Genomic DNA, 71,930 nt, shown 5'->3' with positions numbered 1-71,930 from the left:
TGACTCCTCTAACGTTTCAAAATATCTACTTCAACTCCCTATGATTTCATGTAAAGGGGAAATTTAATAGAAAATAGCCTATGTAATATCATTAATTAAAATATTAATAGTGCCCTTAAATAAATACTAAATCAATTGACAGCTTAATTATCTTATATAAAAGCATAGAAGATTATTTGGATAAATGCAAACATTATAGGGGGTAAAGTGGGTAATTATACTACTCATAAGGGGGTTACATGGAAACGAAAAGATTATGACACATGTATTTAGAGCACGTTTGGTATACACATTGTAATTGATTGTTCGTTTCATCCATTCTCTACTTTACATAAAATCAAAGGGGATTATGTGACTATTTTGAAACATTAGAGGGATTATCTGACATTATGTAAAATTACATAGGGATTATAAATAATTTACCCTAATATTATATTCACTATAGATGAAATATTTTATTCATTTACATCACTGTTTCCATGAATATAACAGTATAATGTAATAAATATCCAATCGGACATAGCATCGGCCCAATTCCAACTTTTAAGAATGAATGGTTGAATACTTTAAGCATATGTGCATCACATTGCCAATTTGGCATCTACAAGTTTCCTCGATTGAACGCCTTAATCGCACCTTTATCTTACTTAGTAATCTTTCATATCACCATCTTTGTTATTTCATGAGATTATCATTTTCAATTGTTTTGGGGTTTACCTTAGTATAGAAATCTCCATTTTTGTTTTGAATTTACACCAAGCTTCCATTTCTTCAATTGTTGAAAGACAAACTTTTCTTACTCTTGATTTTGTGGTAACATTTATATACATGAAGTATGATTGTGTAATAAACTTAAACAAATTATTTTGAGTTATATGACATCTTAGTGTTTGACTGGAGAGATCGTCTAAATTAAAAAAAAAAAAAAAAGGAATTCTCCTATGTAAGTTAAACCAAAACATGAATCAATTTTTTGAAGTGCGGGGAACAAAGTATTTTGACAATCTAATTTAAAACAAGAGATCTGTAAATCCTTCTTACAGATTAATTTAGTAAAACTTCATTAGTTTTGAACTGGTCATCTAGTTCATAAGTTGTTTAAAGAGCCAAAATGCTGATAAAGAAGACAAATCGCACAATGCTATATGTGCTCAAATTTATCCCAATTCCAGTGAACCATTACCACAAGGTTCACATATGCGTTTATTTCTCATAATCTACTTTTCTGGTAAAGTTGTTGGGCATATAAGCTGTCACAAGAACCTTAAATATCTAGCTTTATTTAAGGGCAGAAGACAACCCTATAATTTGTACCACTTGGGCAAGTAAACAAGCTTGTGGGATCATCTTGAGGATAGCTATAAGCATCAGGGCACCTGCTCTTAAAGAACCTGGAGAAGTCGGTCGGGCGGCAGCTTCCTGGGCCATTGGTGCAACAATACTCATTTGTTTTAAAAACAGTGCACGGATTGTGGCATCCACCTGGAGTTCTTAGCTTAGCTGGGCATTGATCAACAATAGGCGCTGAACATCTGATATTACGGCAACGAGTAACGGAGCTGAACTCCATTGGGATGTTGAATCCATCAACGTTGGAAATGTCGATGTAGTCTAAGTTGTTAGGCTGGTTTAGGGAGAATTCAGCTATCGTATTTGGAGGACTTCCATAGCCTTGGCACTCGAGGCGCCCTTTGCAGTCACCTGTTTGACAGTGGCCTTGGCCTTTGGCATCAAAGTTGCAATTGGTTCGGCCCCAAATGCGAGCGTGGGTGGTGCCAGGAGCCACGTTTAGGGACCATGATTTGCCTCGGTCGAGCCGCCTGCCACCGCCTGGGAAAGCAGCTGCCCAAACTGTGTAGGTACATTGGTTTATAATGTTGAAATTTGCAGCATTGGTGAAGGTTAAGGATAAAGTTAGGCACAAAACCAAAAGGGATAAAGTGTAGGTGAACTTCATGGTGTTTCAAACTTTCTAAGTGAACTGGTAGCTGGTTGTGGTTTCAAGATGCCACAGCTTGGGGGTTTATATTGGTGAATAGGAATGATTCAAAAGATGCGGATATGTCAATAATCCTTCCGCATAATTTCAGCCAGCTGCCATCCTTCGTTGTCATTGGTGGAGTTAGGACCTTTATTCATGAGGTGCAATATTAAGAAAATTTTATATTCCCCTTGAGAAACCATTCCCGTAATTTTTATCTTTTAGTGGTAATTAATAGTGGTTCAAATTTTAAATGATTGAAGTAATACAGTCTAAGGGTCCGAAAAACTTATTTCACCATCTAACCATGAATTTGACTTGAGGATACGATACCAAAAGGAGTTGTATAATCTCCTGTAATAATACTAACATAAATTTACAATGTGTTATAGATTTTTGGGATAACTAAATGTCTTTGATGTACTGCCACTTTATTTAATATTAAAACAATTTAAAAAATTGTCTACAACTTGTTTTCATTTGCAAAAATTATCAGGTCTTCTAATGGGATAAAATTACATAGTAATTACAACTATGCATAAAAATTGTATAAAAGTGCATAATAATTAAATTATGCATTGCGTATTAGATGTATATATTCATACATACAATAGGCGGATAATGTATAGAGAGTCAAATGAATATATATATGTTTGATTTGCTTGTAATTCATATAGTTTAATATATATGATAAGCTTAATGTTGAGTGAATAAGATTTGTTAGAAAGAAAATAAAAATAGCATCGTATAATATATTTTATGTTAATGTTGCATTGTAGAAATGATGGTGGTAACTGCATACAATTTTAAAATTTTTGGGTGGGGGGGGGGGAATTGTAAGGTTAGAGGGAATATTATTAAATTTCAAGGGAGGCAAAAGTTGGGCAACAACAATAAAAGACAAATTTTTATAGGTTATTCTAGAGATTTCAAAAGTTGAGGAGGGTGCAATTGGGCTGGCCTTGACTCCGCCCCTGCTCATTGTTCTTTTTATCTGGTCACGTAAACTTGATTGTTCTTTTAATCGATGCTCCATTTTTTCTCAAGTGTCCAATTCGTGGATTACTTCCACGAAAGACAAAAAGAATCAAAAGACGTGAATTTTCTGTTTGGATGGAGCGTTTTTTTAACCACATTAATTTCAAGAATTACTTTCAATGAAGAAATCAGAATTAAATTACTAACCCTTAATCCCAAGTAAACCTCAAAAACCGGCAACTCTTGAGACCATCCAGGAAACTAATAATCTAACCCTCAACCCCCCTTTGATCGATGTGGGATTAATTTCAGGAATTACTTTCTAACTTCTTTTACTATCACAAAAGCGGCTATTAATAAAATATTATGTTACAATTTTCCTACAAATATCGTTCAAAAGAATTATCTTATCACTTAATTAGTGGAAAGAATTAGCAATATACAGATATTAATTAGCCACATTGAATGACTGACGTGTATGTTCAAAACAAGAAAATGGTGATCATACGTTAAAACATGTTATGACGTAGTGAATGTCAAATTTTCAATATATCGAGAAAGTTTTAGTCTAATAGCTAAAATTGATATGCCTTCTTCCACAGTCGAGAATTTTAACAAGATTCAAGACCCTACTCCTGCCTACATCTGTTTGTCATCCTTCTTTGGTCCGAACCAATTCAAAAGTTAGGCAAATGACTTGAGGAAGCTTAGAAAATTCAATCAGTATATCAAGAGGAATAACACTTCTAACCCTGGATCTATAAAAGTTTCCTGGAGTAAACAAAATAAAACCCATTAGTCCCGTTTGGAGCAGTGTTCAGTTCAAGCAATTTTTTTGAGCATAAACTTCAGTTTTGGCAACTTATCAGGATAGCATTTCAGGTGGCTAAATTGCTAAATTCATGTTCAATCTAAATTTTTTTTTTTTACAGTCGACAATAGTTTACTCTACATATACTCCTACCCCTACTCTAACCTATTTTAAGTGAAGGCCCAACTGAGCCAATGGAAGAGAATCGACGGGAATTGAACCATCATCGAATTAGACGGGTATACAACGGGTATAGTACACACCCGTCTAGATTTTTTAGAGAGCCACATAATATGGCAATTAGGAGATAAGGCTTCCGCTTGGTGGTCACCACTAACCCAAAGGCTGATGGTTTGTTCAATCTAAATTCAGTTACTGTAACTTTTGCCCAGTGTGATTCTCTAGCTTCTTAGTCTCAAGAGTTCCCTTATACAAAAGCAACAACACAAAAGGACAATAAAGGCATGGTATTACTTAATGGTATGGTATGGTATTACCTACCAAGCTAACAGCTTATCTTTTGTAGATAGTTTGGCATACCAGCCAGAGGTTGCTATTACTCAATGGTATGGTATTACCTATCAACCTAGCAGCCTATCCATAAGGGCAGGGACCGTTGCGCTGCCAGGAGGGTTACATCTAGTTGAACAAATTTTAAATCTGTTTGATTAATAATATAAATTTCTTTGAACACAATGTAATTTTAATACACCCTTTTGCGAGATTCACACATGACGCTGAATCATACAATTAGGCCTGTCAATGGTTCGGATTTAGACCCGGACCGGATCCGTGAAATTATTGCGGGTACGGATAGAGATTTAATTCCGTTATCCGGATCCTGATCCGGATCCATTTTGTCAAACAAAAAACGGGTTGAATACGGAATATAGTATTCTGCCACGTATTAGACCCGGATTTGGATATAAATGGATTAATAATTTAAAATATATATATTTATGAATATAATATGATTAGAGTTATGTATTTGAGTAAAGTTAATTTGATAAAATAACGGGCCTGTTTGGAAGTGAGTTTTTAGACCAAATTTTTTACCTACTAGTTTTTTAACAACTTTTGCTACAGGAACCCCAAAAAACTTCCCAAAACTTTTTACCTACACACTTCAAAAATACACAAAAAAAACTTTCCCTTCAAACTTTTTTTCTTTTTCCGCCCCCACCCAACCCACCACATCCTCCGCTGCCGGCCACCACCTCCAGCACCACTTCCGACGCCAGTTACTATTCCGGCGGCCAGTTCCGGCCATACACAAAGTTTTTTTTTCTCTCCCCCCTCCCCTCTTCCCCTCTGCCAGCCCTACCCCCTTCCCCCTCCCCATTTCAGGCAGTTTTTAAATCCTTCATTTTCAAACACAAAAAGTGAACATAGAACCCCAAGAACCGAACAAGCAAAATCATAGCCCAGAAAAAGAAAAAAAGGGGGAAAAAAAAGTCCAGAATGGAGGAATTTGACATCAAATTCAACGTGATGGTTTCCTTATTCAACTGGATGCAGAAGAGGAAATCCTCCGCGACGAAACGTTCCAAGTTCCGTAAATTCCTCGATGCTTTTTGCCGGAAACCGGAGGACTATTTCAGCGCCATCCGGGGGGTGGCGGGAGGAGGGGGTCGTGCTGGGGAAAGGGCAGGGGGTGGCAGGGGAGGGGGTCGCGCAGGGGAGGTAGCAGGAGAAACTGGGGAAAGGGCAGGAGAGGTGGCAGGGGGAGGGGGTCGCGCTGGCAGAGAAAAGGGCAGGGGAGTGGCGGGAGAAGCTGGGGAAAAGGCAGGGGTGGCGGGGGGAGGGGGTCATGCTGGCAGAGGAAAGGGCAGGGGGTGGCAGGGGGAAAGGGCAGGGGGTGGCGGGGGGGAGGGGGTCACGGTCGCAGAGGGGAGGTGGCGAGAGGAGAAGGGGAAAGGGAGGAGAGGGGTGGCGGGCGTAAGTGCTGCTGGGAGGTAACGGGGAGGAAAGAAAGAAAAAAGAAGAAGAAAAAGGAAGAAGAAAAAGAAGAAGAGAGGAAAGAAAAGAAAAAGGAAAGAAAGAAAAGAAAAAGAAAGAGAAAGAGAAAAAAAAAAGAAAAAAAAAGAAAAGGAAAAAAAAAGTTTTTCACTCTACAAAATTTTTCATCTTACAAAAAAAAATTTTCACCTTATAAAAACTTCTACAAAATTTTTTCAAAAACTTCTACAGTGCACTACAGTAAAATTTTAGACAAACTCCTAAAAAACTCAGGTTCTAAATAGGCCCAACTTTTCGGAACAGTTGGTAGCTGTTCTTGGCTATATTTCGTTGAGACACTAGGAGTCTGTTTGAGATTGCGGTATTGCTTGTTCTAAAAAAGTACATTTGGAGAATAAAAGCACTTTTAATGTATTTAATAAGTATCATTTTTTTGAAGTTAGGAGTAAAATTTTTTGCCACGTAGGCATTTTTAATACAAGCTCGAAATTGGCACTTTTAGAGTTATTTCTATATTTTAAAAAATAAAAAATTGATTTTAACCATTTTATCATAAACTTTAACTAAATGAAGAGAGAAATATATTTCAAAAAATTCAGACAAATTTTTATAGGTTATTCCGGAGATTTCAAAAGTTGAGGGGGGTGCAATTGGCCCTCTTTCACTTAGTCGAGAATTTTAACAAGAAGATTTCGGAGCAGTAGAGAGGGCATAAATCAAGACCCTACATCCGTTTGTCATCTTCTCTAGTCCGAACCAAGTCAAAAGCTAGAGCCTATCCTTGAGGGTTGTGGGTAAAGTACCTAGCAATTTATATAAAATACCTATCACGCTAGCTGCCTATCCTTGAGGGTAAAGTATCTATCAATTTATATAAAATACCTATCAAGCTAGCTGCCTATCCTTGAGGGTTGAGGGTAAAGTACCTATCAAGCTAGCAGCCTATCCTCGAGGAGGGTTACATATATTTGAACAAATTGTAATTCTGTTTGTTTAATAATAATATAAATTACTTTGAACACAATTGTAATTTTAATACACCCTTCTGTGAGATTCACACGTAGAGCTTAAATCAATCGAGTAGTTCGAAAGTTCGTTAGAGCTCGACTCATTAAAACTCGAGCTCGACTCGTTAATTTTGGTTAACAAGTCGAGCTCGAGCTCGAAACAGGCTCGTTTAGTTAACAAGCTCGGCTCGTTTGATACTCGAGTAGCTCGTTAGAACTCATTAATGAAGGGCATATTTGTTATTTTAAAAATCAAAATTATAAAAATTAAAAATTATAGATTTTTATTAAAGTTAATTTGCACGAACTCGAGCTCGAGCTCAAGCCACATGTATATTTAACGAGCCGAGTTCGAACACATTTTAAAACTCGTTTTCCTAACGAGCTCGAGTCGAGTTCGGCAGCCAAATACTCGGCTCGATTAACAGCTCTATTCACACGTGATATTGAATCATACAATAACTTTTTGAAACCGTTGGCAGCTATTCTTGCTTCTTTTTTTTTTTTTTTTTTTTTTGAGATACTGGGAGTCTGTTTGATATTACGGTACTGCTTGTATTGAAAAAGTATATTTGGAGAATAAAAGAACTTTTAAGGTATCATTTTTTGAATTTAGGAGTAAAATTTTTTGGCACTCAGGCATTTTTAATACAAGCTCGAAATTGGCACTCTTAGAATTTTTTTCTATATTTTAAAAAAATAAAAATTTGATTTTAACCATTTTATCATAAACTTTAACTAAATGAAGAGAGAAATATGTTTCAAAAAATTTCAGAATTATACATTATTAAGTAGAAAATACTTTAACAAAAAAAAAAAAAGAATATCTACTAGCTAAAAAACCTTTTCCTCCGCAATCCTAAATAGGCACTGGGATACATTTGTTTATCAGCAAGACTTGACTGGGAATTCCCAGCTATTTAGGGTTCAGATTACAGGATATTAATATTACCCTAGCTTTTATTGTAGTAGGCTGCTAGTGACTGTAAGGCAGTTTATACTATACGAGAGGAGGGGAAACTTGAGAGCAGAATTAAGTAACTTATACTGACATGCCTTTTTTTTTTATTGTGAGTAAAAAGGCATGTAACGAAGATGATATTATTATCACCAGCTGATGCCAGAATGTTTGAAAATCCTTAATTAACATTTATTGTCTTTGTGTTATTTTTTCTTCAAGGAAAAAATGTCTATCACAAAAAAAGGGAAAAAAAATAAAAAATTAGAATTGTAGCAAGCATTTCATTCATTTTAATCTTTAATTCTTTCTCCTTATTCCTTATCCTCCAAATTTTTTTTAATTAGAGACAATTATAGTTGATTGGTTTTGTTTCCGCATTTAGTGTGCAAAAAGTACTAAGAAAACACGACATGGTTATACCAATATACACAGACGTGTAAATAGCTAAAAACTAAAAGAAATGGACTATGTATCTTTTGCTTTATTTCTGTCGTATAGTGTCGTGCATAGCATACAGCAATATTTTCCTACCATTTATGATTTGCATTGTGTTGATGCATGTTTATATAATGTTTCAAAACAAACTAAGATTTCTATTTATCTTTTTTTTGGATATTCAACTTATTTACTATTTAAAAGGAAAAGAAACTATTATTTCTTAAGTTAGTCATAATTGGTGTATGATTGACAAAACTTGCAATAAATAGTTTATAATAATTTTCTATATTTGTTTTTGGTTTTATTAACAAAATTTGCAACTTCAATAGTATATGTGGGGTTTTCTCTTTTTTTTTTTCTTTTTTTTTCAAGGAGAGACTTCAAACCTTAAAAAGGAATAAAAGAGAAGCGATTGAGAGTCGACTCATATAGCTTACAATCACATGAGTAATGTTCTTGCCAACCAAATTGAATCTTGGGGCGTATATGTGTAGTATTAAAACTCAAACGGATTTTCATTTTTGTAAATTAAATTCTTTGGGCTGTTGGGAGTACGACCCAAAATTGATAATGGAAATTCGCTAATAGACACCGCTCTACACTCAAAAGCACTAGGAGCCCAATCAGAAACCCCCAAATTTGTTAGCTCAATCCATTTCAGTAGAGTTAATAAAGATAATTAAGCTAGTACCAACTGAATCCAAAAGAATGAATTTGAAAAACACATCACAAACAACTGTCATTAGGATTCCATTTATCATAATCAACAAAATTCCAAAGAAATAACATGAGAAAATTGTTCTTAATTAAAATAGTAGCCTATGATTAAAAAAAAAAACCCATTCTTAATGACAATTGGACGACTAATTTCTAAAACAAAAATGGTAATTAACCACAATAGTGTTTGGAAAATAAGGCACATAATAACTATGAAAATGCATATTTTGTATCAAGGATTAAGCTTCTCTGCAAGTCACAATAAGCTTCGAAAGGCCGTGATTTTTGTTTTGATGCATCTCTTTCTTTGACATGAAATGTAAATATTTTGCTGATTCTTATTTTTTCCAGTATTATTTTGAACTAAGAAATGTTATATATTTTCTTTGTCCTGTAGGAAGGGAAAAAATGGAAGGTAGTTTGGTCAATTTACGCCTCCACAAACAAGCATAACGGATAAGTCATGCCATCTGAAATAGGCGAGGAGGCGTTGCACATTAAATTTAGATTTCAAAAATATTACCATCACAATTGTTAGAGGAACGTGTTTCCTTTACAACGTTAACAAAATCTAATGTAATTTAAGCAGACAAGTTCATAAAAGTACAGCTCATTTTTGCATTCAAAGATAATTTAAATGAAAACTTTGTTGTGGTGGGGAATATATATATATATATCACAACCTCAAGGAAAAGTTAAAACATGGTTTTGGTTGTTAGTTTTTCCAGCCTCAATAATCGCTATGCTTCTATTGAGAAGGCAACAATGGCTATTCTACTCTTTTTGGTTTTACAGCTTTTTATTTCTAATTTATTTTATATATATATATATATATAATCAAGAAATTATACATGATTATATATGTATAGTTTAATTTATTATTTTTTTTGATTTCATGATGTGATCCTTCTATCAATAAGTTAATGGCATTGTAGTGGTAAAGGGTTTTTTTTCCACCCCCCTTCCCCCCAAAGTTCTCATTGGCCCATTATCCCTTCTCCTTCTAAAGCTGTCCAAACAAATGAGGTAGTTTTTTGATACTAATTATGCACAAGAATGGGCATGCATCTTTGATCTTTTTACTATGTCCAAAGAGAGAGAGGCTTACCCTACTAAGAACCATTTTGTACCCATGAAGTTTTCATTTGATACTGTATGATCCTTAAATTCTTTGATGTTAGGAAAAAGATATTTGGGTGGATTAAATAAAGGTGAAGAAACAGTGGTGGAACCACATGTAGCTTGCATTCCCCCCCCCCCCCTCCCCCCACCATTTTCCCCCTTCATTTCACATTTTTAAGGAAATTAGTTTTTAAGTTTAGAAAGTCTAAAAATTTTTAAAGTTGCTCTTATTTTCCCATTTAGAATTTATAAAATTCAATTTTCCATCTATATTGCCTGCCCTAAATAATTAAATATTCATAATTATTACCCTTCCCAAGAACGTTAGACCTATTTAAAGCTAAAAATGAATATTACCCTTCATAAAAATTCTTTCGACGTTTCTAAACTCAAATAGATAGAATGGTTTTCACTTTTGAATTTATGCACAACTTCACTTTGAAAGTATAATTAATTCAGAAAGAAAAAAAGGTATATTTAATATAGGCATTGTTGCACTTAACTATTCTATTACTACATTTCATGTGCTATCTGAGATTGGCCCCCCTTGATGCTAGGATCTTGGCTCTCTAAGAGGAGCATAAGGGGCAAAAGTTTATGCTTAAAAAAAAAGAAAGAAAAGGAATTATAATAAACAATGGTTAAAATTGTCTATATTTGGATATAATCCCTGTCGTTAATTGGCAATGGTAGCTGCTGATCCCCTCTGTTTTCATGTCTATAAAAGTATTAAGTTTCCAGGGTTATATATATATATATATATGGCAGCCAAGTACTTCATTTTACTCATAAAGTCACAATTACATTTTACATGCTTGATTAACAAATGCAATTTAATAGCAAGAAAATTGGAACTGAAGCTTTCAAATTCAATAAGGTACAGCAAGGCAAGGAATGATGGTGCCTTTCTTTTACTTGATGAAAGGTTTACATTGTATACATGGGATCGCTTCCTGAAGGAGAATATTCACCGTTGTTGTAAATAGCATGTAATGTGTACAGATTCAGTGCCTTCTAATTTATATGTACCAATTGATCCATTAAAAAAACTTAATGATGATTTTTCCTTCCCCCCCCCCCCCCCCCCATGTCATGGAAGGTACCAAGGGAAAACCTAGGTAAGAAGTTATACTAGGAGTTTCAATGGATTTGCAGCCAACCTTACAAAGCAAGAGCAGCGAAAGCTAGCTGGTGAGTTCAATTTGGCTAGTTTGCCATACTCTCTATTAACCATTTTTGATAATTCTACCTGAATAGATTCAAATTTCATTAACTGTTATATTTCTATTTTTTTCAGTCAAATGATACAATTTTATAAATATTAACACTTGATATTACAAGAGTTAATTACAAAAAGGGGTAACTACCCCCATATCCTTTCTAGCTAGTTCTGATAACCAAAATAGGAATGCTCCCTCCCATTCAATCATCCTAACTGACTTAACTGCAAATTAAGCCATAGCATGGCTACAACTATTAGCAGTTCTGGGAACAAACAAAAACAAACATCTTTCAAAATTCTTCTTCAAGTCTTCAATGTCTTCCAAGATCGTTTGTACCTTACAATCCTGCACATTGCTTGAGTTGATTAGGCTCACCACAAATTTGCAATCAGATTGGACCTTTATTGTAGTCCACCCTGCAGTTGTGGCCATTTCCAACGCACTCCTTATTGCCAATGCTTCCTCTATTGTTGGTTCTCCTCTCATCCTCGCCATGATGCCTTTGGCTTTCACTATCTCTTCACGCCAATTCCGCGCAATTATCCCCAACCCTGTCCTTACCATCTTAGCTGAGAGAGCCACATCTGTGTTTATCCTTATCACGCCTTCCTTAGGTGGTTCCCATTTCTGGTGTGATTGTCCATTCTCTCCTGCTGCTGTTATATTTCTATTTACTTTTTAGTAATTTATGAAGTTCTAACGAAATATGCAGCCCGTGATGATGTGGTTTCTATATTTCCATGCAAAAGGCTTCAACTTCATACAACATCATCGTGGGACTTTATTGGTTTTCTTCAAAAGTGCCCCTCGAAATCTTGCAGTTGAGAGTGATATAATTATAGGAGTTCTTGATTCTGGAATTTGGCCAGAATAAGAGAGTTTTGACGATCATGGTTTTGGTCCTATTCCAAACAAATGGAAAAGAGCATGTAACGGCGGAGATGATTTCATGTGTAACAAGTAAGTTTTCTTCTTTTTGTTAGTTAATTTACTACGTTTGAGTTTGGACGTATTGAAAGAGGACATTTACGACTATGGTACAAAGATTCGGCCGAGTCGGAGCCATCACCGTCTCGGACCCTCTCGATACGATATCGGAACAATACGATTTTGAGATATTTGACTCGTCGAGATATTACCATGAAAAGTTAAAACGGCCGAATCACACTGAATTACTCCGAATCATCCTGAATCAATTCGAATTTTTATTATTTTTACTAATTTTTTAATTATTTTTGTTTATCATATTTTTTTTTTATAATTTTTAGAATATTAAATAGTTCAAAAATTCTCGTCTTACCGAAACTGCGACCGATATGCTAAGACCGATGTGGAATAGTCCGAGCGGTGACCGCAATTGTGACCGCTCTTTTGAACCATGTTTACGACTGGCAGTCATTGCAACGTATACATGTCTATAGCAAAATCATTGGAGCTCGTTACTATGTATCAGATTCGCCAAGAGATTTAGAAGGTCAGAAGGTCACGGAACGCATATTTCCTCAACAGCTGCAGGAAACAATGTCATGGATGTGAGTTACTGTGGAATTGTAGAAGGTACTGTACGAGGAGAGGCGCCTGCAGCAAGGACTGCTGTATACAAAGCTTATGTTTTTACATATTGAGATGATGCTGATATATTGGCTGGATTCGACGATGCTATAGCTGATGGAGTTGACATTATTACAATTTCAATTGGTTTCAATTATCCAGTTGACTTGATAGATGATTCTATAGCAGTTGGACCTTTCCATGCAGCACAGAAGGGAATACTTGCTGTAAATTCGGCAGGAAATAATGGCCTTGTACTAGGACAGATTACGAGTACACAGCACCATGGTTGTTTACCATCGAAAGAGGGGCAGCAACTATTCCTGACAGTTCACGGCCAAGATTTGGTCACAAAAAATTGTACAGTTCAAATCTTATTTTATACCTCGTTTTTAACAATATGTGTAGAATTCACAAAATTTTATTCTAGAATTACACGTTGTTGAAAGTAAGTTACATCATGTGCAAACAAAATTACGCCATCTTGTGCAAAATGCACACATAACCTTCAGGAACGGTTGCTGGTCCGTTCACCATCGCAGCAACTACTACAAATCGCAAGATCATCAGTGAAGTTGTCCTCGGTAATGGAGTAAAATTAGCAGTATGTATTGAACTTCTTCCCTTACCATGGCTAATTCCTTCGATTATTGCTCAAAAAAATAAAAAATCGGACACTTGCGGTTCTGACAGGGGTTCTGTATATATCTATGGGTGCCGGGCTGTGTCAGCCCAGCACCTGACACCAAAAAAAAATTTTTTTTTTATGAAAGACACACAGCCCGACACCTGACAAAGTCTGCAAAAGCTGGCTGCTGGGCACTCTCTGCTCGGTAGCCAGTCAAATTGTAAAAAAAAAAAATTCGAAGGGCTTCAATGCAATTCAGACAAAGTAGCTCACCTGACAAAGATTGCAAAAACTGGCTGCCGGGCACTCTCTACCCGGCAGCCAGTCAAATTGTTAAAAAAAAATTTCGGCATCGGTTAAATGCAATTCAGACAAAGTAGCTCCCGTGAATTTTTTACACTTTTTTGCTTCAGATTTGCCCCTTTTGGCAGGCTTGTGGACAAAACAAAAATTGTCTGGCAGCTCCCGTGAATCAAAAAAGCTGAACCAAAAGAAAAATTTACGTACGATTGGACAAAAGAACTATGCTCCATTAGACTTTAGCAGGTCGTGAAACAATAATTGTGTGCTACCGGTAGTATAAAATTTTTTTTTTTTAAAGAAACTTTGTAATCTAGCCGTCCAAACGGACGGCTAGATTTTACCTTATGCTCTATATAAGCACTGAGGAACTTCCTCATCGTCCGCACCTCTCACTTTCTCCCATACGGAATTTACATTTCTCACTTTTCTCTCAGCCCTCAGTCGGAGTTTACATTTCTCAGTGTCTCACACTTTCACACGAGCACCTCACTTTACATTTTGCAGAGTTGGGCGTATTACTATCTTGTGGCCCTAATCGATATTTCGAAGAGTTGGGCAAAGAACTGTCCTGTGGTCCAAATCGTGAGTGTTTGTTGGCTTAGTCCTCCTTATTTATCAAATGATTATTACTTTGTTTGGCAGTAGAATTGGCTTGTGGTCCTGTTGGTGTTTCTAATAATTACCTTATTCTTATGCAGAATTGGCATCAGACGCTTGGTGCCGTGTTTTTGTTAATCGCCGTGCTGATTAATTGCGGTACTTCTGTTAAGGTCGCCGGGCTCATTACTCACGGTGCTCCCGAGGCAATCGATTTTTTTGATTCAAAAGAGGTTAGTGATTTGTATTATATAAAAGTTGCTATAATTTGTCATTTTATGTTAGTGAATTGTTGATAAATATTTTATGTTATTGTTATAATTTGTTATTAATTAAATATTTAATTTATTGTTGAAGCAATTGTAAACAGCTAATGTAGTTTACGTATGTTTGTTAATATTAGTTAGTGAAGCACGGTACACGCTTAGTTGAATTAGTTTAGTGATTGAATTAGTTTAAGTAGATTAATTAGTTGTTTAAATTTGTTTAATAAATGTATTTAAAGTGATTGATTAAATGAATGTAAATCTATAATAAATGCAGTACATAAAATTGATGTCATTAGCATAGCTTAATATCGAAATTAGTATTATTGGTTCAATGCAATTCACTTTATTATGCAAGTTAGTTGATAATTAGTCCACGGTATTTAGTATATGATTAGTTTAATTAGTTTTGTGATTTAATTAGATTAATTAGTTGCTTTTTAATTAGTTGAATGAATTAAATTTAATAGGTTCGATTAGATGAATTTAGATGTATTTGTCGAGTCATGTATTGAGTTTTGATTATGATAGCTATTTAGTGGGGATAATTTAAGTATTTGAAATAATTGCTACATTTAATACATTAAATGCATAAACATAATGTAATTAGGTTAGCTTTATTTCAAAATTAGGGGTATTAGTTTAATGCAATTCACTTTGTTGTGCAAGTTAGTTGATAATTAGCTTGTGCTATTTAGTATCTGATTAGATTAAGTAGTTTTGTGGTTTAATTAGTTAAATTAGGACCTCTCACTCTTTTGTAATTAATTAATTTTAAGAGGTCGATTAAATGAACTTAGATTTATTTGTCGAGGCATGTATTGAGTTTTGATTATGATAGCTATTTAGTGGGGATAATTCAAGTATTTGGAAAAACTGCTACATTTAATACATTAAATGCATAAACATAATGTAATTAGCATAAAATCATTTTAAAATAGGGTTTTTAATATTAGTAAGATATTTGATTAGAATTTCATATTTAATTGACCCAATATGAAATGTAGGTGCATGATAGACTTAGCATAAGGTAAAATTTTTATAACTAAATGTAGTAATTAAGGTGGTTAATTAGGTTTACTTTGTTATTTATTAAATGATATGTTTATTTGTTATAAATGGTTGAATTATTTAATTAGAATGCATTTTTTGTTGTTATTTGTTATATTATTGGTTATTATTTGTTACAATTATGGACTCATAATTATTTATTTATTTGTTATAAATTATACATATTTGATTCGATCAATTAATTGATTATTCAAATAAGCTTATCAATGCGATTTTACAATGTTATCAACACTCGTCCGTAATAGGTATAACATGTCAAGTGATAATTGCCTGGTGATACAATTATATTGGGGAGGAAAAATTATATACAAAAAGGGGTCAATTTCATATGATCCTCCTATACCGAAAAATGCGTTGTTCTTGACAGAGGTGGTGGGTTATGATGAATTGGTAGACAGAATATACACTAGTATGGGTTTAGATCGGAACAGCTATAAGATTAGTTTGATATATCGGAGTTGTCTCCAAAATAGCAAGTTTGGTGCAATGCCTTTGGTAAATGACAATGGAGTTGCTGGTCTGTACTACTTACAATCTGGTAGTAGACTTGCAACCGAAATATATGTGGAAGTCGAGAAGCTATTGGGTTTAGAAAAACATGGTGCCGATGGTTTACAAATTATAAGTGGTAATCTTGAGCGAGGCGGTAGCAGTTCCGAACATATATCTTTATTCCAGCCAGTCGGCCATTTTGAGAGTCAAATGACCCAACTAGCTGGAGCAGATGTCGAACAAAGGCATAGAGGGCGAAGAAGGGGTACTGGTCGGCAGACGAATAATGATCCTCCATGTACAGGTGCTCGACCGATAATTCACACCTCAACCATTCATTCTCGAGGTGCGGATATTGAATCGGCACCAATGTTTGATGTACAGCCATCTACTGACGATCAGTTTGTAGATGTTGACATGGACTCCGAACCGGAGCCCAATCTTAGTGGTTCCGATGATGAGAACCACGAACATGGTACTGACAGGCAAGCAGGGCATCTAGAGGGCGCATCTATGGCCCATGATGACATGGATCATGGTGCCCCCTGGATAAATAGTGAGGGTCCACAACTGCGTTATGAAGCTGGTGTTGACGCTGCATTGAATTTTGACCCCCTTGATGCTGGGCGAGCGGAGAAGCTAAGAATGTGGAACGAACACACCAGAGATTTAGAATTGAGCCATCTTTTTTAATCAAAGGAGCATGTCCAACGAGCTGTGAAGTTGTGGTCCATCAAGGAGAACAGGGAGTTCAGAGTTCGTGAGAGCACGCCAACGACTTGGTATGTTCGTTGTCGGGCTCGTAACTCCGTCCCCCCTTGTAATTGGCAGCTTCGTGCAACCTTACGGAGCTCGCACAACATGTGGATGATTGTCACACTTGCTGACGCACATACTTGCGTCCGTGTTTGCTATAGTAACGATCACCGTGGATTGAGTAGTGACATAATTGCCGAGCACATTATTCCCCATATTATGAATAGTTCGGTGTACAAAATCAAGGAAATTCAGGCATCGGTGAAACAAGAGTTTCATTGTGATGTGTCATATAAGAAGGCTTGGTACGCTAGACGCCGTGCCATTGATATATTATATGGGGACTGGCCGACATCCATATCACAACTGCCGACATATATTGAGGAGTTACAACGGTCGAATCCAGGGACGGTAGTTGTGTGGGATCATCATCCATTAAGTACCCCCTCTGCAATAATTTTTGATTATATATTTTGGGCATTTGCTCCAGCCATCCAAGCTTTCCGCTATCTAAACCGGTGATATGCGTGGATGGTACCTTTTTAAAAGGGCCTTATCGGGGAAAACTTCTTGTCGCCATAGGGTTTGATGCTGAAAATTCAATGTTTCCCTTGGCATATGCCCTAGTTGATGAGGAGAATAATCGGAGTTGGTCTTGGTTCATGAGACTGTTACACATTCACGTGTGTGGTGATGTGCAAAATATATGCATTATTTCTGATCGTCACCACGGCATTATAAACGCAATGCGTACACTTGAAGAGTGGCAGGAGCCATTAAGGGTGCACCGATTCTGTTTGATTCATATTCGGAGCAATTTCACACAAAAATTCAAGAATGAGAGGTAAATTATCTCCGAACCCTTAAATGTTTTTTCACCGCACCCTAACATATTAAACATATATTAAACTTATTTTGACGATATTTTATGCTGTCTGGTAGACTTAAAAGCCTGATATACGCTGCTGGTGTGGCAAATCAGCCGCGCAAGTATGAGGACATCATGAATTTGATTTACTCCTTGAATACGGAGGCGTACACATGGCTAACGGGTGGATCAGTTCGACCCGAGCAATGGGCTCTGTGCAAAGATGGGGGATATCGTTGGGGGCACATATCCACAAATATGGCTGAATGTTTCAATAATTTATTGAGAGACGCTCGGTTGCTTCCAATTACTGCATGTATACGGTTCACATTCAACCAAACAGTTGACCTGTTTGTCAAAAATCACAAGGTGGCATGGAATCTAGTATACGCGCTCCCAAAAAAATGTTGGAAGCAATATGTAAAAAATGAAAAAAAAGGGAGGGCACATGCAGTTCAAGTGTTCGATCACCAGAGAGGCATTTACTGTATCACAACTGCTTATCGACAAAGCCGACAAGGAGGTAATGCCCAGACTGTCGACATTGGAAGTCACACATGTACATGTGGAAAATGGAGAGAACTATGCTTCCCATATTCACATGCTATGGCAGCGTGTTATAGGTGTGGTATTAGTCCAATGACGTTTGTCGCTCATGAACATACGTTTCCCGCTTATCAGGCTACATTCAGTGGTTCTTTTCAGCCGCTACGGGATCCAAAATATTGGACCTTGGCGAAATTAAAGCTGAATGTCAATGGAGATCGGTTGAAACAAAAGATGTCCGGACCATTGAGAACTGCTAGGATCAGAAATCAGATGGATAGAAGATGTCCTGATGCACCACGTCGATGCAGTAACTGCTTACAGTCGGGTCACACTGCCCCTAATTGTCCATATACTGGTTATTTTCATAAATAACTTGAGCTGTCTCAGTTCCGGTAGAGGGTTGTACTAATAAGTAACTGGTATTTGATATTTGATAGTATTAAATGCATAAACTTTTGATGTATTTGATAGTATTAAATGCATAAACTTTTGATGTATTCCTATCCAACCTCGCGTGCGACGTGTCCCTACACAAGGTGGACCATCATCTAGTAGAAGTCGACGCCATAGGCATGGATTGCAGGACGAAGTCATTGAGGAGACGGGCATTCAAATGACCGAGGGGGGCACTCAATCGCATTACAACCCGACTAGTAATCAATTCACCAGATTTGTGCCTTTGCCGATGCCAGACATCCACGATGTGTCACCTGGACAGAATATATCGGCCTTTACCCCTCAGGTGACATCGTTCCCGCACTCACAGCATATTGCTCTAGAGGCCACGCCTTTGCCACAGTTTCCACCTTTTGGTGTATATTCCAGGCCCTCTCCATATTTGTCTGTATTTGGGGGACATTTTCCATCCTCGTCAAACGAGCCTCCATTTGGATACGTTGCCACTGCAGCGGCCTCATCTTTTACTGCTAAGCTACATCCAATATTCAATTTTCTGAACGAAACGGGTGGTGTCCCTTCCATTTCAAACCTTCCCGATTATTACAGTATTGGACAGACTATGACCGTACCTGCGTCGATCCAGCCGATATCTACTACTACATACGGTCAGACGGGGGATTTTGTCACGTATCGTTCTCAACACGATGGTGATAGCAGTACGACAGTTGAGTCGGATGAGGAGGATGACGTAGGACCCTATGCTCATCGTGATCGTTGCAGACGAAAGCCTAAAAGATTTTGTTGTCCGTCTACAACACCAGGTGATAAAGGCAAGGGCAAAAGGCGTACCAACCGTTGATATGATCATTTCAATTGCATGTTTTACAATTTCAAATATTTGAATATGAGGATTTAGCGTTAATTTAATCTTTTATTATTATAATGCTTATCGCTATTTTTAAATTCACGATTGTACAATGTCATGTTATGCATTTTTTCTTCTTATGTTGATTTTTTATTGCATAATCTCAAATAATTATAAAATCTTTATTTCAAGTGAAACTTAATAGACAACTACTTGAAATGCCCAAAAAAATAACTGCTTACATATTATTCAATCGACTTAACGCTATATAGTTACTTATATTATAATAGAATATTTAATTAACTATTTAAATTTACCAAATATAAGTATTGAACATTAGATAATGAATAAATTTTTAAGAGGACTTTTATTGTAATTTTCAAATATATACTATTTTTCATATATACATAATCAGCTTTTTTCCATTGCCCAATATACTTCTCTGTGCGTCTCCACATTTGCATTGCTCCTGCTTATTGTGCGCAGAAAAGTGAACTTTCCACCATACAAATGTAACCTATGTTTAATTCTTCTCTCCGCTTTAATTCCGTGGATGTTTTTAGGGTTTTTGGGTTTAGGTTTTAGAAATGCATTCTTCTTTAGGGTTTAGGGTTTAGGGTTCCTTCTTTAAGGTTACATTATTTTGTACTTCTACGCTGTGTATAGTCTAGGGTTTAGGGTTCAGGTTTAGGGTTTAGGGTTCAGGGTTTAGAGTTTACGGTTTAGGGTTTAGGCTTTTAGGGTTTAGGGTTTAGGGTTTTAGGGTTTAGGTTTCAGAAATGCATTCTTCTTTAGGGTTTGGGGTTTGGGGTTTAGGTTTCAAAAAATATTTATTTGTTAAAATTTATCATTTGTTTGTCATTTGTTTTATCATTTAATTTGTTTTAACAAATGATGAAACGTGCATCATATATAAAAGAAAATTTAGTGAAATAGAAAATTTTAGTTTGCGTATATAGTAACTTTAGTTGTAAATAGTATTAGGTATTATAATCGGTTATAATCAGGTATTATGATTAAAATAACAAATAAAGGTGATTACCAATATAAAGAACTCACATTAATTTTTAAAAAACTTCTTGCCATTTCTTCTTGTCTTTCTTGCATATTAAATCAAATATTTGAATCATACAATTTGTTCATCTTACATTTATTTTTTCATCTTACATTTATCTTTATCTTACAGTGATTTTTTTATTGCATAATTTGAAATAATTATAAAATCTTTATTTCAATTAAAACTTAATAGACAACTACTTCAAATGCCAAAAAAAATAACTGCTTACATATTATTCAATCGACTTAACGATATATAGTTACTTATAATATAATAGAATATTTAATTAATTATTTTAATTTACCAAATATAAGTGTTGAACATTAAATAATGAATAAATTTTTAAACATCCTTTTATTATAATTTTAATATACATAATATTTTTCATCCATGCATAATTTGATTTTTTGAGTGTCCAATATACTTCTTTATGCATCTCCACATCTGTTTTGCTTCTGCTTATTGTGCGCAGGAAAGTGAACTTTCCACCATAAAAATGTATCCAATGTTTAATTTTTACCTCCACTTTAATTCCGTGGATTGAAGAATATTGTCAGAAATGCATTCTTCTGCCGCATTTTTTTTTTAAAACAAGCCGGCAGCCAGCTTTTCACACAGGTAGAAGCCAAACGCATGGCTAATCTAACCACTTCTTCTTCATAAAGCGCTATAGCTTTGAAGGTCGTTTCATAGCTTGCCAAATGTCCTAGTGCTCTAACAGCTACCCTTTGCTCTAACCTGGGTCATCTTTCCTCTAACAAGCTCCAATAATGGTGGTATAATTAAAGCTCCAACAGCTTTGACAGCATACTCGACATTGTTTATCGTGTAGGAACCAATAATATGGCTCATCTACTCGGCATTCATCTTATAAACAGTATGTGGCCGAATTTTTTTTTTTTTTAACAATTTGACTGGCTGTCGGGCACAGCTTTTGCAGTCTTTGTCAGGTGAGCTACTTTGTCTGAATTGCATTGAAGCCCTTCGAATTTTTTTTTTTTACAATTTGACTGGCTACCGGGCAAAGAGTGCCCGGCAGCCAACTTTTCAGACTTTGTCAGGTGCCGGGCTGACACAGCCCGGCACCCATGTGTTTTTTATAAAAAAAAAAAAATTTTGGTGTCAGGTGCCGGGCTGTGTCAGCCCGGCACCCATATATTTATACCGGACTCCTGTCAGAACCGCAAGTGTCCCATTTTTTATTTTTTGAGCAATAATCGAAGGAATTAGCCCCTTACCATGCATAACTTGGTTTTATCTATGTGTCGATATGATGATAATTTTGTTCTAACATTTTAGTGAAGCAGGGAAATGCAGTTAATACATTCAGCTCGAATGGGACAAAATTTCCACCGGTATATGGAAAGACTGCTTCAATGATATTTTCCGCACTATTTTAGTCATTGGAATCCCCAGTCCCCGCCACCTTTCCCTGATTCACTACTCCAAACAGCCGCCATTACTTTCCCCTAGTTTTTACAATCCATCAACTTAACGAAATAATGGGGCGCATGTATTTGTTAGAAACAACAGGAGAGATGGGTAAGGTCTATCTTACAAGACGAAAATCCTATTTTTTTTAAAAAATATTATTAAACTGTAGTAGGGCAAATACACGCATGACACGTGTCAGCTCGGCAGGCCGCACGCTTCAGGTCGGCGATATAGGCCTTGTGTGTTGCTCGCTGCAGACCGGCATAAGCGGGCCAGCTCGGCCGTAACAGCCGCCTCTCCCTATAGTGGGTCTCGTGGGCCGCCGCCTCTGAACTATTAGGGGCCGTCATGCCAAACCCTAATAAGACTTCGAACCCTAAGGGACTTTGACTCCAATAAGGAAACTACTACCCGGTCAAGCCTATAAATATAGCACTAAAGGACTACACAAGGTACGTGAAAAACAGCACTCGTGCTCATTACTCTGCTCAGAAAACTTTACTAATTTAATCATCGGAGTTATCCCGGGGACTTTAGTCCCGCTGTTCCACTTCCTTCGCAGGGTTCATAGCTCATTCATCAGACATCGTTCCCAACTATCCCCGATCAGCTCTGCTCGGACCAGATTTTTGGCAGTCGCATCAATTGGCGCCGTCTGTGGGAACACGTATTTCTTCTTTGCGAATCATGCCAAGGACTAGGTCTCAAAGAAACGTTGATGGATCTAAGGGGAACGGGGGAAGCAGTCCTCAAAACCCCACGCGGGGTCCGACTTCGGGAGACGAAGGCGCAGGGCTTTCCCGGATCCCTCCTGAGCAATTGGTTCAGGCGGTGGCAGGGAACCTGCCGACTTTCGAAGCAATCGTGAATTACCTTAAGGGGCAGGCAGGAGGTCATCCTGGCCAGGGGCCAAAGAATCCAGGTGAAGGGCTGTCCGAATCAAGGACTGGGAGCCCTAATCCCCAGCTCAAGCGAGTGCGCCGGGAGCTCACGCCGGTTGATGTTGTAGAACCGTCTCACAAGCACTCCAGAACCGAGCATCCGGAGCTCTTCCGGAAGTATTCTAAGGAGGAACTCTCACCACGGAAGGAACAGCTCCAGGTGCAGGACGAGCTGGACCTGCTTTTAGATCCAGAGGCGGATAGGTATATCGCCTCCCCTTTCGTCCCTGACATCGAGAACTACCCGCTGCCTGCGAAGTTCAAAATACCAAGTATGAAGTCTTACGATGCGACCACGGATCCGGAGGATCACTTGTTTGCCTTCATGACCCAAATGCACCTGCAAACTGCTGCGGATGCGGTCAGGTGCAAGACCTTTCCAATGTTTTTGGAGGGTAAGGCGCGTCAATGGTTCCAGGGACTTCCTCCCAGGTCCATCCGGTCCTTTGCCCAGCTCGCGCGGCTGTTCGCGGCCCAGTTCGTTTCATCACGAGCCTTCTCCAAGAGCACGGCACATCTGATGACTATCCAGCAAAGGCCTGAGGAGTCCTTGCGCGAATACATGGTGCGCTTCAATAACGAGTCCCTTCAGGTTCGAGATCGTGATGACAAGGTGGTCATGGCTGCCTTCATTAATGGGCTGCGGAAGCAGAAGCTCTACACCGAGCTCGTGGAGAGACCTCCGAAGTCCGTTCGAAAAATGCTAGACCGAGCTCATGAGAAGGCCAATGCGGAGGAGGCCAATCGCCTTAAGAGTTCACAAGAAAGATTAAGGGATGACAAGCGCATGAGGGCGTTCATGTCTAATTGTCATCTGTTTAAAAATTACATATCAGGTCTTGGGTTTTGTGGTTTCTGTCTATGTTTACCTCAATTATCTAGCTGTTCATTGCTTCAAGATTGGATTTTTGGTATGTAAAAGTACTGGTTTTTTCGTTTGTTTTTTCTGGGCTTATCGAGTTTTAGTTAGTATGTTAAATTTTTGATGAATTTATGCCTAGTTCTTAGATAATTTGGTGAACAGATTAGAAAATTTTGGGATTTTTATGGTTTGGTGTGTAAGTGAAGCTGTTTGGTGCTGATTCTGTATTTCGTTTTGTAGATTTTAGTTTAGTTTTGGGTTTAGTGCTAATTTTTTGGTTTTGCATTTTTAAGAAAAAGTTTTGCAGCTGATTATGGAAGTTTGAGTCTTGTTCTTGCTGGTTTTGATTGTTAAATTTTTGAATTTTGAGGTTTGGCGGACTTACTAGTGCAGGAAACATGGTAGCAGTTGTGTTATTGGAAATTAACATGGCCAGTTGTACGTGTGAAAAAATGTATAATCACATAGATATGTGCACAATGTATTTGTGGAAATTTGTTTTCTGCTTAATGTTTGGCAGGATATTTGTTTTTAAGAATGTCATTTTTCATTTTCTGCATTATGTTAGGCAAGGTATTTTTTTCCAAGGATGTTGTTTTGTGCATTATGTTCGGCAAGGAATTTGTTTTCCAAGAAGCATGTGTTTTCGCCTCTGTATCAAGTAAAACAGATAATGTGGTTGGATCATGGAAATCTTGTTCATTTATGTGTATGGAACCTTTCTTTTAGCACAGTTGAAGATGTGTTTATACGTAAATGACAGTTCTAAGGTGATTAAAAATTCTTGATTTTTGCAGCAGCACTGGGATGCAAGCCATTTATGTAGCTTATTGGCTTCTCTTCTTGCTTGAGAATAGTCTTGATTTGAGAAAGATGATATTGATTCCTTGATGAAGCTGATATTAATGTGCTTAGCTGGAGTTTTACGGGCCAAAATTTAATTGTTGAGTTCTCAACTTATTTTTTTCATTCCTCAAAATCAGTGTTTTCTCCTCAGACAATTTGGTTTGGGTACTCGATTCTTTTCTGAAAACATTCTTGGGGTGCTAATTATGGTATGCCCCTCTGTAATTCCTCTGCTTTCTTTGCTGGATAAAACCACACAGCTTTTGTTTCTCAACAGCGTGTATTGCTATTGATATATCATTGTATGTAGTTACCCTTGCCGAGCCTGTGAGGGAACTGATTAAAATGTTCCTAATTCTTGGTAGTGCATTTAAGATGTGTATCTGCTGTAAATATGGAGATAACATGAGTAGGCTTCCGGTGGGTGTTTAACGAGTATCTTGTAGCCCATAAATTGCCCTACATACATGAAAGCTCCAGTAGATTGTTTTAAGGAGTAAAAAATGATGCTCCTTTTGAGGCCTGGCCTCCTCAAAATTGTGGTTTTCGTTTTCCTTATAATGATGAATATTGAGATCGCCGTGCTGTCTATCTAATCGCCACCTGCCACTCTGTATGCACTTGATTTCGTTACGACTTGGTGGTGAACAGCTGTGATCTCACTTTTTTACTTTTGCATCCAAGGATAGTTTGCAAAGGACTCTGCATGCATTTGAATTATTTTCTATTTTAAAATGGGGCAGTTGCATGGAACTTCTGCACCATTGGTTGAATATATAATGATATGTGATGTTTATTTTTTTCCGGTCGAAATGTTAAACCAACTTAATGCCCTAGTTTTTAGGTTGTAATGGACTTAGCAACCATTTTGTTAATTGCATAATCATGTAATACTCAATACTCAATCGTCACCCTTGTTTGTTAGGTCCATATTCTTACTTGTTCCATTGGGCTATTTTTGCTCTAGCTGATTTTTCCAATCTGTTCTTAATTTTCTATTGTATACTGGAGACACTCTCTTTGGGGTAGGGAACATATTCAATATACCAGGGACCAGCTGCTGCAGTTGGGAGAAGTATTCTTACCACATTGTTCCTTTGTTTTATTCTCAGTAATAAATATTCGGTTGGAGTTTGAAATATTTCAAAGTGTTGACAATGGCGAAATAGGTTTTACATTAAATACATCTTGTGTATTTAAGATGAGTATTGATCATTTGTCCCAGTATCAATCTTGATACTTGTGAAAATTGTATGATACAACTCAGTCACTTTCAGGTGAAGTGGTATACAATTTATGTCGTCTGTTGTACACTTGAATAGGATTGGATTTTTTATTTTAGCTAGATTAGATAGTAACTATTCTGTTCATGGTAGGAAGAAGCATAGTTCAGAAATTTGTTCTTTTATTTATCTGGCAGATTATCTACCAGACTAGCATATCTGTTGTTTACTTGATTGTGATTCACGGTTAAGAATCAAGACTCTTTTCTTTTGCTATTGAACTTCTTCATGTGGACTGTCTCGGACTGTGAAAATGTGTGTAGTTAGCCACCAGAAAAGGATGATTTTTGAAACTTCTGTTAAAGCTTTGAATGTATCTGATTGGGCTGTTTATCTTGGGGGTGGTCAGCATTGCAGAAAACATTCTGAAAGTCAAAAGAGAAGTTGCAGCTGAATTTTTTGGTGAAGATCCAAGCTGGAGTCACGTGGGAATCCTCTTGTCCTGTTATTGCCCTGGTTCTTTTTATAAACTCTTGTAGCTGTATTTTTGTTAGAAGTTCTTGTCATCTCTTAAGCTATCTCTCTTTGGAGCAGAAAGCATTAACAGAAGCCAACGATGCAAAAGTTGAAGATAATACATTGTTTAAAGATGGTCAAGATGAAGAGGCATTGTCTAAGTATGATATTGCTTTACCAGCTGTGTCCAGTATATCCAAATCTGTTGAATTACGGTCAGTATGCCATACAAATCATGCTGCATGTTAAATAAACTGGTAAGCTTTCATCTTGCTGAGTTGATACATGGCAAAATTGTACTTTTTGCATGTATTTCTTGAAAAGTTGCTCTTTAACTTTCTCTATATCTATGAGTTGGAATGCAGTTTTGAATGTTGTAATTGATTAGTATGGGTTGATCTTGGGTATCATTTGGCTGAGTAGTAAAACATAAAGATTGTGTTATAAAAAACTCTCTCTGCGAGAGCATTTGATGGAACTTGAGGCAAATTCTAAAAATAATATTGTAATAAAACATGTACATAGTTCATGTCTGAAACAAAGACTTTTTTTTTTTTTTTTGTTAAAGAGACAAGTGGATATTATTGCAACTGCATTGTTGTGAAAATTGTGAATGTTTAATTTAGTCTTTTTACATGATTATAGGTTTCCTTGAAGTTTCTTGACTGGTGACATTGTTATCTAGATATGGTCACATGAAGGCTGAATTTGAGTTATTATAAAGAAGATATATTGGCTCTGATAGTGATAAACGGCTAATACTCATTTTGTCTACACCTCTTCTTGCCAGATCTAAATAGACCTCGCTTTTATTATTGTTCCAATTACATTGGACAGCTGATAGATTTGAATCTTGACGAGTAGGAAAGTTGGCCATGGCAACGTGCTATGCCTTAATCTGTATGTAATCTCCTTAATGTGTCAATGGTGAACATGGAAGAAAGTCTGTTAGCTATGTCCAAATAAGGTTCCTCGAAGATCTGTTTTCATCAATCTGAGCTGTATCCCTTTCAATTTGATTTGAACTATCAAATTTGGATATCAATTCTCTTCAGCTCATAGGGGCAGACAAGATGTGCTTATCCTTAATCTTTGGAGAAGCGAAGGTACTTATCTTAGTATTTAGAATTTTTCCTAAAACTATAATTTGTTGTCCATTAACAAGATGTACTTATCCTTTATCTTTGGAGAAGAGAAGGTACTTATCTTAGTATTTAGAATTTTTCCTAAAGCTATAATTTGTTGTCCATTAAAGTATTCTTTTCCCATTCTTTTCCCTGTGTTGGAGAGGACCCATACACTTAGCCTCCTCACTAAGCATCTTGGTGGTGGTTGCCGTTACAGCAGCCTCCATTATCTGTTGCTAATACCTGTTGGCTGATTGGCAAATAACTCCTAATGTGATATCATTATTTATATGCATTGTTATACATATGTCATGCATTGGTAAGTTTTTGACTGGATTTTGATGAAGTTCTTTTTGGTGGTTTGTTTTACAGAAAAAAAATATGATGATGGTATTAAAGAATGCACAAAAGCATTGGAGCTAAACCTTAACTACATAAGTGTTTTGCTAAGAAGAGCAGAGGTGTATGAAAAGTTGTAACAATTTGAAGAGACTATAGCAGGTATGTCGGTGTAAGAATTTGAATATTTTACTGTCATTGAGCAGCTGCTGGCAACTTCTAGCACAAACTTGTGCTTATAAGAAGACTAATCTATGATTTGTGGTGGCTTTATTATATGTGTAATGGCTGCAATCTTGCTTGTTCTCTCTCTCTCTCTCTCTCTCTCTCTCTCTGTCTCTCTCTCTTTCTCACACACACAAAAGCACACACACACGCAAAGCCAATGGCATTCATTAATCTTCTCATATAGTCCATATGGCTTTTCACAATTTATTGTTTCCTATGCTGGTGTTCATTACAATATGCAGATATGACAAAGGTTTTGGAAGTTGACCCATCATATGATCAAGCTAGAAGACAGATTGTTCGCTTGAAGCCATTAGCAGATGAAAAACGTCAAAAGATGAAGGAAGAAATGATTGTTGACCATTGGTGGTATGAACTTCTTTGGGTAGTTGCTGTTAAATGATTCTTTTTTGCTCTTCACGTGTAAATATAGGAATGCTTCATTTTTGCAAAAGAAAATGTGTTCTAGGGGAGAAGAGTGGAGGAGGAGGAGAGGATCTGGAATTTTTGCAAAAGTAAAAGGAGCTAGTGTGAGCTGAGGTGGCTAGTGCATTCGGAAGATTCTGGAGGAAGGGGAAGGTTAATGTGAGCAGATAAAGCTTTGCTTCAGGTGCTGCTAAAGAATAGATGCTTGTGGAAGTGGACAAACGATTACTGAGATTAGCACAAGGATGGTTTAAGGGAAATGTAAGCACTTCCATATATGTGAACTAGAGTGAAGGTATTTCTTATGGTATGTGTTACTGTGCTTGTGCAATTGAGCGTGCTTTTGTCTGCTTTTCCTTCATAACATTTAGTGCCTGAACAAATTGCATTTAGTTAAGCTGAGGTAGTTCAAGAATGAACTACATTTGTTTCTGTCATCATATCCTGTGATGCGTGTTGAAGTGATGGACTCATTTTGTAGTGAAGTATTTGCAAATTATTAATAGCCTGGCAGTGCTTGAAGTTGTAGAGGGCGAATTTGTTCAAGCTGTTCATGGTTTATCTTTGCTGCATTTGGAGATCATGATTAAATGAGAATAGATTCTTGTACTTTCCTGAACCCAAGGTGTAGATTTTGGAAACCATACTATGCTGATAGAACAACTCCAATCCTTTTGTTTATGTTTTTATTGAACTTCTGATCTTGGTTTGTCTGCATATTTTCAACACGCCTTGTGCAGTTGAGTCACTTTTTCTGAGTTCATTGGCAGCCAACATTATTGTTTGTGACTTTATTCTTACATTCTATGGGTTATATCTGCTTCTCCTATTCCTTTTTCCCTATTTGGCACCTCAAGCAAGGAGAGTTCATTTTGTTGAACCCTGGACAATTGCAGCAAAATCTGCTTAACTTTGTCTGCTTTACTTGGATACGGTTGATGGTGAAAGTATTTTAGGGTATCAATTATTTCCAGTTTATATGTGTGTTCAATTGCATATGATGATATCTCTCACGAAGTTGAATTGTTTACCTTTTGATCAGGTAAGCTGAGGGAAATTGGAAATTGCAATTCTGGTCAATTTGGAATGAGCGCTGACAATTTCAAAGCTGTGAAAGATCCAAACACTGGTTCATATTCTATTCCATTTCAGTGCTAATATCTTTTACAAACTTCACATATATTCTTTAGTTTCTGGAGCTATGGATCAAATGGACTGAAATCTTAAAGAGGATGAAGCACGTTTCCTCACAGTGTTGATCTCAGTCGTATGATTATGTTTTTACATATAACTTGAGAAAAAGAAATTGATGTGGTTTTTTGCCATAATATGTTATAAACAGACTTAAAGTTTCACTTTACTGGAAGTTTCTTATAGTTGCTTTAGTACTTTCCATTTCTTCGTGGTGTTGTCCATGGTTTTGATACTGTTTTGGAGGGCATCTGAAGGTGCAGCATAATTTATGCTATCAACGTCTTTGTCATGATCTGTTCGGAGAGTAGCATAGAAATGTAGAACCTTGCACGCAAACAGGGAGAGAGTCCACCTCCTCTTCCCACCCATCCCAAAAAAGGGTAAATTCTGACTAGATATCATATCATAGCCACACTAAAAGTGTGTAAGCTCGGATGAACACTGAAATGGTCTGGTTACTCCGTAATTTTCATGAACTCTGGGGGTGTTTGTTGGTTGCATGATTTTTGGGCGGCTTGGGGATATGTGGGCGCAGACAGCCTCATTGAATCGGGTGCACACTCCTTCCTTTGCCTTCTCTCTCTCTTCCTTGCTCTTAATTTCAATCCTTGCTCTCTTCTAATTACCACTTTCTTTCCTGCTCTTCTAATTACCGGACCAATTTCTCCCCTTCGCTTGCTTACACCTTGCAGCACAACTCAGGAATCAAGGTAAATCTCTCTCTTCTCCTAGTCACCATCCCTCCTTCCTCCTTCCTCCAGACTCCAGCCCACCACCCTTGCCGCCCCTTGCTATGTTTGTTACCAGCTTTTGTTTCGTGAGATTCGGTTGGACTTGGTTTTTGGAGCTTAATCCCCTCTCATTCCTCTTCCTCTTCTTTGCTTACATAAAATTCTCTCTCTCTCTCTCTACTACAATGAAATCGTTTATGCTTTTTTTTCTTGTGGATTTTATTTCAGTAGGTTTCCATAAATCAATTTGTACTTTTTTCTTTTTTGCCAACAGTTAATTCTTGAAAAATTGAAACTTGCGGAAGAAAGGCAAATGGAAGGAAGGGACTCACTTTGGTATCTCTGAACAGGTTTATATCAATCACTTTGCCTTACAATTGTCCAAGGTTAAAGGAATTTAGTTTCTTATATTGCAGTTACGAGTACAATGATATATGATGACGTAGTTATATATGGGGCTGTTGATAAAACCATAAAAGTGGGTAAGGCAAACTGCAGTTTAAGCCAAACAATTTAACTGCTTTCAAACATTGTACTCGCCTCAATTAATATACTTGATGAGTAGCTTCAAATTTTTTTTTTTTGGGGTCAAACGGCTCTAAGTTGCTTCATTTGTATATTGTATAGGTATTGTATAAAGCTTCAGTGGCTGCTTTGCTTTATTAGGGTCTAAAGTTGAAGTGGATGTTGCATCATGAGTTTAATGGTCCAATTAAATTTCTTAATTTAAGATTAAATCGTTGCTGGATGTTTATATCTTCTACACCCAAAGGCTGCAAATATTTAGTTTTCAAAATTTTCAAACATATACTCTGATGTACTATAAAATTTACGATTGTTAGTACCTGATCATTGTTGATGTATGTGAAGAATATTTTCTTGAAGTTTGAGCATAAAAGTTAATCTTGATTTCTTGGGCTTTTGGTCAATAGAGATTGCACTGACGTGGGCTTGAGTTAAATAGGCATCGATTTCTTTCCTCCACCTGTATCCCACATGCAATTATAAACATCACTTTGAAGGTCTATTTTCGGTTTTCTACTTATGTTCCAGAATTCTGTCCTCTCATTCGCAGCTCTTCTTCTTTCTTTGACTTACCCTTCTTCTCGCCTGCTCTCATATACTTAAAACTCACAGTTCTTTTTTGGTCTTTCAAGTACAAACCAGGCACTTTGCTTCTTAATTCTTTTCATGGACAGATGATTTTCTCATAATTTATTTACATCCCAAGTTAAGTGGTTATTTATTGCAGTGAATTGCCTTTTGTGACAATATTTTTTGGATTCAATCCTTTAATAAATCAGGTGGTTGACTACAAGGTCTCTTTCTGCATGATTAAAATACATACAAATACCAATAAACTCTTGACAATGGAAAGACGTAACTGACGAGAGGTACTGAGGGAGAGGTTGGAAAGAGGAAGCTCTATTGAATATTCCACCCAATTTGTAGATTGTAAGTGCCATGTGGCAGCCCCAGGCTCGAGTTGATTATGTTGGTGTCACTGAACCTCCATGGCCTTCCTCCTTGTGAAGCTAATGCTATTGAATCTTCTCTCTTTTGGTTTTGGTCATTGATTTCAATTTGAACTGTGTTTTTTAGGTAATGTTTTGGTATTTATGCTTTATTTTGTTCAAAATGGAAACTTTGAAATGATCTTTGCTACAACCTAAAATATTTTGGGGTCGGGATTATCCAGGAATTTAACCCTTTTCATATGAGTTCAATTTGAGGGAATTTAACTATACATTCCATGCTTATTGTTCAACCTGCTTTGATGTATACTTCATTTATAATATGGGAGAGCTGCATTACCCAGCTATTCCACTTTGGATTGGGCAAGGATGAATGGACAGTTGATAAAAGCCATTTCTCCACGAGTTATGGAAACATATTGATATGCAGCATTACGGTATCTAGGTACTCCTAAGAACGCTTTTCATGTCCCATATGCAGTTTTGTGCTCTTGATCTCATTTTATTATGGCCCAACCTGCAATTCTATTTTGTTTTAAAATTGAGTCAACATAGTCCAGTTATAGTGTAAATGAGAGCCATTTTGGGGCTGTTTTATTACCATTTCAATGAGATAGTGGAGTTAGTCTTGAGTTGGTAGGAGCTATTGGATATCCTTGCCTTTCAATGTTGGACATTGATTTTGTTTGTTAAGTCCGTTAAAACTTAAAACAGAGCATCAAGCTCTCCTGCTTATAGCAATTCCTTACTTATTTTAGTGCCTCTGTTTTCCATCTTCTACAGCCTTCTATCTTGTTTCTTTGAGGAGACTACCGATGTATTTCTTTCCAAGAAAACATGCAACTCTAAACTCTCTTTCCTGCAGCAAAAGAAAAAGACAACTTAGATATCTAGAGAAAAGATTATTATTGGGAATTGAGAAGTTTACCACCCTCTGCTGCAATCTCCTCTCTGAGATATCGGTGAATATCTACATTCCTCTCTCATCCCTCTTGAATATGCTGGAATATAGCAAACCATTTAGGTTTTTGATCTATTTCAGTCATTGTATTTTCTCTATGTATTCAGTAGCTTCAGTTACTCAGTTAAATCGGCTTTTGGTAATATTCATTTGATTGTGTATTAGGTCCAGTAAAGAATGCTATTGGTGTAAGGATGATTAAATCGAAATCTTTGTGTCGCTTTCATGTTCTTAGTATCATTAGTAATAATTTTTTGTCCTAATAGACTTTACGAATCCTGTTTTTCTCACTCGATTCAGCCATTAATGTCCTTTTGCACTAATTTTGATATTTTAGCTTGAGGTAATTTTGTGCATCGCCTTCCTGTTCATTTTAACTTGATTTTGCTTAGTCCTTTAATGAGATAAATATTTCTAGCAACACTGGAGTTAGTCAAGCACGCAAGAAGTTTATGTGAAAAGTAAACTATTGCAACATCTCATTTATTGTTACTTCCTTTTCTTGGATATATTATTTCATGTTACTCTATTGGTTTACTGATTTGAACTTGATATTTAGTTGTAAATCATTTATAGTCTTTCCTTGTGAATCCGCTTTTACTTGATTTCATTTACTAGGAACATTAACTTTGCAAGTATGCAGGATTCATAAGAAGAATTTAGCGTCAATTAGGATTATACTCTGGACTTACTCTTAAGGCTTTTCCGTGTTCTCTGAGTTAGTTTAGAACTTTATTTAGTTTCTAAGGCATGTAATTTTACTTCTATAGAGTAACTTGACATTTGTATTTGTTTTAATGCCACGGATACGTGGGAATATCTTAAGTGGTTTTTGGTGTTTCTGATTTCTTATGTTACTGGCCTGCAACAGTTTGAACTTTTTTTTTTGTTTAAATAAATATTAAATTGCTTATCTTAGTTCTTTGATGTATAGACGAAATTTTAACATTGGATGAGTTTGTGCAAATACTTCTTCATTGAAGCATTGGCTTTTGTTGAGGTTGTTTAAAAAACAAGGCTATCGCACTACCCAAATCTGTCCAATTGGAAGCTCGAATCGGTCAAGTTCTTGGCAGGAAGTAAATTCCCGTTAACTTCACTAAAGTGTATCTCTAGAATTAACTTCAATGTAACAACAGTTAAGGTTTGCTTATGATATTTTGTGCAGCTATGTACATCGTGATTTCGTATTACTAAGTTTGCTTTCCTTTATACTATTTGTTTATCGCAATGAATTTTCCTGCATGCTTGTTGATTAAAATTCTCTGTTTCTGGTAAACAAATGAACCTCCACATGCTTTTCTTGTCCAAATTGAGTACATGATACTAATATTCTGTAATTTACCTTGGCTCCCTTCTGTTTAAGTAGCTGTAATCCATGATGTCATAGCTAATGTGTTGTCCTTTCAATGCTTCCTCCAGCCTAAAACGTTAAGACCTCATGAACACGTGTATAGTTGTCTTCAAAATTGGACAATATATTGGCCATCAGGTCTGGATGGCATTGTACTTAGAATAACATATGACGATGTTATTTGAAGCTTTTGAACTTCCTTTAGTAGTGCTGGGATACCTGTAAAACTCATATCAGGCTGTTTTCAGTTATCTAATCTTGTTAAGGCTATCATATTGTCTAGAAGATTGAGATTTCCATCCAAATGTTAGGATGATTTTGGAAGCACACGTGATGTTGGAGGTTATATCAAAAAGCTACAAATTTTTGTTAGGATGATTTTCATGATTACATGACCATATAAATGTATTTTCACAAAAATTGATTCCGTCCCTACCCTTGACTTGATCTTTAATTCGTGAAACAGAGTTAAGGCTTCTGGGATCCCTTCTGATGAGAAAGTGAAGTTTGCATATGCAATCAACATAAGAAAGCTAGTCAAGCCACCACTACCAGCAGGATACTGGGGAATTCTGACCAAGGCTGAAGACCATGTCGATCAACCGATATATAAAACAGCAGAATTGATCAACAAGAGCAAATAAATGTATCTGATGAATATGTTCGATCATTTATCGATTTTCAGGAGCTAAATTATCATGAAGGGACCACAGTAGGAGCAAAGGTGAGTGGAATTACTGATTGGAGACACTTAGGCCATTCCACAGTGGACTTTGGTTGGGGAGGTCCTGTTACAGTTTTTCCTCTGTCAAGAAACCTACTTGGAAGCGTTGAGCCCCGTTTCTTTTTGCCCTATTCTTCAGCAAATGAAGGGGAAAAGGATGGTTGTAAACTTTCTGTGTGTTTGCAAGAACATGCTGTTTCAGGTTTCAAAGAAGACATGAATAAGTTGAAGAATTTAGAGCCTAGATTCCTTTGAATGAAGGGTTTCTTGTTATCTTTGTCTATGTTCCCGTCAAATTGAAGAGGTTTCAACTTGGTGAAATTGGCAAACCTTATAAGGGTCTTTGGACAAATGACCTTTTGCCTCAACATTTTCATTTGGTCCCGCAAATAAATGGGGAGTTGAAGGCGAACAATTTTTAGTGTATGTCTAGTTATAAAATCAAAGTCAACAGGCTAAATACTCTCTCTGCAATTAGACATTAGATCAACATAATGCAAATTTTACAAGTAAAAGCTACTCGCATGTATGGCTACGGGACTGAAATCCTGATATCATACCAATTAAGAAACGTGTTGATGACACATGATTTGGGTCAGTAAAGTATTGAGAGAAGCAATCAAACAATCAGAAAGACAGTCAGAATTGCAAGTTCAAGTTCCCAATAGGCAAAAGCCACAGAAATTAGTAATCAGATTCCAAGAATCATAAAACCCCCAAAACTCAGCAGCCAAATTAATTCATTAGCATCAATCAAATCAAATGTAACCCTAATCAGGTAAGAACAAACTAAAACAAAAGCAACCCACAAAAATTCATTCAAATCCAACTTCAAGAATCTACACCAGTAACTCTAGACAATTTTTCAAAGGAAAAGGGAGGGAAAAAAACTAATAAGAGACTATCATACCTCTGGAAATACTTAAGGAGTCTTCACCCTTGTTGGAGATGCTGTTGCAGGAACGGGGATGAGATGTCGCTGGATTGGTTTGCCGAAGAAGGGATTGGTTTGCCTATGAGATGTCGCTGGAGATCGTCTTTTATCGCTGCCGCAGAAGGGATCGTCTTTTATCGATGGTTTTCCGTTGAAGGCTGTGAAAGAAGTCTGATTTTACTAAAGGAATCGGTGTAACTTATTTTTCATCAGAAATCATTTTCCCAAATTAAATTGCGTCCAAACAGTGGAATGTTTGGAAAAAATGTTTTCCGTCCAATTAAACGGACCTTACTCCTGTATATTCGAGCCGGAATTGATTAAAAGCTATTATCACTTTACTTTACCGTACCATTAAATCAATTTAACGAGTTAAAGACCTTTAATCATGTATATTTTCCCGCAACTGGAGCTAGGATTGATTAAAGGTTATTATCATTTTATTTCTCTTTAATGTTTGGTACCACTATCAATTTCTCTCTTAACATTATTATCTTTTAGTCGTTTTACTCCAAAATTAACGATCAAACTTAACGAAATTTGTTAATTGAAGTGAAAGACATATTTAGCTCTTAAAATTACTATCTCTTTACTCTCATAAACTATAGCCTCGTTATCTCTTTACTCTCATAAACTATCTCTTTACTCTCATAAACTATCTCTTTAAAAGATCGATGCATTCTAACTTCCTTTCGGATGCATTTGTTAGATGCAGAAGATTTGGATCGAACATCTGATCGAGTGTTGGACACAAAGAATTCATATTAGGCGTCCGATAGTTCCAACGACTAGTTTATCAACAACTAATTTTTTGATTGTTGGAAAGGCTTTTAGGGCAAAATTTCACCACCTACAAATACCCTCAAATATGAGAAGAAGAGGGAATTTTGCCTACACAAAATACAAGTTTTCAAGTGTGATATTTATATAGAAATATACTTTGATTATTGTATAGGTATGGAAAAATTTGAGTTTATAAGTTTTTTCAAAGAGGAGAAGTAAAACCCTTATGAAGGTGACCCTCACTTATAAAGTAGTTCTCAATTAATTGGATGAACTTTCAATTTGTAGTTAGTTGGTGGTTAGTTATGAGAGTTGTAAAACTCTTTGGATTAACTAATGATTTTTAGGGTAATGGAATGAGCTTTCACTTGTACAAGTTGGTTATTGTCATCATTAACTGAAGAAACTACTTAGCTAATTCAACTTCAAGTTTAAAAGAAGTTTTGGAGTTTGATTGCTTTGCAATCCTTTTACTTTATTGCTCTCTTTTGTTATTTGTTTGTGTGGTTTAATTTGCTTATATCTCTTGTTATTATGTGTGCTTGAGTGCTTATTTACTTAAGTTATTTTTGTTGAATAATTGAGTAAAAATTTGGCCTTTACTTGCTTTAATGTTTTCAACCTAATTCACCCCCCTTAGATTGCTTTGGACCTAATATAAGCTATTCAGAATTACCAAATTTGGTTTTCATACAAACTTTTACAAGAATTCTATTGGCCAAATATGTTCATCGTCATTTTTATGATTAACTAGCCACATATTTATAATGAAGATATAAATTCTTGTTCTAAAATTTTATAAATCAACAAAAAGGAAAAAAAAACGAAGAAGATCCTAGGTGGGAGGACTAATTAACCTTCTAGTTCCTAAAAGTCAAAATTTTGATAGCAATAGAAGTTTTAGATTGGAAAAGTGTGATGAATGTTAAAGTATTAGCTCAATGTAGTCTTAGTGTTAGTTCAAAATTTAACCTCTAACATGATACATAAGGTTTAGGGTCTTGTCCTTTGTTGGCATTTTAGACAGTAATTCTAAATAACTAGGTTCACTACATTGTATTTTAGAATTGAGTATTAAAATGCCAATAAAACATAGAACTGTAATTCCAAGAAACTATCTACCTTTCTTTGTAGTTCCTTTGATCCATATCAAGTGAAAGCTTGGTGATTAATTAGATAGTTCAACAGAGCTTTTTCAGTCTCATTCTGCAATAAATGATTCAAAATTGCTCTCATGACTTTATTTGTTAGTTATGTGAGAAGTAACTTATGAAGAGATATTCTTTGTGTATGGCTATGTATGAATGTAAGTTGTTCAAGAATCTTGTCTATCCTCCTCAATTTGGGGTTGATCCAATTGTTAGAGATGCAAGGGAATAAATGTCTAGTTAGAGGGGAATATTTATACCTCTATGCGCTACTGAAATATTCCCAAATATACTGTCAATAAGTTACTGTTCAGTTGGGAGATTAGATGCCGAATTATGGATTTCTTTCTAAATCTTGTGTACTTTATAAGGGTTCTCTCCTTCACTTCTATTTGATGATTTTGAGATATAAAGCAAAAAAAAAAAAAAAAGAAAAAATTGCATTTGTAAATCAACTAATTACAAATTACCATATAAATTAAATCATTTATGAGTTTTGATCTTAACCATCTAATCATCTAAGGGTAGCAAAATTTTTAGTTAAATATTGGGGAATTAACTAAAAATAGCACAAGAAGTATTTTTCCCAAATAAATGAGGAAACTCATGGGGTGAGGACTTATGTTTTTCCAAAATAAGGAATTTTTAAAATTTTTTCCCATGAAATTCTTGAATAATTCAAGTCTCTTACAACTTTTGATTCTGGATCTACTTGTCTTTAAATCCAAAATCTCCAACTTATAGTTCCGTCCCTCTTATCATTCAACCTAACCCTCATCTGATTATAAATATATACTAATACATATATCACATTTTAGATTTGTGTAACTTCGATGCTGTTGATTAAGAATTATATCAACCATTCAAAAGTAAATTGGGACAACATATTCTTTTACAATTTTGAGAGAAACGTCAAATACTAGATTTAAAAATTGAATATGATGGTATTTGAGAAGATATATGTAAGTAAAATCAATGCTTCCACAACAATAATTTAAAAGATTCATAATTTGACTATTATGGATAGATTTTCACTTGGAAGGTAAAAAAAAATAGTTTGCCTTTTTTACAAAAAAAAAAAGTTACTTTTAGAAATCTAGGTACAAAACTATTATTTTTGTTGTTTTCTTTGTGACTACTCCACAATCCACTCTCCAAGTAGCAAATGAGTAGCCTGGACCTTGAAAGTTTCATTCATTTTTTCCTCTAGCCAAATTACCTACAACAAGTAGCATTGAGACCAAACAACTGTTACATTAACAGTTTGCAGTACACATGTAGATCATTTCAATGAACGAACACCACTTCTGCCGAAAAAGTTGAGAAAAAAGAAACCATTAGGAGTCTTAAGTTAGATTGTTATATTTCGTTAAAAAGTATAAAAACATGAAGGAGTTCCAGAAAGAAACAACGCTAGTAAGTTTCCTTACAATTTGGCAACATTGAATCAAATAGGTAGCCTGATGTCTTGATAGATTGACTATTGGAGGGAGAGAGAGAACTTATAGGAGGCTTAGTGGATGGAACATGGGCTTAATGTTCAACATATATTGCAGTCTTTTTTTTTTTTTTTCTAGTGGAAGAGGAGCTAGAGAGATGGTAGTGTGGAGTGACCGGTAGTGATAAAGGAATGGAGATGGTAGAGGTAATTTTGAACTTAAAAAATAATCCAGGAGGATGGTTTAGGATATTCACACCATTTTTTTTGCTTATCTCATTTGAGGTTTTGTTACCTAAAAAGTAAAAGTAAGGGAGATAAATATAATTTTTTAAATTTGAGGAGAGCTACCTGTAATTGTGTAAAGCTTTAGGGGAGGTTTGTGAAATTTACCCTAATTCTATGGATGAAATAAAAGTGAAAACATATGACAAATGACAGTGATGTTGGGTTGGGTGAGCTTGGGTGGGATGGATTTAACGGTTGGGCTTAAGTAAATAGCCATTAGACTATTTAATCATGGGTTATTATCACTTTACCCCCTTAAACTATATAACTACTGTCAATTTACTTCTTAACGTTATCTTTTAGCCACTTCATCCCCATAAATAATTCATCTCAACATGTTAAGAATTTTTGGACAGAAATACCCCTTTATTCTATAGCATTATCACATTGTTATTATCACTTTTTCTCTTGAAATTATAGTGATACAATCGCTTTAATTCCTAACATTATTTTCTAAATATTTTATCTCATCGATAATTTAACTAGTATGGTAAAAAATTTTAAATATATTTTTCTTTTTTATATGTAATTAAAAATAAAAAGTTGGAATGATTATTCTTCCTTATTTTTCACTTTAAGAGATCTTTTTCTCAAAAATTATTTTCACACTTATTAATACTAGAAAAAGAAAAGGAGATAGGAAAGAAGGAGACAGAAAATTAGATTTTGGAAGGAAAGAAAACAAAATAGAGTCTAACATTATCGTATTATTTTAAGATTGTTGGGATTATGATTGGAATTTGATGGTAAATAGAAAAGTGAAATAATTTTAAAATAATAAAAGTATTTAATTCTTTCTTATTTTTATTTTTTTAAAAAAGAATTGAGTTCTTCTCTCTCTCTCTCTCTCTCTCTCGCTCTCTATCTCTCTCTCCCCCCTCACCCTCCCTCTCCCCATCTTTCTATTTTTTTAATATTAATAAGATTGTCAAGAAAAAAGAGATTAACACTTTGACTTTTTTCTTGATAATAAAAGGAGAAGAGTCACTCTAAATTTTTTTATCGTTTTTCTAAAGTTCTTTAACTCGCTAAGTTGGTTTAATGGCGAGGTAAATTGCCTAATACATAACTCCAGGGGGTAAATTGATAACGAGGCTATAGTTTATGAGAGTAAAGAGATAGTAATTTTAAGAGCTAAATATGTCTTTTACTTCAATTAACAAATTTCGTTAAGTTTGATCGTTAATTTTGGAGTAAAACGACTAAAAGATAATAATGTTAAGAGAGAAATTGATAGTGGTACCAAACATTAAAGAGAAATAAAATGATAATAACCTTTAATCAATCCTAGCTCCAGTTGCGGGAAAATATACATGATTAAAGGTCTTTAACTCGTTAAATTGATTTAATGGTACGGTAAAGTAAAGTGATAATAGCTTTTAATCAATTCCGGCTCGAATATACAGGAGTAAGGTCCGTTTAATTGGACGGAAAACATTTTTTCCAAACATTCCACTGTTTGGACGCAATTTAATTTGGGAAAATGATTTCTGATGAAAAATAAGTTACACCGATTCCTTTAGTAAAATCAGACTTCTTTCACAGCCTTCAACGGAAAACCATCGATAAAAGACGATCCCTTCTGCGGCAGCGATAAAAGACGATCTCCAGCGACATCTCATAGGCAAACCAATCCCTTCTTCGGCAAACCATCTCCAGCGACATCTCATCCCCGTTCCCGCAACAACATCTCTAACAAGGGTGAAGACTCCTTAAGTATTTCCAGAGGTATGATAGTCTCTTATTAGTTTTTTTCCCTCCCTTTTCCTTTGAAAAATTGTCTAGAGTTACTGGTGTAGATTCTTGAAGTTGGATTTGAATGAATTTTTGTGGGTTGCTTTTGTTTTAGTTTGTTCTTACCTGATTAGGGTTACATTTGATTTGATTGATGCTAATGAATTAATTTGGCTGCTGAGTTTTGGGGGTTTTATGATTCTTGGAATCTGATTACTAATTTCTGTGGCTTTTACCTATTGGGAACTTGAACTTGCAATTTTGACTGTCTTTCTGGTTGTTTGATTGCTTCTCTCAATACTTTACTGACCCAAATCCTGTGTCATCAACACGTTTCTTAATTGGTATGATATCAGGATTTCAGTCCCGTAGCCATACATGCGAGTAGCTTTTACTTGTAAAATTTGCATTATGTTGATCTAATGTCTAATTGCAGAGAGAGTATTTAGCCTGTTGACTTTGAATTTATAACTAGACATACACTAAAAATTGTTCGCCTTCAACTCCCCATTTATTTGCGGGACCAAATGAAAATGTTGAGGCAAAAGGTCATTTGTCCAAAGACCCTTATAAGGTTTGCCAATTTCACCAAGTTGAAACCTCTTCAATTTGACGGGAACATAGACAAAGATAACAAGAAACCCTTCATTCAAAGGAATCCAGGCTCTAAATTCTTCAACTTATTCATGTCTTCTTTGAAACCTGAAACAGCATGTTCTTGCAAACACACAGAAAGTTTACAACCATCCTTTTCCCCTTCATTTGCTGAAGAATAGGGCAAAAAGAAACGGGGCTCAACGCTTCCAAGCAGGTTTCTTGACAGAGGAAAAACTGTAACAGGACCTCCCCAACCAAAGTCCACTGTGGATGGCCTAAGTGTCTCCAATCAGTAATTCCACTCACCTTTGCTCCTACTGTGGTCCCTTCATGATAATTTAGCTCCTGAAAATCGATAAATGATCGAACATATTCATCAGATACATTGTATTTGCTCTTGTTGATCAATTCTGCTGTTTTATATATCGGTTGATCGACATGGTCTTCAGCCTTGGTCAGAATTCCCCAGTATCCTGCTGGTAGTGGTGGCTTGACTAGCTTTCTTATGTTGATTGCATATGCAAACTTCACTTTCTCATCAGAAGGGATCCCAGAAGCCTTAACTCTGTTTCACGAATTAAAGATCAAGTCAAGGGTAGGGACAGAATCAATTTTTGTGAAAATACATTTATATGGTCATGTAATCATGAAAATCATCCTAACAAAAATTTGTAGCTTTTTGATATAACCTCCAACATCACGTGTGCTTCCAAAATATATTCATTTGTCATTCCTTTCATTATAATTCAAAGTGGAGTGATTCTCTTACTGGTAGTATTCAATTATTTTTCTCTGTCTTTTTTTTTTAATCTGTGCTAACTTCAAGCTATGTGCCGAATTGCTTGACAAGTCTTGACCCAGTGATTTTGATGCTATTATTGTTGATCTTCTTAGCATGCAGGTAAACGGGGTTGAAGGTGCAATTGGAGGTTAATATTGCAACTGTAAGGAATGAAACTCCTGTTATAAGCATGTATTTATGAACTCATAATAGTCTATGACAATTGTCATATAGCTTACTATATTAAATCCTTTTCCTGCTGTGATTAATAAATGAATTACTCGTTGATGTAGTCTCAGTGATAATACATATAATTGCTTTATTTTGTTAGGAAAACTCTTGTGTGTTTGTTACACTTCATTGCGCGAGTAGTAATTCTGTTGGTCAACTTATAGCTAGGTTCTACAGGTTGTATGAAGTTGCACATACTTTCAGGTTGACAAATCTGATTTGAATTTGGATCCATTGCTCTCTGGACACGTGTCTGTTGCTCCATTAATGTCTTCTTTTTTTGGAAAAAGAGTCAAGAGTACTTGATCAGGTCTCAAGCAGAAGACAAATGATACAATTTCTCTACCATGTGATGGCAGCAAGCATCGTTTATTGCCATGAATTTATTTGAGAGAGCAAGTTTAGAGATGATGACTACATTAGAGGGATGTTGAGGGGGTGTGAAGGAACTAGGGAGAAGAAGGGAGAGCTATGATGTGAGATAGATTGTAGATGCTTATCTGATTTCTGTTATGTGCTATTGTGTTGTTAAAATCTTGAGTGTTGTCTCTTTTGTTTTACTTTTTGACTTATTTCATCCCTTTGCAGTGCTGCAGGGTGTCTTTTTGTTGATACTTAGCCTATGCACTGATCTGTTGGTGGTTTATGTCATTTTTCTTTAATATTCTGATATACGTTTCTTTTGGATAATATGACCTGCAGTTTCCATTTGGTTGAAATATCTTTGGGTCCGTTTGGATTCCTTTTTTTTGCACCTGTTTTTGAAAAACTGTTTTTCACATTCCAAATGCTACAGTAAATGTGTATTTCAAAAACAATTCCAAAAACACCCATATCCAAACATTATATCAAAAACAACTCCAAATATACAAATTTAATATGTATATTTCAAATTGTATATTTCAATTATCTATATTATACATATATTATATTAATATAAATTGAAATATACAAATTGAAAATTATATATTTATATGTTATATATTTATATATTATATATTATATAAATATTTATATACATTAATATTATACATAGTATAATATACATAATATGTAATATTGTATACATAATATCAAAAACAACTCCAAATATACAAATTTAATATGTATATTTCAAATTGTATATTTCAATTATCTATATTATATATATATTATATTAATATAAATTGAAATATACAAATTGAAAATTATATATTTATATATTATATATTATATAAATATTTATATACATTAATATTATATATAATATAATATAATATACATAATATAATATACATAATATGTAATATTGTATACATAAATGTATAAATATTTATACATAATATATTATGTACATTGTCTTATAATATATACATTATTAATGTACTTTCATTATTATGTACATTATTGTGTATAATAATGTATAATGTTATGTATAATATATAATATGTATAATAATGTTATGTATAATATATAATATGTATAATAATGTTATGTATAATATATAATATACATAATATGCAATAATGTATAAATGTATATTATGTATATTATATTATATTATATATATACAATATTATGTATATTATACAAATTGAAAATTTTATATTATATATTTATATATTATATATTGTATAAATATTTATATAATGAAATATACAATAAATATTACAAATTGAAATATTATATAAACACCATATTTATTAATATTCAAATATTTATAATTAATATTAATGTATATTATATATATTAAATATTTATAAATAATATATTTATATATTTATTTATTCATATTATATATAATTTATTTATTTAATATATATTTTTATATATTTATATAAAATATATATATATTATAAAATTATATATAATATAATATATATTATATTATATATATTATACATTTATATAAATGTACATTTATACATAATATATATATTTATGTATACTTATAATATACATTTATATTATGTATTATATATAATATAATACCTTTATAATACATTTATACATTTATATAATATTCATTTATAATTTATATATTTATAATAATATACACTTATACATTTCTAAATATATTTATATTATGTATTATATATAATATAATACATTTATATATTTTTGTATAAATATATAAATATATTTATTTATATATTTATATAAATGTATTATAAATGCATAAATATGTATTTATATAAAAATATATAATTTTTACATTTATATAATATTCATTTATAAGTTATACATTTATAATAATATACATTTATACATTTATAAATATATTTATATTATGTATTATGTATAATATAATACATTTATAATATATTGATATATTTTTATATAAATATATAAATATATTTATTTATAAATATTTATAAATGTATTATAAATGCATAAATGTATATAAATATAAAAATATATAAATTATAAATTATAAAAATACTCAAAGATATGTTTTAAAAATACCTCTAAAAATAATCCAAAAAACATCTATAGTAAAACAACTCAAAAAATAACTAATCCAAACGGACTTGTATTTCAAAAACGAAATGCTACAGTGTTGTTTTTGAAAAACAACCCCAAGAACAGCTAATCCAAACGGATCCTTTATTTATTGAAATTTTAAGCTGCTTTCTGGTAGTTATAGGAGTTCATTAGCACTGAGGTTCTTAGCTTAAAAGAATAACTGTTGAATAATGAATCATTATACGATTCAAATTATGAGCTAATTCATTGTGATTATTTACAAGTTCAATTGATTCGCACTAAAAATGATAATATGATTATAATGGATAGAAACTAAAAACAACTTGTAATGAGAGGAATGTTTTAAGAATAGGAAATATTGCAACATATCAACAAATACTAAAAAAGGAAGTCAGAAAATATTTTCACTGACAAACCAAATACCAGAAAATTATGAAAAAAAGGAATTTGGAAAATATTTTCACTAAGGGTATGTTTGGTTCCCCATGAAATTGGGGTTTAGAATTGGAATTGGGGCTCCAATTCTAATTCTGTTGTTTGGATTATGCTCCAATTGAAGAATTAGAATTCAATTTGAATTCTATGGGAGTCCAATTCCATGAATTGAATTCTTTACCGGACCAAAAGAATTTTAATTCCAATTTCACAACTAAACCATAAGAAATGGATATACACGCGAATCTAACATGGGTAAAAAATTAAAAGCGGGTCAAATATACAAGCATCCCTCTCTCCTATTCTAATTCACCATTTTTTCTCAGCCGCAAGTGCTCCTGCTCTCCACCATCGCTTCTACCTCTGCCCTAACATTTTGCCGCTTCCACCATCGTTTCCCCTATCGCTCTTCGTTTCAGCCATCCCTCTGCCCTTCGCTTCTCCTGCCACGCATCCACCCATCATCTTGCCAATCGCAAGACTAATCTGAGTGCTCTCTCCTTACCCCTGCCTAATTTTCTCGAATTGGGTTCTTCAGTCTTGAAGGTAATATCTCCTAAGAATTTGCACTGAAATTTGACGTTTTCTTACAAAGCACTGCCTAACCCTTGAGTGCCAGATATTAATTCTAGTAATGGTTCTTGACTTTGGTTTTACAGCCCAGCAATGGCTCAGAACCTACAGTTGGAAAGACCCTTGTTAAGGACGGAGGTCTATTTTTTTATAGAAACTTGGTACTGGATTGGTGTATGAGCAGCATGTTCAATCTTCTTTTTATTGAAGTATTGACATTTTTAGAGCGTAAGCCCCACGTACAACCTTGTTATCATGCAATTTTTGTTCCTAATATACTATATAGTAAAGAAGTCCATGTCTTAATTTTGTGGTGTCAACTTAATGTCAGCTCTAGGAGATAATAAAGCTGTTATTCTTGAGGATGATGAGCAAAACAAGGATAGACGGCAAGTTGCATCACATCCTAGAGGTTTGTGGTCTATTCAACTCCAGCCTTTTGCATATGCAACTCAAAGATAAATACTCTGTATCCCTTGATAAAATAAGTTCAGACTTTAGACAAGGTTTGAAACGTGATATATACATTTTCCCAAGATTCAATATAAAGTTTAGTACTCAATTAGCGCTTAAATTTAATGGATTCTAAAAGTACAAAAGGAGGAAGAAATAAAGAATCTAAAATGCACCAAAGGAGGGAGGAAATGGAGAAAGAAAGAATCTACCGACAGAAAGAAAATGGAGTAAAGAAAATTGAGGTTATTGACATTCAACAAGGGAACTTATTTCATCCTAAAGCTGCATTCTGGTGATTTAATTACTACTTCTGCTGAAGTCTTTAGTAGTGGATGCAATTTTAGTCAAGTTAATGAACTTGTATTTGTCACAGTTGATGGATTCAAATAAGCTGTGGTGTGATTGTTCTCAACAAGACCACAATTTTGGTTTGTTCAAGAAGCGATGGACCATTTTGAGAGATGTATCGTTTTTTTGATGTTAAGACTCATGTCATGATAATTAATGTCATGATAATTAGTGCTCAGCAAGTTGTGAGAATATATGATCTTCAGCATTCTTTGCAAAAGGTCGAAGAAGCTCTCTTGCAGGGACTAGAGCAACTTCACTTGTGCAGATAATTTTCTCTTTAAAAATCAACGAATTGCACAAGATGAGATATTTATGGTTTGTTGGTAACAAGTGATGCAGGTTTTTGTTCAAAACTGTTCTTGAAGTTTTGGGTCAAACGTGTCTGCATGAAAAGGCATGTTAATGTGGTCTTGTTAAGAGATACTTTAGACTTCATAGTTTCTTGTTTTTATTTTGTGAATAGTTACTTTCTTGTTCATCATTGTCCAGAAACTTTACTTACATACACAACGAACTTTATCTTGTTGTCTTACATACCCCAATTAGTTTTGTATCTAATATAATTTAATTAAGAATAAAGGAAACAAGAGTAATACTATATTTTTATTTTGTAGAAAAGGAACTAATTGGTTTTTTTCTTTAAAGCTTTAATAACAATTGGTTAAATGCAAGAAAAAATAAATTATTAAAGGCATTAATTGATTTTTTCCTTGAAACTTTAGTAAGAATTAGCTAAATGTTTAAAAAATTATTCCATACGAAAAAGAAAAAAAGAAAATTTTTATGTAAGCAAATGTTAGATGGAAACAATTCTAATTCTTAATGAATTCTTCTCGCATCCAAACAAAGAATTTGGAATTCCAAATGAATTCTATATCAATTCTATGCATTTCCCAAACAAAAGAATTCCAACGTTTTGGAATTCCAATTCCTAGAATTCTAATTCTATAGAATTTCAATTCCAATTCAATTCCAATTCTGTAGAACCAAACGTACCCTAAGTAACCAAACACCAGAATATTATGGAGAAGGAAGTGATTTTCCAGGAAAATGACTTCGATATGAAAGATATTTTCAGTCCAACCAAACGGACCCTAAGGCTTTTGGCTTTTCCTTTGCAGAGTTCAATTAGCGCTTGGGTGGAGAGCAGAATGGAGGAGGGCGAGGGTGCTGGGGTTGTAGGTAGCAGCAGTGAGTTCCATGCAGATGAGCATCCTATGGAATTGGAATCACAATTGGAAGAAGAACATGAAGTCGATGATGAAGGAGAAGGCACTACTGCTAACACTATGGCTAATATTGAAGAAGAAGATGATGATGATGAGGATGAAGAGGAAGAAGGGTATAAATTCAGGTTCAGTGATGACATGGATCCTCTGGCTTTTGCCAAAGAGGACGCATCTGGGCTCCAGCCTTACGAACAATTCCAGCGCCTGGAGCACGACTATGAAGCTTTGGCTGCCAAAAAGCGCAAGGCCCGTCTCCAAGCCATACCCCAAGGGTACCCTCTCTCTCTCCTTCTGACTATTTGCTAATCAAAAGCAACTTGCACTATTTCTTCAAGTCCTTTGAATGAGTATTGCTAATAATACCAGAGGAAAAAGATAGCTCCTCTATTAGCGCGACCAATTCTTCAAATTTTTACAACGTAGGTCGCTCTTATTTAGTTCCGTCTTCTTGTTATTGTGATTTTGATTGAAAATTCATCGTTTGTTTCCTATCAAGAGCTTCATGCAAATTGTGTTCTGTTTGCTTCAATAAGACATGTTTAATAAATTTTGGAAACAATCAAGTCATCCGGCTGTTGATTTTGCTGAGGTTATAGAAGATTGCTTCTCTTGTTGTTGTTGTTGATGGAACTAAATAAGGGCGACCTACATTGTAAAAATTTGAAAGAATTGGTCGCGCTAATAGAGGAGCTATCTTTTTCCTCTGGTTTTATTGAAGATTTTGCTGAGGTTATAGAAGTTTACACACACTGGCATATATATATATTTGCAGTTTGACTTTGTTGTTTCTGTATCTCGTTTCTTTTGAATGTGCTACCTGGTTACTTCTTAACAGCTTCATTTAGCTGTCTTTGATCAGATGATCTAGCCTTTTTCTTCATTGCTTTATTTTTTGGAATCTTGGCGAGTTTCCAATTTTGAGTGGGTCGTAATGGTGATTTAGCTTTCTTTTGTCTCCAGCTAAAACCTGATATTGCCATGGCATTGCTGGGTCTCTTAGATGGCCTACCTAGGGAGGTAGAGAGTAAGTGTGGCTTTGTTTGAGTCTCCTATGTCAATTTTTGGTATCAGTAAGGTGGCATCTACTCACTGAAAACAATTGAACCATTGTGAAACTGTCTGTTCTCATTGTAATTTTTTGCACATAAAGGAATTAATGTTTTCTTATGTACCTAAAGAAGGAAAGAAAAATGAATTTTTTGGCATGTGATTTAATACTTCCCATTGGAATCCCCTTAAAAGTTTTTTCTTTTTCTCAAGTTTCCAACTTTTTTGCTCAATGCTCTGCTGATATTATGTTCTTTTCGTTTCTTTCATTGGTGGTGTGGCAGGGAAGTACCTGCAGCTAAAAAACCACGGCAACGACAAGAGGATGTTTCTGGTGCAACCATGGAAGAAATAATGGAACTCATGAATTATGGCTCTAGAAGAAGATCCAGGAAGGTATGGTATTCATGCATGTTCACTTTTTTCCACCATAGCTTTGTGCTTTCACCAATTTTTGCTCTTGCACTTGTGGCTAAGTTGGAGGATTTCGAGCTTAACTAGTCTAGACAATTTCAAAATCATGTCTTTTTCTTGTAACATTGTGCTGCATTCATGCATCTGCTTTATTATGAATGCATTGACTAAAAAAAAATAATTTCGCATTGAAAATACAACTTATGATTAACTTTTTGCACTAGCCAAGATGCACTGTGAAACCTAAAGGCTTAGTTTTCATGCTTCAATGTGGTAGGTATGACCTTTCAGTTGATGAAAAGGACGTGTCTTTTCATGTTGTTTCACTCTTGTAATGTGTTCAATAAAGTACAACGCCATATCTATGCAACCATGTTTTGGATTCACCCACGTAATTCTCTTTAATATAGTTCCTTTTTTTCATTTTTTTGGGGAAAAAATTACTCTTGTTGGTTCCTTTTCCAGTTTTCATTTTGAGTAAGATTTTTCTTGACCTTGCAACCTCGTCGGTGACAAAGTGATTGGCAATCCTGTGAAATGACCCCCTCCTTTTTGGCTGTTTCTTTGTTCTTTTGGACTTATATTAAAGAGCTTTTACAAGGATATGATAATTGGAGAACAGCTGTTTTAATAGATTGAGTTCAATTTTACCATAGTTGATAATGCTTCCTTTTTTTTGGGTTTCTTTGATCAGATTGTAGACGAATGGAATCTGAGCCATAGATATTCCTTTAACTGTTGAGTGACTTTTGCCGTGGACCTGTGGACTTGTTTTTTTAATTTTTTGCTCATTTTGCTCACCCGTGGCCCAAACATAATCTAGTCCGATTTTGGTAATGCTTAAGATTTTGAGAAACCAGCAAGAATGCGGCCAAGCAGCTTCCCTACATATGCAGTCTGATATCTGTCACCATTATATCAAAAGCAGCAGGAACAAGGCCAGCAGCTTGGCTCTCATGTTCTCCGTCAAGTATTTTAGTTATAAGCATTGCTGCCATCGTGAAAGGAAACTTCTATTGATAAAGATTTCTTAGAATAGTTAGTACCTTAACGTTTATATTCTGGGTGTTTCAGGGGAGCATATTCTGTTTCTGGTGCCACCTCAAACCATTGGTCTTCATATGCTTCATTTATTTATTTTAACTCATGTCTTGAGTGGACATATGTAAGTCTTTTCATAATGCATATATAGGAATTAATCCATGAAAACCTGGGTAAGAGCACACTAGCTAGTACCAAGTCTTTTGGGACTCACTCTAATTCATTATCAACACCTAAAACAAAAATATCACTGGACCTTGTCTCTACCAAATTGAAAGTCACAACTCAGACTAGTGTAAGTAACTTTTTTATCCATCTTTATTTGAGTAATTTGACAGTGTTTCAAGATGGAGATGGTTGCAAAAACCATTTTAATCTGTAGGAGACCTTTCTAAGAAGCTATCTTTCTCTTGTTTTTCCTGCCAAGCAGCCCAACACCTTAGCGAGATACCCAGCTTGAGGCAAAGACTGAGGAAAAGAAATTTGAGAGCCACATTCACATTCCTGATCTTTTTTTTCTCTGTTCATGACATTTTTTTTTGGCTTTGCGGACAAATAAAATTGGTTGGATTCATATTTAAGTTTTTTAAGGTTTTTTTTGTTGCATTATCTTCTGAAGTTTTATGCTACCCTATTTTTTTTTGGTTTTGGGACATTTTGCAAACTGCTTGTTTTTTACCTTGTGCAGTCCAAGAGAAGAGGTCGACGAAAGGGATCAAGGAATAAAGTCAGTCCTGAAGTGACTCGAAAACTTGGTGATGCTACTCTTCATTATGCCCATGGCCGCTATGGAGAGGTATGGCCTTAGCTTGCCTTATTTGTCATTCTGTAGGGCAATCTTTACTTGATTTACCATTTGGTTTTAACTATATCCATGCAAATTACTGCTATGGAAGGCATGGTGGTGACCATTCCTTAATTGTCTCTCTTTTTGGGTAAATTTCAGTTTGTTTACCATTTGCTTTGACTGGATATCTTGCATTTTGTTATTCATGGGCATCTACAATGATGTTGGCTGAAGAACTATTTCTTCATAAGGAATGCAAAATTACAGATCTATTCACTTTGTTAGCCTGCTTTGCAAAGTGTTGGTCCTCTCCTTTGAGTGAATAAGTTTCTTGCAGTTTGAATGCATTGACTTTGTTCTGGATATATGAGAATTAAGTCTTGTGCTAAGTCAGACCTTTTGTATTGAGGATCTAGTTATAATGGTTATAAAAAATAGCATATTTAGTTTTCTTTTAGGCACAGTGAAGTAACTGTACAAGCTCAGTAAAAGCCGAGTTATTTCTTATGAAGTTTTACTCGCACTTTTTGAGAAATTCAATACGATGGTCACTTTTTGTCTTCACATAGCACTTTATGTTAATTAGAACTGGTCGGAATCTCATTTTGACTTGGGCATTTTCTGGTTGTGTGCTTGGAATCTTTAGAAGGGCAATGTCTATAATGGTTGTTTTTGGTTATCAATTTTCTTGTTCATTGTAGATTTTCTGAGCTTGTAGGCCATAGGGATGTTTTATGAAGTGATTCGTCTTTCTCCCAATCTTCCTGATCCATATCATAGGCTTGGGCTCATCTATAATGAGATGGGTGATAAGAAGAGAGCCTTGGATTTCTACATGATTGCTGCCCATTTAACCCCAAAGGATGCATCTCTGTGGAAGCTTCTTGTGACATGGTCCGTAGAACAAGGTGATACAGGACAAGCCAGGTACTGCCTTTCTAAAGCAATAACAGCAGATCCTGAAGATATCAATTTGCGGTTTCACCGTGCATCTCTTTATGTTGAGTTGGGTGATTATTTGAAAGCTGCTGATTCATATGAGCAAATTTCACAGCTCTGTCCCGACAATGTAAAGGTACTACAGACTGCGGCCCAGCTGTATAAAAAATGTGGCCAATCTGAGCGTGCAGTCACTGTACTGGAAAGCTATCTCAGAAATTATTGCAAGGAACCTGATTTAAATGTGGTTGATATATTGGCTTCACTACACATGGAAGGCAATGCACATCATAAAGCCCTCGAGCATATTGAGCATGCACAGCAGGTTTACTGCTCTGGGAAAGAGATGCCATTATGTCTACGCACAAAAGCTGGAATATGTCATATTCACCTTGGAAACTTGGTAAAAGCAGAAGCTCTTTTCAATGTTTTGAGACATGAGAATTTACATGATCATCGCCAGTTGATTATTCAGATTGGAGATTCACTAATGAATCACGGGCATTATGAATCTGCAGTAGAATACTATATGATGTTGGTAGGAGATGATGTTAAGAACAATGGTTGCCTGTATCTGAAAATTGCTGAGTGTTGCTGTTGTCTGGGGAAACGATTGCAATCAATTGGTTACTTCTACAGAGCTTTAGACAAACTTGAGAATAGTGTTGATGCTCGGCTGGCTTTGTCATCACTTCTTCTTGAAGAAAATAAAGATGATGAAGCCATTTCTGTTCTATGTCCTCCTAAAGAATCAGAATCACTATTTAACTTGAACCTAAATGCAGCAAAACCATGGTGGCTTAATGGGAAGATAAAGTTGAAGCTTTCTCAAATCTATAAAGCTAAAGGATTGTTAGAGGCATTTGTAGATGTTTTTTTTCCTGTGGTTCGCGAGACATTGTTTCTTGAGACTATACAACAAAAGGTCAGGCCAAGGAAGAAGCTATCAAAAAGTGTTCTTTCTGAACGGATAAAAATACTTGATCATGTTAGGACTGATACTGTGTTTCATGGATTTAGACCTGTAGCTTCAGCATCAGATCTGTCTAGAGCGTCCAGAGCAAAAAAGTTACTAAAAAAGAAGGAAGCAAAAAGAGCTGCTGCTCTGGCTGCTGGAATTGAGTGGATAAGTGATGATTCAGAGGATGAATCTCCCCAACAAGCGCCAAGAGAGCTTCCTCTTCCAAACCTTATAAGAGATGCAGAACATCATCATCTCATTATAGAATTATGCAAATCACTAGCATCCTTGAAAAAGTATTGGGAAGCATTGAAAATCATCAATTTAACTCTGAAATTGGCCTCCAATGTTTTGTCTGTTGAAAGGAACGAAGAGCTTAGAACTCTGGGAGCCCAAATAGCATACACTATTGCTGATCCTGCTCACGGCTTTGAATATGCACGCTATATTGTTGATCAACGTCCTTATAGCTTTTCTGCATGGAACTGCTATTACAAAGTAATGTCAAAACTGGACAGTCGATATTCAAAGCATAACAAGTTTTTGCACACCATGCGAACCAAGCACAAAAGTTGTGTACCACTCACTCTCATTTTCGGGCACCAGTTTACCATGATCAGCCAGCATCAAGCAGCTGTTCGGGAATATTTGGAAGCTTACAAGCTGATGCCAGATATTCCCTTGGTCAATCTTTGTGCTGGAACTGCATTGATAAACTTGGCCCTAGGTCACAGACTTCAAAACAAACATCAGTCTGTGGCCCAAGGATTGGCATTTCTTTACAATAATTTACAGCTTTGCAGATATAGTCAGGAAGCACTGTATAATATAGCTCGAGCATATCATCATGTCGGTCTTGTTTCTCTTGCTGCTTTAAACTATGAAAAGGTTCTTACAATGCATGAAAGTGATTGCCCCATGCCAAACCTTCCAAATGAGAAACCAGATGGTCTGGCTTCTCCAAAGTCAGGCTACTGTGATCTTCGTCGGGAAGCAGCTTACAACTTGCATCTGATCTACAAGAAAAGTGGAGCAATTGATCTTGCCAGGCAAATCTTGAAAGATCATTGTGTCATATGACTGAATAAAGTATTCCCTGTAATGCAATTTCTTGTTTATGGAAAAGCCACATTTGATATGTCTTGCTTTGATTAGCAACACAGACATTTAACCTTAGAAATGGTAATTGTCTGTGTTTGCAAAGTATGTCTTTTGTTGTCCAAGTGCAGAGAAACACTGAATTCTTGAATCTTGGCAGGAAAGTAAAACGGTTATAGGTAATTTCAGTTAGTTCTTTGGCTACTTGCAACACAAATAAGCGGCTGAAAATCTAAACCTTGCAATTGCAAACTCCCTTCAGCATCTACTTCTAAAATTTTGAATCTTTTTGATTCAAAAAATTTGGACGGCGAAGATTGCTTTTGATTGAGATGTTCAGGCTGATCAGACAGTGATAAGCTATAGACCTGGAGGTGGAAGCTGAGGTGGCAGCAGTCTGATTGGTCCTCATTTTGAACCCTCTTCAATCAATAACAACGATGCCAGTTCTTCTAATCTCCTTTTTTCCAGCCTCATGGCAGCGCCCGCTCCACTCTCCTCGTTCATGTCTAATTGTCATCTGTTTAAAAATTACATATCAGGTCTTGGGTTTTGTGGTTTCTGTCCATGTTTACCTCAATTATCTAGCTGTTCATTGCTTCAAGATTGGATTTTTGGTATGTAAAAGTACTGGTTTTTTCGTTTGTTTTTTCTGGGCTTATCGAGTTTTAGTTAGTATGTTAAATTTTTGATGAATTTATGCCTAGTTCTTAGATAATTTGGTGAACAGATTAGAAAATTTTGGGATTTTTATGGTTTGGTGTGTAAGTGAAGCTGTTTGGTGCTGATTCTGTATTTCGTTTTGTAGATTTTAGTTTAGTTTTGGGTTTAGTGCTAATTTTTTGGTTTTGCATTTTTAAGAAAAAGTTTTGCAGCTGATTATGGAAGTTTGAGTCTTGTTCTTGCTGGTTTTGATTGTTAAATTTTTGAATTTTGAGGTTTGGGGGACTTACTAGTGCAGGAAACATGGTAGCAGTTGTGTTATTGGAAATTAACATGGCCAGTTGTACGTGTGAAAAAATGTATAATCACATAGATATGTGCACAATGTATTTGTGGAAATTTGTTTTCTGCTTAATGTTTGGCAGGATATTTGTTTTTAAGAATGTCATTTTTCATTTTCTGCATTATGTTAGGCAAGGTATTTTTTTCCAAGGATGTTGTTTTGTGCATTATGTTCGGCAAGGAATTTGTTTTCCAAGAAGCATGTGTTTTCGCCTCTGTATCAAGTAAAACAGATAATGTGGTTGGATCATGGAAATCTTGTTCATTTATGTGTATGGAACCTTTCTTTTAGCACAGTTGAAGATGTGTTTATACGTAAATGACAGTTCTAAGGTGATTAAAAATTCTTGATTTTTGCAGCAGCACTGGGATGCAAGCCATTTATGTAGCTTATTGGCTTCTCTTCTTGCTTGAGAATAGTCTTGATTTGAGAAAGATGATATTGATTCCTTGATGAAGCTGATATTAATGTGCTTAGCTGGAGTTTTACGGGCCAAAATTTAATTGTTGAGTTCTCAACTTATTTTTTTCATTCCTCAAAATCAGTGTTTTCTCCTCAGACAATTTGGTTTGGGTACTCGATTCTTTTCTGAAAACATTCTTGGGGTGCTAATTATGGTATGCCCCTCTGTAATTCCTCTGCTTTCTTTGCTGGATAAAACCACACAGCTTTTGTTTCTCAACAGCGTGTATTGCTATTGATATATCATTGTATGTAGTTACCCTTGCCGAGCCTGTGAGGGAACTGATTAAAATGTTCCTAATTCTTGGTAGTGCATTTAAGATGTGTATCTGCTGTAAATATGGAGATAACATGAGTAGGCTTCCGGTGGGTGTTTAACGAGTATCTTGTAGCCCATAAATTGCCCTACATACATGAAAGCTCCAGTAGATTGTTTTAAGGAGTAAAAAATGATGCTCCTTTTGAGGCCTGGCCTCCTCAAAATTGTGGTTTTCGTTTTCCTTATAATGATGAATATTGAGATCGCCGTGCTGTCTATCTAATCGCCACCTGCCACTCTGTATGCACTTGATTTCGTTACGACTTGGTGGTGAACAGCTGTGATCTCACTTTTTTACTTTTGCATCCAAGGATAGTTTGCAAAGGACTCTGCATGCATTTGAATTATTTTCTATTTTAAAATGGGGCAGTTGCATGGAACTTCTGCACCATTGGTTGAATATATAATGATATGTGATGTTTATTTTTTTCCGGTCGAAATGTTAAACCAACTTAATGCCCTAGTTTTTAGGTTGTAATGGACTTAGCAACCATTTTGTTAATTGCATAATCATGTAATACTCAATACTCAATCGTCACCCTTGTTTGTTAGGTCCATATTCTTACTTGTTCCATTGGGCTATTTTTGCTCTAGCTGATTTTTCCAATCTGTTCTTAATTTTCTATTGTATACTGGAGACACTCTCTTTGGGGTAGGGAACATATTCAATATACCAGGGACCAGCTGCTGCAGTTGGGAGAAGTATTCTTACCACATTGTTCCTTTGTTTTATTCTCAGTAATAAATATTCGGTTGGAGTTTGAAATATTTCAAAGTGTTGACAATGGCGAAATAGGTTTTACATTAAATACATCTTGTGTATTTAAGATGAGTATTGATCATTTGTCCCAGTATCAATCTTGATACTTGTGAAAATTGTATGATACAACTCAGTCACTTTCAGGTGAAGTGGTATACAATTTATGTCGTCTGTTGTACACTTGAATAGGATTGGATTTTTTATTTTAGCTAGATTAGATAGTAACTATTCTGTTCATGGTAGGAAGAAGCATAGTTCAGAAATTTGTTCTTTTATTTATCTGGCAGATTATCTACCAGACTAGCATATCTGTTGTTTACTTGATTGTGATTCACGGTTAAGAATCAAGACTCTTTTCTTTTGCTATTGAACTTCTTCATGTGGACTGTCTCGGACTGTGAAAATGTGTGTAGTTAGCCACCAGAAAAGGATGATTTTTGAAACTTCTGTTAAAGCTTTGAATGTATCTGATTGGGCTGTTTATCTTGGGGGTGGTCAGCATTGCAGAAAACATTCTGAAAGTCAAAAGAGAAGTTGCAGCTGAATTTTTTGGTGAAGATCCAAGCTGGAGTCACGTGGGAATCCTCTTGTCCTGTTATTGCCCTGGTTCTTTTTATAAACTCTTGTAGCTGTATTTTTGTTAGAAGTTCTTGTCATCTCTTAAGCTATCTCTCTTTGGAGCAGAAAGCATTAACAGAAGCCAACGATGCAAAAGTTGAAGATAATACATTGTTTAAAGATGGTCAAGATGAAGAGGCATTGTCTAAGTATGATATTGCTTTACCAGCTGTGTCCAGTATATCCAAATCTGTTGAATTACGGTCAGTATGCCATACAAATCATGCTGCATGTTAAATAAACTGGTAAGCTTTCATCTTGCTGAGTTGATACATGGCAAAATTGTACTTTTTGCATGTATTTCTTGAAAAGTTGCTCTTTAACTTTCTCTATATCTATGAGTTGGAATGCAGTTTTGAATGTTGTAATTGATTAGTATGGGTTGATCTTGGGTATCATTTGGCTGAGTAGTAAAACATAAAGATTGTGTTATAAAAAACTCTCTCTGCGAGAGCATTTGATGGAACTTGAGGCAAATTCTAAAAATAATATTGTAATAAAACATGTACATAGTTCATGTCTGAAACAAAGACTTTTTTTTTTTTTTTTGTTAAAGAGACAAGTGGATATTATTGCAACTGCATTGTTGTGAAAATTGTGAATGTTTAATTTAGTCTTTTTACATGATTATAGGTTTCCTTGAAGTTTCTTGACTGGTGACATTGTTATCTAGATATGGTCACATGAAGGCTGAATTTGAGTTATTATAAAGAAGATATATTGGCTCTGATAGTGATAAACGGCTAATACTCATTTTGTCTACACCTCTTCTTGCCAGATCTAAATAGACCTCGCTTTTATTATTGTTCCAATTACATTGGACAGCTGATAGATTTGAATCTTGACGAGTAGGAAAGTTGGCCATGGCAACGTGCTATGCCTTAATCTGTATGTAATCTCCTTAATGTGTCAATGGTGAACATGGAAGAAAGTCTGTTAGCTATGTCCAAATAAGGTTCCTCGAAGATCTGTTTTCATCAATCTGAGCTGTATCCCTTTCAATTTGATTTGAACTATCAAATTTGGATATCAATTCTCTTCAGCTCATAGGGGCAGACAAGATGTGCTTATCCTTAATCTTTGGAGAAGCGAAGGTACTTATCTTAGTATTTAGAATTTTTCCTAAAACTATAATTTGTTGTCCATTAACAAGATGTACTTATCCTTTATCTTTGGAGAAGAGAAGGTACTTATCTTAGTATTTAGAATTTTTCCTAAAGCTATAATTTGTTGTCCATTAAAGTATTCTTTTCCCATTCTTTTCCCTGTGTTGGAGAGGACCCATACACTTAGCCTCCTCACTAAGCATCTTGGTGGTGGTTGCCGTTACAGCAGCCTCCATTATCTGTTGCTAATACCTGTTGGCTGATTGGCAAATAACTCCTAATGTGATATCATTATTTATATGCATTGTTATACATATGTCATGCATTGGTAAGTTTTTGACTGGATTTTGATGAAGTTCTTTTTGGTGGTTTGTTTTACAGAAAAAAAATATGATGATGGTATTAAAGAATGCACAAAAGCATTGGAGCTAAACCTTAACTACATAAGTGTTTTGCTAAGAAGAGCAGAGGTGTATGAAAAGTTGTAACAATTTGAAGAGACTATAGCAGGTATGTCGGTGTAAGAATTTGAATATTTTACTGTCATTGAGCAGCTGCTGGCAACTTCTAGCACAAACTTGTGCTTATAAGAAGACTAATCTATGATTTGTGGTGGCTTTATTATATGTGTAATGGCTGCAATCTTGCTTGTTCTCTCTCTCTCTCTCTCTCTCTCTCTGTCTCTCTCTCTTTCTCACACACACAAAAGCACACACACACGCAAAGCCAATGGCATTCATTAATCTTCTCATATAGTCCATATGGCTTTTCACAATTTATTGTTTCCTATGCTGGTGTTCATTACAATATGCAGATATGACAAAGGTTTTGGAAGTTGACCCATCATATGATCAAGCTAGAAGACAGATTGTTCGCTTGAAGCCATTAGCAGATGAAAAACGTCAAAAGATGAAGGAAGAAATGATTGTTGACCATTGGTGGTATGAACTTCTTTGGGTAGTTGCTGTTAAATGATTCTTTTTTGCTCTTCACGTGTAAATATAGGAATGCTTCATTTTTGCAAAAGAAAATGTGTTCTAGGGGAGAAGAGTGGAGGAGGAGGAGAGGATCTGGAATTTTTGCAAAAGTAAAAGGAGCTAGTGTGAGCTGAGGTGGCTAGTGCATTCGGAAGATTCTGGAGGAAGGGGAAGGTTAATGTGAGCAGATAAAGCTTTGCTTCAGGTGCTGCTAAAGAATAGATGCTTGTGGAAGTGGACAAACGATTACTGAGATTAGCACAAGGATGGTTTAAGGGAAATGTAAGCACTTCCATATATGTGAACTAGAGTGAAGGTATTTCTTATGGTATGTGTTACTGTGCTTGTGCAATTGAGCGTGCTTTTGTCTGCTTTTCCTTCATAACATTTAGTGCCTGAACAAATTGCATTTAGTTAAGCTGAGGTAGTTCAAGAATGAACTACATTTGTTTCTGTCATCATATCCTGTGATGCGTGTTGAAGTGATGGACTCATTTTGTAGTGAAGTATTTGCAAATTATTAATAGCCTGGCAGTGCTTGAAGTTGTAGAGGGCGAATTTGTTCAAGCTGTTCATGGTTTATCTTTGCTGCATTTGGAGATCATGATTAAATGAGAATAGATTCTTGTACTTTCCTGAACCCAAGGTGTAGATTTTGGAAACCATACTATGCTGATAGAACAACTCCAATCCTTTTGTTTATGTTTTTATTGAACTTCTGATCTTGGTTTGTCTGCATATTTTCAACACGCCTTGTGCAGTTGAGTCACTTTTTCTGAGTTCATTGGCAGCCAACATTATTGTTTGTGACTTTATTCTTACATTCTATGGGTTATATCTGCTTCTCCTATTCCTTTTTCCCTATTTGGCACCTCAAGCAAGGAGAGTTCATTTTGTTGAACCCTGGACAATTGCAGCAAAATCTGCTTAACTTTGTCTGCTTTACTTGGATACGGTTGATGGTGAAAGTATTTTAGGGTATCAATTATTTCCAGTTTATATGTGTGTTCAATTGCATATGATGATATCTCTCACGAAGTTGAATTGTTTACCTTTTGATCAGGTAAGCTGAGGGAAATTGGAAATTGCAATTCTGGTCAATTTGGAATGAGCGCTGACAATTTCAAAGCTGTGAAAGATCCAAACACTGGTTCATATTCTATTCCATTTCAGTGCTAATATCTTTTACAAACTTCACATATATTCTTTAGTTTCTGGAGCTATGGATCAAATGGACTGAAATCTTAAAGAGGATGAAGCACGTTTCCTCACAGTGTTGATCTCAGTCGTATGATTATGTTTTTACATATAACTTGAGAAAAAGAAATTGATGTGGTTTTTTGCCATAATATGTTATAAACAGACTTAAAGTTTCACTTTACTGGAAGTTTCTTATAGTTGCTTTAGTACTTTCCATTTCTTCGTGGTGTTGTCCATGGTTTTGATACTGTTTTGGAGGGCATCTGAAGGTGCAGCATAATTTATGCTATCAACGTCTTTGTCATGATCTGTTCGGAGAGTAGCATAGAAATGTAGAACCTTGCACGCAAACAGGGAGAGAGTCCACCTCCTCTTCCCACCCATCCCAAAAAAGGGTAAATTCTGACTAGATATCATATCATAGCCACACTAAAAGTGTGTAAGCTCGGATGAACACTGAAATGGTCTGGTTACTCCGTAATTTTCATGAACTCTGGGGGTGTTTGTTGGTTGCATGATTTTTGGGCGGCTTGGGGATATGTGGGCGCAGACAGCCTCATTGAATCGGGTGCACACTCCTTCCTTTGCCTTCTCTCTCTCTTCCTTGCTCTTAATTTCAATCCTTGCTCTCTTCTAATTACCACTTTCTTTCCTGCTCTTCTAATTACCGGACCAATTTCTCCCCTTCGCTTGCTTACACCTTGCAGCACAACTCAGGAATCAAGGTAAATCTCTCTCTTCTCCTAGTCACCATCCCTCCTTCCTCCTTCCTCCAGACTCCAGCCCACCACCCTTGCCGCCCCTTGCTATGTTTGTTACCAGCTTTTGTTTCGTGAGATTCGGTTGGACTTGGTTTTTGGAGCTTAATCCCCTCTCATTCCTCTTCCTCTTCTTTGCTTACATAAAATTCTCTCTCTCTCTCTCTACTACAATGAAATCGTTTATGCTTTTTTTTCTTGTGGATTTTATTTCAGTAGGTTTCCATAAATCAATTTGTACTTTTTTCTTTTTTGCCAACAGTTAATTCTTGAAAAATTGAAACTTGCGGAAGAAAGGCAAATGGAAGGAAGGGACTCACTTTGGTATCTCTGAACAGGTTTATATCAATCACTTTGCCTTACAATTGTCCAAGGTTAAAGGAATTTAGTTTCTTATATTGCAGTTACGAGTACAATGATATATGATGACGTAGTTATATATGGGGCTGTTGATAAAACCATAAAAGTGGGTAAGGCAAACTGCAGTTTAAGCCAAACAATTTAACTGCTTTCAAACATTGTACTCGCCTCAATTAATATACTTGATGAGTAGCTTCAAATTTTTTTTTTTTGGGGTCAAACGGCTCTAAGTTGCTTCATTTGTATATTGTATAGGTATTGTATAAAGCTTCAGTGGCTGCTTTGCTTTATTAGGGTCTAAAGTTGAAGTGGATGTTGCATCATGAGTTTAATGGTCCAATTAAATTTCTTAATTTAAGATTAAATCGTTGCTGGATGTTTATATCTTCTACACCCAAAGGCTGCAAATATTTAGTTTTCAAAATTTTCAAACATATACTCTGATGTACTATAAAATTTACGATTGTTAGTACCTGATCATTGTTGATGTATGTGAAGAATATTTTCTTGAAGTTTGAGCATAAAAGTTAATCTTGATTTCTTGGGCTTTTGGTCAATAGAGATTGCACTGACGTGGGCTTGAGTTAAATAGGCATCGATTTCTTTCCTCCACCTGTATCCCACATGCAATTATAAACATCACTTTGAAGGTCTATTTTCGGTTTTCTACTTATGTTCCAGAATTCTGTCCTCTCATTCGCAGCTCTTCTTCTTTCTTTGACTTACCCTTCTTCTCGCCTGCTCTCATATACTTAAAACTCACAGTTCTTTTTTGGTCTTTCAAGTACAAACCAGGCACTTTGCTTCTTAATTCTTTTCATGGACAGATGATTTTCTCATAATTTATTTACATCCCAAGTTAAGTGGTTATTTATTGCAGTGAATTGCCTTTTGTGACAATATTTTTTGGATTCAATCCTTTAATAAATCAGGTGGTTGACTACAAGGTCTCTTTCTGCATGATTAAAATACATACAAATACCAATAAACTCTTGACAATGGAAAGACGTAACTGACGAGAGGTACTGAGGGAGAGGTTGGAAAGAGGAAGCTCTATTGAATATTCCACCCAATTTGTAGATTGTAAGTGCCATGTGGCAGCCCCAGGCTCGAGTTGATTATGTTGGTGTCACTGAACCTCCATGGCCTTCCTCCTTGTGAAGCTAATGCTATTGAATCTTCTCTCTTTTGGTTTTGGTCATTGATTTCAATTTGAACTGTGTTTTTTAGGTAATGTTTTGGTATTTATGCTTTATTTTGTTCAAAATGGAAACTTTGAAATGATCTTTGCTACAACCTAAAATATTTTGGGGTCGGGATTATCCAGGAATTTAACCCTTTTCATATGAGTTCAATTTGAGGGAATTTAACTATACATTCCATGCTTATTGTTCAACCTGCTTTGATGTATACTTCATTTATAATATGGGAGAGCTGCATTACCCAGCTATTCCACTTTGGATTGGGCAAGGATGAATGGACAGTTGATAAAAGCCATTTCTCCACGAGTTATGGAAACATATTGATATGCAGCATTACGGTATCTAGGTACTCCTAAGAACGCTTTTCATGTCCCATATGCAGTTTTGTGCTCTTGATCTCATTTTATTATGGCCCAACCTGCAATTCTATTTTGTTTTAAAATTGAGTCAACATAGTCCAGTTATAGTGTAAATGAGAGCCATTTTGGGGCTGTTTTATTACCATTTCAATGAGATAGTGGAGTTAGTCTTGAGTTGGTAGGAGCTATTGGATATCCTTGCCTTTCAATGTTGGACATTGATTTTGTTTGTTAAGTCCGTTAAAACTTAAAACAGAGCATCAAGCTCTCCTGCTTATAGCAATTCCTTACTTATTTTAGTGCCTCTGTTTTCCATCTTCTACAGCCTTCTATCTTGTTTCTTTGAGGAGACTACCGATGTATTTCTTTCCAAGAAAACATGCAACTCTAAACTCTCTTTCCTGCAGCAAAAGAAAAAGACAACTTAGATATCTAGAGAAAAGATTATTATTGGGAATTGAGAAGTTTACCACCCTCTGCTGCAATCTCCTCTCTGAGATATCGGTGAATATCTACATTCCTCTCTCATCCCTCTTGAATATGCTGGAATATAGCAAACCATTTAGGTTTTTGATCTATTTCAGTCATTGTATTTTCTCTATGTATTCAGTAGCTTCAGTTACTCAGTTAAATCGGCTTTTGGTAATATTCATTTGATTGTGTATTAGGTCCAGTAAAGAATGCTATTGGTGTAAGGATGATTAAATCGAAATCTTTGTGTCGCTTTCATGTTCTTAGTATCATTAGTAATAATTTTTTGTCCTAATAGACTTTACGAATCCTGTTTTTCTCACTCGATTCAGCCATTAATGTCCTTTTGCACTAATTTTGATATTTTAGCTTGAGGTAATTTTGTGCATCGCCTTCCTGTTCATTTTAACTTGATTTTGCTTAGTCCTTTAATGAGATAAATATTTCTAGCAACACTGGAGTTAGTCAAGCACGCAAGAAGTTTATGTGAAAAGTAAACTATTGCAACATCTCATTTATTGTTACTTCCTTTTCTTGGATATATTATTTCATGTTACTCTATTGGTTTACTGATTTGAACTTGATATTTAGTTGTAAATCATTTATAGTCTTTCCTTGTGAATCCGCTTTTACTTGATTTCATTTACTAGGAACATTAACTTTGCAAGTATGCAGGATTCATAAGAAGAATTTAGCGTCAATTAGGATTATACTCTGGACTTACTCTTAAGGCTTTTCCGTGTTCTCTGAGTTAGTTTAGAACTTTATTTAGTTTCTAAGGCATGTAATTTTACTTCTATAGAGTAACTTGACATTTGTATTTGTTTTAATGCCACGGATACGTGGGAATATCTTAAGTGGTTTTTGGTGTTTCTGATTTCTTATGTTACTGGCCTGCAACAGTTTGAACTTTTTTTTTTGTTTAAATAAATATTAAATTGCTTATCTTAGTTCTTTGATGTATAGACGAAATTTTAACATTGGATGAGTTTGTGCAAATACTTCTTCATTGAAGCATTGGCTTTTGTTGAGGTTGTTTAAAAAACAAGGCTATCGCACTACCCAAATCTGTCCAATTGGAAGCTCGAATCGGTCAAGTTCTTGGCAGGAAGTAAATTCCCGTTAACTTCACTAAAGTGTATCTCTAGAATTAACTTCAATGTAACAACAGTTAAGGTTTGCTTATGATATTTTGTGCAGCTATGTACATCGTGATTTCGTATTACTAAGTTTGCTTTCCTTTATACTATTTGTTTATCGCAATGAATTTTCCTGCATGCTTGTTGATTAAAATTCTCTGTTTCTGGTAAACAAATGAACCTCCACATGCTTTTCTTGTCCAAATTGAGTACATGATACTAATATTCTGTAATTTACCTTGGCTCCCTTCTGTTTAAGTAGCTGTAATCCATGATGTCATAGCTAATGTGTTGTCCTTTCAATGCTTCCTCCAGCCTAAAACGTTAAGACCTCATGAACACGTGTATAGTTGTCTTCAAAATTGGACAATATATTGGCCATCAGGTCTGGATGGCATTGTACTTAGAATAACATATGACGATGTTATTTGAAGCTTTTGAACTTCCTTTAGTAGTGCTGGGATACCTGTAAAACTCATATCAGGCTGTTTTCAGTTATCTAATCTTGTTAAGGCTATCATATTGTCTAGAAGATTGAGATTTCCATCCAAATGTTAGGATGATTTTGGAAGCACACGTGATGTTGGAGGTTATATCAAAAAGCTACAAATTTTTGTTAGGATGATTTTCATGATTACATGACCATATAAATGTATTTTCACAAAAATTGATTCCGTCCCTACCCTTGACTTGATCTTTAATTCGTGAAACAGAGTTAAGGCTTCTGGGATCCCTTCTGATGAGAAAGTGAAGTTTGCATATGCAATCAACATAAGAAAGCTAGTCAAGCCACCACTACCAGCAGGATACTGGGGAATTCTGACCAAGGCTGAAGACCATGTCGATCAACCGATATATAAAACAGCAGAATTGATCAACAAGAGCAAATAAATGTATCTGATGAATATGTTCGATCATTTATCGATTTTCAGGAGCTAAATTATCATGAAGGGACCACAGTAGGAGCAAAGGTGAGTGGAATTACTGATTGGAGACACTTAGGCCATTCCACAGTGGACTTTGGTTGGGGAGGTCCTGTTACAGTTTTTCCTCTGTCAAGAAACCTACTTGGAAGCGTTGAGCCCCGTTTCTTTTTGCCCTATTCTTCAGCAAATGAAGGGGAAAAGGATGGTTGTAAACTTTCTGTGTGTTTGCAAGAACATGCTGTTTCAGGTTTCAAAGAAGACATGAATAAGTTGAAGAATTTAGAGCCTAGATTCCTTTGAATGAAGGGTTTCTTGTTATCTTTGTCTATGTTCCCGTCAAATTGAAGAGGTTTCAACTTGGTGAAATTGGCAAACCTTATAAGGGTCTTTGGACAAATGACCTTTTGCCTCAACATTTTCATTTGGTCCCGCAAATAAATGGGGAGTTGAAGGCGAACAATTTTTAGTGTATGTCTAGTTATAAAATCAAAGTCAACAGGCTAAATACTCTCTCTGCAATTAGACATTAGATCAACATAATGCAAATTTTACAAGTAAAAGCTACTCGCATGTATGGCTACGGGACTGAAATCCTGATATCATACCAATTAAGAAATGTGTTGATGACACATGATTTGGGTCAGTAAAGTATTGAGAGAAGCAATCAAACAATCAGAAAGACAGTCAGAATTGCAAGTTCAAGTTCCCAATAGGCAAAAGCCACAGAAATTAGTAATCAGATTCCAAGAATCATAAAACCCCCAAAACTCAGCAGCCAAATTAATTCATTAGCATCAATCAAATCAAATGTAACCCTAATCAAGTAAGAACAAACTAAAACAAAAGCAACCCACAAAAATTCATTCAAATCCAACTTCAAGAATCTACACCAGTAACTCTAGACAATTTTTCAAAGGAAAAGGGAGGGAAAAAAACTAATAAGAGACTATCATACCTCTGGAAATACTTAAGGAGTCTTCACCCTTGTTGGAGATGCTGTTGCAGGAACGGGGATGAGATGTCGCTGGATTGGTTTGCCGAAGAAGGGATTGGTTTGCCTATGAGATGTCGCTGGAGATCGTCTTTTATCGCTGCCGCAGAAGGGATCGTCTTTTATCGATGGTTTTCCGTTGAAGGCTGTGAAAGAAGTCTGATTTTACTAAAGGAATCGGTGTAACTTATTTTTCATCAGAAATCATTTTCCCAAATTAAATTGCGTCTAAACAGTGGAATGTTTGGAAAAAATGTTTTCCGTCCAATTAAACGGACCTTACTCCTGTATATTCGAGCCGGAATTGATTAAAAGCTATTATCACTTTACTTTACCGTACCATTAAATCAATTTAACGAGTTAAAGACCTTTAATCATGTATATTTTCCCGCAACTGGAGCTAGGATTGATTAAAGGCTATTATCATTTTATTTCTCTTTAATGTTTGGTACCACTATCAATTTCTCTCTTAACATTATTATCTTTTAGTCGTTTTACTCCAAAATTAACGATCAAACTTAACGAAATTTGTTAATTGAAGTGAAAGACATATTTAGTTCTTAAAATTACTATCTCTTTACTCTCATAAACTATAGCCTCGTTATCAATTTACCCCCTGGAGTTATGTATTAGGCAATTTACCTCGCCATTAAACCAACTTAGCGAGTTAAAGAACTTTAGAAAAACGATAAAAAAATTTAGAGTGACTCTTCTCATTTTATTATCAAGAAAAAAGTCAAAGTGTTAATCTCTTTTTTCTTGACAATCTTATTAATATTAAAAAAATAGAAAGATGGGGAGAGGGAGGGTGAGGGGAGAGAGAGAGATAGAGAGCGAGAGAGAGAGAGAGAGAGAGAGAGAAGAACTCAATTCTTTTTTAAAAAAATAAAAATAAGAAAGAATTAAATACTTTTATTATTTTAAAATTATTTCACTTTTCTATTTACCATCAAATTCCAATCATAATCCCAACAATCTTAAAATAATACGATAATGTTAGACTCTATTTTGTTTTCTTTCCTTTCAAAATCTCTGTCTCCTTCTTTCCTATCTCCTTTTTTTTTCTAGTATTAATAAGTGTGAAAATAATTTTTGAGAAAAAGATCTCTTAAAGTGAAAAATAAGGAAGAATAATCATTCCAACTTTTTATTTTTAATTACATATAAAAAAGAAAAATATATTTAAAATTTTTTTACCATACTAGTTAAATTATCGATGAGATAAAATATTTAGAAAATAATGTTAGGAATTAAAGCGATTGTATCACTATAATTTCAAGAGAAAAAGTGATAATAACAATGTGATAATGCTATAGAATAAAGGGGTATTTCTGTCCAAAAATTCTTAACATGTTGAGATGAATTATTTATGGGGATGAAGTGGCTAAAAGATAACGTTAAGAAGTAAATTGACAGTAGTTATATAGTTTAAAGGGGTAAAGTGATAATAACCCATGATTAAATAGTTTAATGGCTATTTACTTAAGCCCAACCGTTAAATCCATCCCACCCAAGCTCACCCAACCCAACATCACTGTCATTTGTCATATGTTTTCACTTTTATTTCATCCATAGAATTAGGGTAAATTTCCCAAACCTCCCCTAAAGCTTTACACAATTACAGGTAGCTCTCCTCAAATTTAAAAAATTATATTTATCTCCCTTACTTTTACTTTTTAGGTAACAAAACCTCAAATGAGATAAGCAAAAAAATGGTGTGAATATCCTAAACCATCCTCCTGGATTATTTTTTAAGTTTAAAATTACCTCTACCATCTCCATTCCTTTATCACTACCGGTCACTCCACACTACCATCTCTCTAGCTCCTCTTCCACTTGAAAAAAAAAAAAAAAAGACTGCAATATATGTTGAACATTAAGCCCATGTTCCATCCACTAAGCCTCCTATAAGTTCTCTCTCTCCCTCCAATAGTCAATCTATCAAGACATCAGGCTACCTATTTGATTCAATGTTGCCAAATTGTAAGGAAACTTACTTGCGTTGTTTCTTTCTGGAACTCATTCATGTTTTTATACTTTTTAACGAAATATAACAATCTAACTTAAGACTCCTAATGGTTTCTTTCAAACTTGAAGTTGAATTAGCTAAGTAGTTTCTTTAGTTAATGATGACAATAACCAACTTGTACAAGTGAAAGCTTTGGAAGTTACTCTCAATTTTTTGAACAACTGACAGATGAGATGCGTCTGAACGCATTTGTTAGATGCAGAAGATTTGGATCGAACATCTGATCGAGTGTTGGACACAAAGAATTCATATTAGGCGTCCGATAGTTCCAACGACTAGTTTATCAACAACTAATTTTTTGATTGTTGGAAAGGCTTTTAGGGCAAAATTTCACCACCTACAAATACCCTCAAATATGAGAAGAAGAGGGAATTTTGCCTACACAAAATACAAGCTTTTAAGTGTGATATTTATATAGAAACATACTTTGATTATTGTATAGGTATGGAAAAATTTGAGTTTATAAGTTTTTTCAAAGAGGAGAAGTAAAACCCTTATGAAGGTGACCCTCACTTATAAAGTAGTTCTCAATTAATTGGATGAATTTTCAATTTGTAGTTAGTTGGTGGTTAGTTATGAGAGTTGTAAAACTCTTTGGATTAACTAATGATTTTTAGGGTAATGGAATGAGCTTTCACTTGTACAAGTTGGTTATTGTCATCATTAACTGAAGAAACTACTTAGCTAATTCAACTTCAAGTTTGAAAGAAGTTTTGGAGTTTGATTGCTTTGCAATCCTTTTACTTTATTGCTCTCTTTTGTTATTTGTTTGTGTGGTTTAATTTGCTTATATCTCTTGTTATTATGTGTGCTTGAGTGCTTATTTACTTAAGTTATTTTTGTTGAATAATTGAGTAAAAATTTGGCCTTTACTTGCTTTAATGTTTTCAACCTAATTCACCCCCCTTAGATTGCTTTGGACCTAATATAAGCTATTCAGAATTACCAAATTTGGTTTTCATACAAACTTTTACAAGAATTCTATTGGCCAAATATGTTCATCGTCATTTTTATGATTAACTAGCCACATATTTATAATGAAGATATAAATTCTTGTTCTAAAATTTTATAAATCAACAAAAAGGAAAAAAAAACGAAGAAGATCCTAGGTGGGAGGACTAATTAACCTTCTAGTTCCTAAAAGTCAAAATTTTGATAGCAATAGAAGTTTTAGATTGGAAAAGTGTGATGAATGTTAAAGTATTAGCTCAATGTAGTCTTAGTGTTAGTTCAAAATTTAACCTCTAACATGATACATAAGGTTTAGGGTCTTGTCCTTTGTTGGCATTTTAGACAGTAATTCTAAATAACTAGGTTCACTACATTGTATTTTAGAATTGAGTATTAAAATGCCAATAAAACATAGAACTGTAATTCCAAGAAACTATCTACCTTTCTTTGTAGTTCCTTTGATCCATATCAAGTGAAAGCTTGGTGATTAATTAGATAGTTCAACAGAGCTTTTTCAGTCTCATTCTGCAATAAATGATTCAAAATTGCTCTCATGACTTTATTTGTTAGTTATGTGAGAAGTAACTTATGAAGAGATATTCTTTGTGTATGGCTATGTATGAATGTAAGTTGTTCAAGAATCTTGTCTATCCTCCTCAATTTGGGGTTGATCCAATTGTTAGAGATGCAAGGGAATAAATGTCTAGTTAGAGGGGAATATTTAGACCTCTATGCGCTACTGAAATATTCCCAAATATACTGTCAATAAGTTACTGTTCAGTTGGGAGATTAGATGCCGAATTATGGATTTCTTTCTAAATCTTGTGTACTTTATAAGGGTTCTCTCCTTCACTTCTATTTGATGATTTTGAGATATAAAGCAAAAAAAAAAAGAAAAAAAGAAAAAATTGCATTTGTAAATCAACTAATTACAAATTACCATATAAATCATTTATGAGTTTTGATCTTAACCATCTAATCATCTAAGGGTAGCAAAATTTTTAGTTAAATATTGGGGAATTAACTAAAAATAGCACAAGAAGTATTTTTCCCAAATAAATGAGGAAACTCATGGGGTGAGGACTTATGTTTTTCCAAATAAATAAGGAATTTTTAAAATTTTTTCCCATGAAATTCTTGAATAATTCAAGTCTCTTACAACTTTTGATTCTGGATATACTTGTCTTTAAATCCAAAATCTCCAACTTATAGTTCCGTCCCTCTTATCATTCAACCTAACCCTCATCTGATTATAAATATATACTAATACATATATCACATTTTAGATTTGTGTAACTTCGATGCTGTTAAGAAAAAAAGATTAAGAATTATATCAACCATTCAAAAGTAAATTGGGACAACATATTCTTTTACAATTTTGAGAGAAACGTCAAATACTAGATTCAAAAATTGAATATGATGGTATTTGAGAAGATATATGTAAGTAAAATCAATGCTTCCACAGCAATAATTTAAAAGATTCATAATTTGACTATTATGGATAGATTTTCACTTGGAAGGTAAAAAAAAATAGTTTGCCTTTTTTACAAAAAAAAAAAGTTACTTTTAGAAATCTAGGTACAAA

At 35.1% G+C, this 71,930-nt stretch overlaps 3 protein-coding genes, 2 long non-coding RNA genes and 2 other non-coding genes across 38 annotated transcripts; 6 read left to right on the top strand and 1 right to left on the bottom strand.

Moving 5' to 3' along the window:
- Window positions 1–1,156: 1,156 nt before the first annotated feature.
- On the bottom strand, window positions 1,157–1,981 carry LOC113719350 (thaumatin-like protein). The gene is made up of 2 exons (XM_072071799.1): window positions 1,264–1,981; window positions 1,157–1,225 (listed from the first exon to the last, which is right to left on the bottom strand). Exon 1 carries the CDS (start codon window positions 1,955–1,957, stop codon window positions 1,283–1,285), a length of 675 nt encoding a protein of 224 aa, XP_071927900.1. The 5' UTR covers window positions 1,958–1,981; the 3' UTR covers window positions 1,157–1,225; window positions 1,264–1,282.
- Window positions 1,982–16,966: 14,985 nt separating this feature from the next.
- On the top strand, window positions 16,967–18,650 carry LOC113716112 (uncharacterized). The gene is made up of 3 exons (XM_072072134.1): window positions 16,967–17,166; window positions 17,352–17,705; window positions 17,804–18,650. Exons 1-3 carry the CDS (start codon window positions 16,967–16,969, stop codon window positions 18,648–18,650), a joined length of 1,401 nt encoding a protein of 466 aa, XP_071928235.1.
- A 5,195-nt stretch (window positions 18,651–23,845) lies between these two features.
- LOC140021476 (uncharacterized) lies at window positions 23,846–35,406 on the top strand. Of its 17 annotated transcripts, XR_011825296.1 has the most exons (6): window positions 23,848–28,049; window positions 28,358–28,802; window positions 29,584–30,115; window positions 30,271–30,288; window positions 30,428–30,445; window positions 30,741–35,406. It is a non-coding gene; the product is annotated as an uncharacterized lncRNA (long non-coding RNA). The 17 variants fall into 17 exon arrangements; XR_011825283.1 differs by having other exon boundaries at window positions 23,848–26,636; window positions 27,921–28,049; window positions 29,584–30,445; XR_011825282.1 differs by having other exon boundaries at window positions 23,848–26,678; window positions 27,921–28,049; window positions 29,584–30,445.
- LOC140026315 (small nucleolar RNA snoR103) lies at window positions 25,051–25,153 on the top strand. Its single transcript, XR_011830260.1, has one exon. It is a non-coding gene; the product is annotated as a small nucleolar RNA snoR103 (small nucleolar RNA).
- A 10,388-nt stretch (window positions 35,407–45,794) lies between the features above and the next one.
- Window positions 45,795–54,931, top strand: LOC140003951 (uncharacterized). 4 transcript variants are annotated; one of them, XM_072072883.1, is made up of 7 exons: window positions 45,795–46,361; window positions 46,475–46,616; window positions 46,720–46,800; window positions 48,317–48,696; window positions 49,756–49,867; window positions 51,615–51,722; window positions 52,432–54,931. In XM_072072883.1, exons 3-7 carry the CDS (start codon window positions 46,753–46,755, stop codon window positions 54,691–54,693), a joined length of 2,910 nt encoding a protein of 969 aa, XP_071928984.1. In that variant the 5' UTR covers window positions 45,795–46,361; window positions 46,475–46,616; window positions 46,720–46,752; the 3' UTR covers window positions 54,694–54,931. The 4 variants fall into 4 exon arrangements, with proteins under 4 accessions (XP_071928984.1, XP_071928985.1, XP_071928986.1 ...); XM_072072884.1 differs by lacking the exon at window positions 46,720–46,800 and having other exon boundaries at window positions 46,104–46,361; XM_072072885.1 differs by lacking the exons at window positions 46,475–46,616; window positions 46,720–46,800 and having other exon boundaries at window positions 46,104–46,361.
- Window positions 54,932–56,493: 1,562 nt separating this feature from the next.
- Window positions 56,494–56,596, top strand: LOC140026314 (small nucleolar RNA snoR103). The gene has a single exon (XR_011830259.1). It is a non-coding gene; the product is annotated as a small nucleolar RNA snoR103 (small nucleolar RNA).
- A 1,524-nt stretch (window positions 56,597–58,120) lies between these two features.
- On the top strand, window positions 58,121–66,845 carry LOC140021620 (uncharacterized). Of its 13 annotated transcripts, none has more exons than XR_011825527.1 (5): window positions 58,121–58,970; window positions 59,364–59,492; window positions 59,797–60,241; window positions 61,023–61,884; window positions 62,180–66,845. It is a non-coding gene; the product is annotated as an uncharacterized lncRNA (long non-coding RNA). The 13 variants fall into 13 exon arrangements; XR_011825534.1 differs by having other exon boundaries at window positions 58,121–59,492; window positions 59,797–59,923; window positions 60,024–60,241; XR_011825531.1 differs by having other exon boundaries at window positions 58,121–59,492; window positions 59,797–59,923; window positions 60,010–60,241.
- The last annotated feature ends 5,085 nt before the right edge of the window (window positions 66,846–71,930 follow it).

This window comes from Coffea arabica, chromosome 11e (assembly GCF_036785885.1).
Source record: "Coffea arabica cultivar ET-39 chromosome 11e, Coffea Arabica ET-39 HiFi, whole genome shotgun sequence".
NCBI lineage: Eukaryota > Viridiplantae > Streptophyta > Magnoliopsida > Gentianales > Rubiaceae > Coffea > Coffea arabica.
Note: the sequence above shows the minus strand (reverse complement) of the source record. Positions and strands in the feature narration are given on the sequence as shown.

Coding starts and splice junctions, on each gene's coding strand:
- LOC113719350 (XM_072071799.1), bottom strand. CDS start 1,957: ATGAAGTTCACCTACACTTTATCCCTTTTGGTTTTGTGCCTAACTTTA.
- LOC113716112 (XM_072072134.1), top strand. CDS start 16,967: ATGTGGATGATTGTCACACTTGCTGACGCACATACTTGCGTCCGTGTT. Junction 17,167..17,351: donor GTGTCATATAAGAAGGCTTG/GTACGCTAGACG, acceptor CATTTGCTCCAG/CCATCCAAGCTTTCCGCTAT. Junction 17,706..17,803: donor CAAAAATTCAAGAATGAGAG/GTAAATTATCTC, acceptor GCTGTCTGGTAG/ACTTAAAAGCCTGATATACG.
- LOC140003951 (XM_072072883.1), top strand. CDS start 46,753: ATGATGAGCAAAACAAGGATAGACGGCAAGTTGCATCACATCCTAGAG. Junction 48,697..49,755: donor CTCCAAGCCATACCCCAAGG/GTACCCTCTCTC, acceptor GTGGTGTGGCAG/GGAAGTACCTGCAGCTAAAA. Junction 49,868..51,614: donor CTAGAAGAAGATCCAGGAAG/GTATGGTATTCA, acceptor TACCTTGTGCAG/TCCAAGAGAAGAGGTCGACG.